The sequence below is a fragment of the Salvia hispanica genome, chromosome 3 (genome assembly GCF_029641045.1).
Source record: "Salvia hispanica isolate PSC_SH4W2 chromosome 3, Shi_PSC_v1, whole genome shotgun sequence".
Classification (NCBI taxonomy): Eukaryota; Viridiplantae; Streptophyta; class Magnoliopsida; order Lamiales; family Lamiaceae; genus Salvia; species Salvia hispanica.
In genome coordinates this window covers 13,929,391-13,997,962 of record NC_142694.1, presented here as the reverse complement: position 1 = coordinate 13,997,962, position 68,572 = coordinate 13,929,391, and the positions used below count along the sequence as shown (strand labels likewise).

General features: G+C 36.4%; 9 protein-coding genes and 2 pseudogenes across 13 annotated transcripts; 5 read left to right on the top strand and 6 right to left on the bottom strand.

Moving 5' to 3' along the window:
• Positions 1–1,765: 1,765 nt before the first annotated feature.
• Positions 1,766–2,860, bottom strand: LOC125211412 (oil body-associated protein 1A-like). Its single transcript, XM_048111186.2, has 3 exons — positions 2,669–2,860; positions 2,199–2,602; positions 1,766–2,048 (listed from the first exon to the last, which is right to left on the bottom strand). The coding sequence occupies exons 1-3, from the start codon at positions 2,803–2,805 to the stop codon at positions 1,873–1,875; spliced, it is 717 nt and encodes a 238-aa protein (XP_047967143.1). The 5' UTR covers positions 2,806–2,860; the 3' UTR covers positions 1,766–1,872.
• Positions 2,861–3,994: 1,134 nt separating this feature from the next.
• Positions 3,995–11,212, top strand: SWN (SET domain-containing protein). The gene is given in 18 exon segments (XM_048117091.2): positions 3,995–4,163; positions 4,768–4,869; positions 5,764–6,029; positions 6,472–6,633; positions 6,736–6,820; positions 6,942–7,094; positions 7,908–7,955; positions 8,036–8,107; positions 8,207–8,316; positions 8,586–8,739; positions 8,956–9,176; positions 9,392–9,523; positions 10,060–10,079; positions 10,082–10,149; positions 10,240–10,287; positions 10,366–10,494; positions 10,728–10,805; positions 10,892–11,212. Coding segments are annotated over 18 exon segments (2,055 nt in total). The 5' UTR covers positions 3,995–4,139; the 3' UTR covers positions 11,075–11,212.
• A 1,012-nt stretch (positions 11,213–12,224) lies between these two features.
• TBL6 (TRICHOME BIREFRINGENCE-LIKE 6) lies at positions 12,225–14,863 on the bottom strand. The gene is made up of 5 exons (XM_048111403.2): positions 13,688–14,863; positions 13,414–13,606; positions 13,131–13,321; positions 12,757–12,915; positions 12,225–12,669 (listed from the first exon to the last, which is right to left on the bottom strand). The coding sequence occupies exons 1-5, from the start codon at positions 14,575–14,577 to the stop codon at positions 12,357–12,359; spliced, it is 1,746 nt and encodes a 581-aa protein (XP_047967360.1). The 5' UTR covers positions 14,578–14,863; the 3' UTR covers positions 12,225–12,356.
• A 2,073-nt stretch (positions 14,864–16,936) lies between these two features.
• LOC125209881 (Calcium-dependent phosphotriesterase superfamily protein) lies at positions 16,937–19,071 on the bottom strand. Its single transcript, XM_048109458.2, has 2 exons — positions 18,561–19,071; positions 16,937–17,676 (listed from the first exon to the last, which is right to left on the bottom strand). Exons 1-2 carry the CDS (start codon positions 18,976–18,978, stop codon positions 17,135–17,137), a joined length of 960 nt encoding a protein of 319 aa, XP_047965415.1. The 5' UTR covers positions 18,979–19,071; the 3' UTR covers positions 16,937–17,134.
• Positions 19,072–21,533: 2,462 nt separating this feature from the next.
• LOC125213772 (Prolyl oligopeptidase family protein) lies at positions 21,534–27,643 on the bottom strand. 2 transcript variants are annotated; one of them, XM_048114503.2, is made up of 15 exons: positions 27,268–27,642; positions 26,399–26,612; positions 26,163–26,273; positions 25,950–25,995; positions 25,661–25,770; positions 25,078–25,581; positions 24,623–24,751; positions 23,862–24,161; positions 23,333–23,791; positions 23,123–23,188; positions 22,936–22,996; positions 22,706–22,855; positions 22,371–22,508; positions 21,928–22,229; positions 21,534–21,854 (listed from the first exon to the last, which is right to left on the bottom strand). In XM_048114503.2, coding segments are annotated over exons 1-15 (2,850 nt in total). In that variant the 5' UTR covers positions 27,527–27,642; the 3' UTR covers positions 21,534–21,853. The 2 variants fall into 2 exon arrangements, with proteins under 2 accessions (XP_047970460.1, XP_088924564.1); XM_089068438.1 differs by lacking the exon at positions 21,534–21,854 and having other exon boundaries at positions 21,924–22,229; positions 27,268–27,643.
• Positions 27,644–31,125: 3,482 nt separating this feature from the next.
• LOC125214219 (calvin cycle protein CP12-1, chloroplastic pseudogene) lies at positions 31,126–31,658 on the top strand (annotated as a pseudogene).
• Positions 31,659–31,827: 169 nt separating this feature from the next.
• On the bottom strand, positions 31,828–33,146 carry LOC125214218 (bZIP transcription factor 53 pseudogene; annotated as a pseudogene). The gene is made up of 2 exons (XR_016137182.1): positions 33,061–33,146; positions 31,828–32,861 (listed from the first exon to the last, which is right to left on the bottom strand). The product of XR_016137182.1 is annotated as a bZIP transcription factor 53 pseudogene (transcript).
• A 5,155-nt stretch (positions 33,147–38,301) lies between these two features.
• On the top strand, positions 38,302–49,559 carry LOC125213338 (WD40 domain-containing protein). Of its 3 annotated transcripts, XM_048113829.2 has the most exons (25): positions 38,302–38,429; positions 38,527–38,598; positions 39,821–40,187; positions 40,923–41,077; positions 41,668–41,907; positions 42,161–42,270; positions 42,384–42,461; positions 42,535–42,641; positions 43,055–43,149; positions 43,232–43,359; positions 44,002–44,105; positions 44,170–44,247; positions 44,363–44,441; positions 44,549–44,717; positions 44,906–44,976; positions 45,248–45,328; positions 45,413–45,486; positions 45,567–45,663; positions 45,746–45,805; positions 46,110–46,164; positions 46,282–46,676; positions 46,750–48,297; positions 48,375–48,947; positions 49,049–49,107; positions 49,185–49,559. In XM_048113829.2, exons 3-25 carry the CDS (start codon positions 39,835–39,837, stop codon positions 49,378–49,380), a joined length of 4,905 nt encoding a protein of 1,634 aa, XP_047969786.1. In that variant the 5' UTR covers positions 38,302–38,429; positions 38,527–38,598; positions 39,821–39,834; the 3' UTR covers positions 49,381–49,559. The 3 variants fall into 3 exon arrangements, with proteins under 3 accessions (XP_047969786.1, XP_047969785.1, XP_088924004.1); XM_048113828.2 differs by having other exon boundaries at positions 38,319–38,598; XM_089067878.1 differs by lacking the exons at positions 38,302–38,429; positions 38,527–38,598; positions 39,821–40,187; positions 40,923–41,077 and having other exon boundaries at positions 41,760–41,907; positions 42,151–42,270.
• A 1,590-nt stretch (positions 49,560–51,149) lies between these two features.
• MSH6 (MUTS homolog 6) lies at positions 51,150–59,362 on the top strand. The gene is made up of 21 exons (XM_048114000.2): positions 51,150–52,324; positions 52,725–52,857; positions 53,011–53,113; positions 53,207–53,260; positions 53,366–53,440; positions 53,626–53,694; positions 53,779–53,862; positions 53,965–54,159; positions 54,420–54,970; positions 55,052–55,181; positions 55,384–55,475; positions 55,571–55,749; positions 55,821–56,023; positions 56,103–56,204; positions 56,738–56,900; positions 57,305–57,591; positions 57,678–57,815; positions 58,076–58,155; positions 58,276–58,375; positions 58,489–58,618; positions 58,690–59,362. Exons 1-21 carry the CDS (start codon positions 51,484–51,486, stop codon positions 58,899–58,901), a joined length of 3,921 nt encoding a protein of 1,306 aa, XP_047969957.1. The 5' UTR covers positions 51,150–51,483; the 3' UTR covers positions 58,902–59,362.
• On the bottom strand, positions 59,327–61,438 carry LOC125213445 (RING/FYVE/PHD zinc finger superfamily protein). Its single transcript, XM_048114001.2, has 7 exons — positions 61,277–61,438; positions 61,134–61,205; positions 60,476–60,543; positions 59,993–60,110; positions 59,827–59,904; positions 59,614–59,709; positions 59,327–59,515 (listed from the first exon to the last, which is right to left on the bottom strand). Exons 1-7 carry the CDS (start codon positions 61,409–61,411, stop codon positions 59,441–59,443), a joined length of 642 nt encoding a protein of 213 aa, XP_047969958.1. The 5' UTR covers positions 61,412–61,438; the 3' UTR covers positions 59,327–59,440.
• Positions 61,439–65,657: 4,219 nt separating this feature from the next.
• Positions 65,658–66,424, top strand: LOC125209279 (uncharacterized). Its single transcript, XM_048108884.2, has one exon. It carries the CDS (start codon positions 65,726–65,728, stop codon positions 66,320–66,322), a length of 597 nt encoding a protein of 198 aa, XP_047964841.2. The 5' UTR covers positions 65,658–65,725; the 3' UTR covers positions 66,323–66,424.
• Positions 66,425–68,572: the final 2,148 nt, after the last annotated feature.

Here is a 68,572-nt window from a genome sequence, read left to right as displayed (position 1 = left end):
GAATTAGTAAAAATCAAATAGAATATTTATTGGTAGAAGAATGAAAACGACAAAATAAGACAATTGTTGGTGGATAGGGAAAATATTCTATAATTAACTATCTGACATGAAAAAATTATAGAATAAACAAAATTATACTTACATGAATGTAACTATTAAAATTATTTAAAGTAGCTATTTTCTTATATTAATGGAAGCTCACGAGATCTCACGTAGCATCTCATGGTTTAGTTCAAGCATATTGTTATATATTATTATATTAATAGAACCTCACGAGTCTCACATAGCATCTCACGGTTCAGTTCAAGCACATTGTTATATATATGAAGAAGTCATACTAGTGTGTACATGATAGGAACACTAAACCCTACATCAGACCCTGCGACAAGTGAGCACTTCGAGCTTCATCAATCTTTTTATTCATTTCGACTCACAATTCAGTTCAAGCGCATTGCTCATATAAACCTATGAAGTAGTCATACTATGTGAACGTGATAGGAATATTAAACTATGAAGTAGTCGGTGTGTACATGAGAGGAATATTAAAACGGACCCTGCGACAAGTGAGCACTTCGAACTTCATCAATCTTTTTATTCATTTCGACTCACAATTCAGTTCAAGCGCATTGCTCATATATACATATGAAATAGTCATACTAGTGTGAACATGATAGGAATATTAAACTATGAAGTAGTCAGTGTGTACATGAGAGGAATATTAAAACCGACCCTGCGACAAGTGAGCACTCCGAGCTTCATCAATCTTTTTATTCATTTCGACTCACAATTCAGTTCAAGCGCATTGTTCATATATACCTATGAAGTAATCATACTAGTGTGTACACGATAGGAATATTAAACCCTATACAACGGATCCTGCGATCCGAGCTTCATCAATCTTTTTATTCATTTTGTTAGTATTTTTATTCATCCTTATTGTATATATTTTTAACTATAGTATTAAGTAATAACTATGAAATTTCTACTATTATTTAAATATTGAATATATAGAATAAAAAAAATCCAAAAGAATAATAAATCAATTATATCTATTAGTACCAAAGTGAAAAAATTTCGCGTTAACTTGCAAAATAATACTTCCTCCATCCTGGATAATTTTCAAAATAATACTCCTTTCGTCCTAGATAATTCGTCCCACTTTAACTGGATATAAATTTTAAGATATGTAATGAAAAGTGAATTAGAAAAAGTTACTGAAATGTGGGTCTTTTGAATTAAAAAAAGTTACTGAAATGTGGGTCTCTTTATAATAGAATATGAGTAGAAATGAGTTAGTGGAATATGGGATCCACTACCATGAAATGAAACAAATTACGTGAAACAGACCGAAACGAAAAAATGGGATAAATAATGCGGAACGGAGGAAAATGGGATAAATAATGCGGGACGGAGGGAGTAATACTGACATACTCACATATATATATATAGAGATATATTTTTCTCATATTCTAAAACTTTCTACTCTTTTCTTTTGTATAGTATGATTTTATATAAAATTGTTCTCATTTTCTAAAACTTCATACTCTTTTATAATATAATCTAGATATTTCACTCTTTGCATATATATTCTAGGTATCTTTTTTTTATATATATTCATTATATCTAAGTTTTTACTCATTTTTTCTACATCAAATTGAATTTAAATATTTTATTAGATAATACTCGTGTTTCTAGAGCATAAGAGAGTGGCATATCATCTCATCCACAAATATTCGACCATGTATACTACGTGGCTGATTAACAATTCAGGATATATGCACATCTTATTTCACAACTGCAAATAGTATATATCTAGTCTCAAGTCATAACTCATACGATACATACACAAAACACACCTAATTATCAGTAGTATCAAACAAAGACCCTCGCAGTCGACTCCGCGGTCTTGCACTCCACCTCCCTCAGCACGGTCTTCAGCCCTTTCCCACCCCCATTAGCCATGGGGTGTATCCCGTGAACCGGTCCCTTCATGCTCGCCCGGTTCTCACTCTCCTTTGCAAATGACACCTTGTACCGTTTCTCAACATCTAATCACCAAACAAAAGTAAAACACAGCAACTTAACTTTCATCATATCATATCCAATGGCATAGACATAAATTGTTCTCATTTTAATTCTCCTCTTACAATTATGTCATTCTTTTTCTTTTTCCATACTTAAAAGATTCATATTTTTACCCTGGGCGAGGTTGTCATAGAGTTGGCCATCGCGCGTGAGGGCCATCATGACTTGTGGTATGCCGAGGGGCAGATTGTCGCCCCGATCGACCTGCCAAAAGTGGATGACCTTGCCATAGGTCTTGGCCACCTTGTCCAGGTCCTGGCGCTGGACGGGGCCCGGGACACCCGGCATGAAGAGCACGCCGCTCTTCACCTCGTACTCGTGCGAGTGCCAGAACCTCTTCTCCTCGTCGGGAAGCGTCAGGAAGAGCTCCTCCGAGACCAAGTACTCCAGCCCGATGAGGCGCCCGTCCTCATTGGGCCGGTCGTAGATCAGGCACTGCCGGAACTCCTCGTTCTGGTGGGCGCAGAAGTGGTGCGCCTCCACCTGCCTCGTCATGTCGTCGCCGTAGAAATGGAACCTGAAATTGCAACAAAAACATGTGGAGTAGATGTATAATTTCATTAATGAATTAGGGCTTAATTACGCGCAGAGGTGCTGGTGGATTTTGTTGATGGGGCCGAAGCCTTGGATGGTGGCGGTGGTCTTCTCCAGCAGCGCCGTCGAGGTCTGAGTCGGCTCGCCGGGGATCTGTGGGTGAGTTGACACGTTCACTCCTTCCATTTTTTAATTTTTTTTTTTTAAATCGGAAATTGGTCTCAAATCTGAATAGAATTGTAGAGAGAGGCGTATGTTAGTTGTTAAGTAAGGTGGTGTGATGCATGAAGACTGCCGCGTGGCTCATACGTGGCACATCTGCATGGCACGTGGAATATGAGTAATCCGGAATTTTGGGCTTGGGTTGGGTGTCATTATATTGTGGGCCCATTGTACATTGGGCTGGCCCAACATAATTACTTTTTATACACTATTTTTCATTACCTTCCTCAACTCTCATATTGAGACATTTGGTTTGTCTTATCTCTAGAACTATGAAACTTGTTATTGGCACATTCTATAAATAATTGGTTTGTTTTATCTCTAGGATTATGAAACTTTAATTGCTATATTTATGAATTTAATTATTGTATTTAAACATAATTTCATTTGATTATTTTCAAGTGTGATGTGTGCACATGAGACTAACCCTTAACTTTTTCCTCAATTGAATATATATGTCATTGTTATTATCGCCGAGATTCTTTTTCTCAACCTTAGTACTTTTCGTTGTGAGGTTCTTCTTTTCAATTTAATATGCCAACGCGATTTTCATTGTTTACATTAAACTGCTTTCCGTTGAAATATGATTTTCGCACTTATGATGCCAGCGTACTTCTCGCTAGAATTTATTTTTATTTAATTCGATGACACCAACATATTTTTATTCAAATTTAAATATACACAAACTAAAGATATCTGCATTAATACGCCAACGCATTTCTTAATGGGATTTACTTTATTCAATCTGATAACGCCAGCATACTTTTTCGTTGAAATTTGAATACACCCAAACTAAAGATATGGGTCACAGTAATAAAAAAAATTTAACTATGTCTCTCTTATTTTCTTAAAAAAAAGTGGTTAATCTTTAATTGATTCAACTACTACTCCATGTTTTATGAATTAGTTAAACTCTTCTTTAACAATTCGAATGTTAAATTCATGCCTTTTAAAAATAATGTTTCATTTATTATTTTAAAATTTGGGCGATTTAAAATCTTATTATTTTTTTAATTCTAAATAAGTGAATTTACACTAATTTATCTAGGTGGAAATAGCAGGGAGTTAGAAAAAAAATTCCACTCGCTTGAAAATGGAAAAAAAGTGAAACTTAAGATAATTATGCCTATTCAAATCATTTATTATTGGTTGCTTCATCGCTTTGTATACTTTCCTTTCTATATAATGGAGTTCACTCGCCACTTCATCTCTTAATATCTCACTCTCACTCTCACTCTCACTCTCGATCGCGCTCTGTGTTTCTCGATCTAAGAAAAAATCGTCGTCAAAGCAGAGTCATGGTCTTCATATCTAAATTCAAGGTTCTATTTCTCTCTTTTCATGTTTATTTTCATAAGTTGATGTCTTGCGTTTAATTTCGGTGAAATTTGATCTGAGAATTCGACCATCAAGTAGTTTTGTTGTGATCATAAGGTGGTAGTTAAGTGTTGAGTTCGTCCCCAAATTGAGCTTGCATGTCGTATGATTGAATCGTTGATTTCCTTTTGTTTTTATGGCTCATTTTTGTGGTATGATTGAGACTTGAATGGAAAACTAGCTAAGAAGGTGACGGATACTATAAGCGTCTTCAAATTTGATGAGAATTGAGATGCGGATTAGTGTTTGTTTTTTTATTTATTTTTTACTCTTACTTATTTACTGAGAGGGGTGATATCGGGGAAGAAAGTACGAGGTGAATTATCTTTTATTATTTCCTCTGTTTTTGAGTGTCAAGTGCAGCAGCTGAAGCAAGAGAGCGATACGTCTCTTGTAACGTAGCTGTAGGCGGTGGGAAATAATTTCGTTTATGTTGATTAGTCTTGTTAGTAACTTAATTACGATCGAAATGTGTGATTGAATTGATGTGATTCGTGAATTTGTAGTCCGTCATATTTTTATTAATTAAATCTACTCATTCTTTGACAGAAACAGAGCGGGGAACAAGAGATTGATTCAAAAGCAAACTTGGTTGCATCACTCTCACATATGAAAATGCAAATTCAGAATGAAAGATTTGTCTCCATTAGAGTAAGTTTTACCTGTTTTCTCTTATTTACCAGTCCATATCAATCTAAGAGCATCTATAGTGGAGAGCATGCTCTTCACTATTCATGAGTCCGACCCCACTTTTATTTATATTTTATTTCTACTTTTAATTATGGCATAACCATATTTTATTCCCTTTCCTATTTATAGATCTCACTATTCTATTATTCAATTTTAAACTACATTTACTTAAAGCATTTCGTTAATAACAATATTTCATTAAAAAATCTGAAATGACACTACAAATTCCTAAAAAATTAAAATTACATAATTCAAATCCTAAAAATTTTAAATACAAGCCAATAAAACGCACAAATATGTTCGATTAGAGGAACCGACTACTCGCTGCTGAATTTGGCCCAATTAGGTTCAAATTGTTGCAAAATAATTGTATAAAGAAGTAAGAGTGAGAGATAGTTTGATGTAAAAAAAATGACTGACGAATGATTGTATTTATAGATAATTAGGATGAAATGGAGATAAAAAAAATGAAAAGAATTTAAAAAATTTTAAAAACAGTCATATCTATTGTGGGAACCGGAAAAAAAATTTGAGACTTTTTTGGATTTTTTTTAAAGAATAAAAAAAAGTTGCATTAAAATGACGCTCGACCAGTGTGGGTGTCACCCGCTCACTCACATTGGGCAGGCGCGTCGCCGCTGCAGAGAAAGAGCGCTCTTCGCACGAGTCAGCACAAGCCCAACGGGCTCATCGAGTGCCGGCGTTGTGGATGCTCTAATTGTTGTTTCTATTTTATTATCATAATAAAACATGTTTAAATCTTGAGCTATCATCCTTAAATCCAGATGTACTGAGAGAATTATTTTGTTGATTTTTCCACTGCCACTGATGATTGATAGCCACTATTCTTTATAGGAAAAACTTGAAAACAATAGCAAAAACATTGAATCTTATGTTTCTCACCTCAAAGAATTGGCTGCATCAAGGGCTGATTCTACAACCAGTAGTTCAGGCAACCACCTTTCTTTGAGGATGAACCATCCTCTCAGTAAAGTCAGTGGACTTGTTCAAGGATCTGAAGACGGTGCTGTTAAGAGTAAAGAAGTTGTGATTTCTAGAACAATCAAACTTCCTCTTATCGAGAGGATACCTTCCTATACTACGTGGATTTTCTTGGATAGGTACCAAAATTCTCGTCATTACTCTTCCTTTCCTTAATACTCCACCTGTAATAATGTTTCTTTTCTTCTCCACTACTAGAATTTAGAAATCCTTTTATTTTTACTTGCACATACTTGCACACGTACACACACAATAGCACACACACACATATGCACCAGTACATATGCACACACTTACCCATATATACACACACACACACTACCATATATACACTTATGCGCACGCGCACGCGCACCAGCACACATATACACACACACACATTTAAGTGTATAATACAAAATAATATGATCCAAAATATTTGGCAAAAATATTTTTGAATAAATAATTTTTTTTTTTATGGAATCAATCAAGGAATAACAAGAAGCCCCTTAGTTTCTGGGTTTAACAACAGTCAACCTTGGAGCAATTGCTCGTGTTTTAACATAAATTTGACACACACAGAAATCAGAGAATGGGTAATGATCAATCTGTCCTAGGGCGTAGACGCATTTATTATGATCATCGTTGCAGTGAGGCAATGAACTGTAGCGACAGTGAAGATGAACTGGTGCAGTTGGAGGGTGAGAAACATAAATTTTCTGATGGGGAGGATCGCCTTATTCGGTCAGTTTGTTTTTTTAGAAATTTGAATTATTTTTGTTGATGTGAGCATGTTATTTTCTTTAAGAAGTCATAAATTATGGCATGTTTATTTTGGAATCACAGCGTGGCTTTCTTAGAGTATGGGATAGGGAATGAAGTTGTTGATGTGCTGACCCAGTTTGTTGGAGGATCCTCTCAGGAAATTCAAGTAATTTCTCTGTGAAAAACTTTCAAGTAATTTCTACTCTACTGTTGGGATATATATATATATATATATATATATATATATATATATATATATATATATTCATTCCCATGATATGCTGCAGGAGCGTTGCACTATGCTCATGGAAACAGATCAACAAAGGGAGATACAGAAGAAACCTTTGAAGGAAGAGATATCTGGAGATAATGTGTATCTGGACCAAAGCCTCAGTGCTGCTTTAGGTTCTTTTGACAATCTATTTTGCCGCCGTTGTCTGGTATGTGGTCTTGCCTTGTGAGTTCTACTTCATTTTCTGCTCAAGTGGTGTTGAGAAGCTATTTCTTTGTCTGGTATGTGTTCTTGGCTTGTGTGTGCAGTGTGTGCAAATGTGTTTATATGAATGTGTGCAGTGTGAATATGTGCAGTGTGTGTAGTGTTTGCGTGAATGTGTGCAGTGTGTGTAGTGTTTGCGTGAATGTGTGCAGTGTGTGTGAATGTGTGCAGTGAATGTGTGCAGTGTGTGTGAATATGTGTAGTAATTTTATAAATACTTGAAATTACACTACTTTTGATATGGAATTCAAATTGTGGAATTAGAGTAATTGAATTTCAAATCCAAATGGATACCAAACACTGGATTTTGGATTTGGAATTGAAGGCTCTAATTCCAATTCCACAACCTCAGGCCTCAACTTAATTCGGTGTTACTTTTCCATCAGATCTCCTCTTTTCACACTGTACTATCAAATGTTTGTTGCCTTCTAGTAAATCATGGGGTTTATTTAACATAGATGGTATGTGAAAATTATTTAACTCAAGATGATTGTCGCAAAAAATATTGAATACCCATACAAATATCATTAAATATCGATTGACTAATCCTCCATCGTTGACTGCTCAATGGTACTGTAAAGCCAAGTAGTGTATCATCCAATTTTCACCGTCGAAAAATAAATATTCAAGTTGGTTGTGGTGTACAGTTCGGGGTACACACTGTGCTAAAGTTAAACTTCAGAATATATAAATTTGCAGTATGTATGGGTCTTAATCAGCTTGTGGGTATCACATTATACATTCTTCTTTGTTGCAGGTGTTTGATTGCCGTTTACATGGTTGTTCCCAAGCTCCAACCTGTCATGTAAGCAAAAGTTTTGCTTGGTTTATTTTCAGTGCTGGAGATATTCTCATATGTTGATTTGAATAAGTTATGGTTGGCAGAATGCAGGGCAAATTGGCCAATTTGTTACAGAAGTGGACCGTAAGCCCTGTGGAGATCAATGTTATCTTCAGGTATTGTCAAAGAATATCCAGTATAATAGATTATCTTTCATATAAGACTTGGCTATGTTCCATCTTTTATCTAATATCACTGAGATCTCTGTGAAGCAGACATGCGAATCTACAGGAAATTCAATCAAAGCTTCACATAAATGGAGCAATTGGAGACCTTTGGAGAAAGACTTATACCTCAAGGGATTACAAATATTTGGAAAAAATAGGTATGTGAAAATTGATTTCATGGTCAAGAATATCACCTTGATTGTATCTAGTATTCTGAATTTTATTGTATCAGAGGTCTTTAAAGTTAAATTTGAACTTGCTTAGGAAGGTTTATTTCAACATATCAATTGTATATCTTGCTTTATCACCTACCAATAAAAATTTAGGAGTATATGTGTTTCTTGTACTTCTAGGAACTCTTAAACCTTGTTTCTCAACCTTCTTTGCAATATTGTTAAAAGCTAATACAGATGTCTTGTTCATATAGTTGTTTTATAGCTCGGAATTTGCTCTCTGGTCTGAAAACTTGCGAAGAAGTGTCTAATTACATGTCTGGTGATGGAGCCGTAATGCCTTGTGGATCTTCAGCTAAGCTAAACTCGTATTGTAATGAAGCTGGGAAGGATGGCATGGATCCTATGGTTTGTAGCCTTTCCTTAGCTTTTCCTAACAATTAATGCTCCTTATACATCCAAGAGGTCTCTTTTGAGTTTGAAGAGAGAAGGAAAAAGAACGATACATGTTATTTCTGTGTTATGAAATTGGTTGAACAACTTAACAATTTGTTTGATGATTCATTCTTTGGAAACATAGGTTGAGCTGTTGAATATATAATGATTTTACTGATGATACATCAGGAGCCAGATATGCCAGCCAAATCAAGAATAAGTCGTAAAAGGGGAAGAGTGCACAAGGACAAGGTTAAGTTTTCAAGGAAGTACCGTCAGTCCTTGTGGAGAATGATTGCGGAGGGAAAGGACATCCCATATAAGCAATATTCTCCATGCAGTTGCCAGCCAACGTGTGGGAAACAGTGTCCTTGCCTCCAGAATGGAATTTGCTGTGAGAAATACTGCGGGTACTCTAAATTCCATCTCAGTTTTATTGAACAGTATTGAGAATGTGTATAGTTCCATACTCAGGATTAATGTGATACTACATCTGTGTTGACTAGATATATTCATACATACCTACATGTTGAATAGCCCAAAACCTTATTGTGATGTGGTTCCCTCATTTATTCTTTTACAAGGTTGGATTAGATTTGATTTATTCATTATTCTCTACTTCCAGGAGCTCAAAAAGCTGCAGAAATCGCTTCAGAGGGTGTCATTGTGCTAAAGGTCAATGTAAAAGCAAACAATGCCCCTGCTTTGCAGCTAAACGTGAATGCGATCCAGATGTTTGCCGGAGTTGTTGGGTTAGGTATTGAGTTTTAGTGTCTATTTATCTCTTCAAGTGAATGTCATGAGCTCCTGTCGTTTTTACATCTTTTTATACCACCCATTTTTTCACCAGTGTTGTATTTCACAGTTCATCATGGCTTGCATTTCTCCCAGTATCTCGTTTTGCTTTAAATTAATATCACACAGCTCAAAGTTATTTTTCTCACATAGATAGAAATATAAGTGTTGGTGGTCTTATTGAAAAAATGCGGTGCATTCATGATACTAAAATATGTTATTTTCCTCATTTCGAGAAACATAAGTATAAATAATGTTATTATGTTCTGCGAAACCTACTACTGATGCCTGAGCATTTTCAAAGTTATTAAGTAGTTTTAGGTACTTTGTTTATGAAACTAGTTATTTGCACCAATTTTGATGTGTTATTCGAACTTCCATTTCACTCATACATTATACTTTTGAGGTTTTCTTTTGTTTGGGTTTATATTGAATACATCCAAAGAGAAAAATAAGAATATTTGACTGCCCTGAGCAATGAATTCAATCTTTGTGCAGCTGTGGTGACGGTTCGTTAGGAGGCCGCCAAGACGAGGAGGAGACAATCAGTGTGCCAACATGATGCTCCTTCTGAGGCAACATCAAAGGGTAACTGATTTTGGATCACATCTAATTTCACCATATTCCTCTCATGTAATGAAATCTGACTAGAAAACTACTTGTTTTTTTCATTGATAGATCCTCTTAGCAAAGTCAGATATTGTTGGTTGGGGAGCATTTGTTAAGGTATTAAATAAATGCAGCCTTCTATCATCATGATTGTAGTCATGTTATGGTTTGTTACATTGGGATGTGTTATTTCAGAATTCCGTGAACAAAGATGATTACCTTGGAGAATATACCGGTGAATTGATCTCCCATGAGGAAGCAGATAGGCGAGGAAAGATATATGATCGTGCCGATATATCATACCTCTTTAACTTGAATGACAAGGTAAGCAGCCTCTTCTTGACCGAACCACATTTTCTCTAATTTATATCTGTATCACTTCTAATGGAATGAAATTGTGTAGTGTGGGTAAATTATGTGTAGTGTGTGTGGTGTGTGCAATTTGTGAAGTGTGTGATTAGTTTGTATATAGTGTGTGTGTATTGTGTGTGCGTGCGTGCAATGTATGTGTATGTGGATTTTTTGTAATACATTTTTATATAGTTGTCTTGTTTCAGTATGTGATTGATGCATTCCGCAAGGGAGACAAGTTGAAATTCGCAAACCACTCAGCAAATCCAAACTGCTACGCGAGGGTATCCATCTTCCATTGATTGTTTTCTATGACAATGTTCACTTTTCTGTTTTTTTTTTCCTAAGATAGAATTCACTATATATATAGGTAATGTTGGTGGCCGGTGATCACCATGTTGGCATCTATGCTAATGAGCAAATCCAAGCTGGTGAAGAGATTTTCTATGATTATCGATATGGTCCCGATGAATCACCCGTCTGGGCCCTGAAGCCCACAGTTTCAAAGACAGATGGTTTGCGTGGTCGAGCAAACAAGCACAAATCTCGTTGAGGTGGCGCTGCTCTTGCCATTATTATTTCTTTATCATTACATTTTTTATGCACAATCTATAACTACATTTTTTATGAATAATCTATAACTACATCTTTTGATGCATAATCTATAATTACATCTTTTCTGTAGTTTAAATTGGAAAGTATTTTTAAGTATTTTTTCTACCTCCTAACTATTCATTTGCTTAACACGGAGTATTTTTTTCTCTTAGGAATTATCATTCCATTCCACATAAGAATGGTCATTCTTTCCATTTAGCATTCCATTCCATTTAATTCTCTTTTCTTCTTATTTTAGAATTTTAACAAATTACAAAATATACTCTCTCCGTCCAAAAAAAATAGAGCACGTTCATTTATTGAAAGTTTTCAACAAATAATAACCTTACACATCATTCCACTAACACTACTTCTCACTTACTTTTTCTCCTTCTCTCTTACTTTTTTCTCTTCTCTCTTACTTTTCTACATTAAAATTCGTGTCATACACCAATTGCTCTATTTTTTTTGGACGGAGGGAGTATTATATTATAGTATTTAAATTTAATATCACTCAAATTTATAATTTTAAATTTTTGTTATAAAACTAAATTTTAGAATCTTTAATTATTAAAAAAAATCCACACTACACATGCATTGCACACACTACACACACTACACGCACTGACGCACACACACATTGCACGCGTACACACACACATTGCACGCGCGCACACACACACACACTATACATACACTACATACATTGCACGCACTACACAATCTCATTCTATTTGTATTCCTTATATTCACCAAGCACAAGAATGGAATGAAATCCTCATTCACATCCTTATTCCATTCTCGTCTCCATTTTATTCTCTCCTTATTCCATTCCATCAGACCAAGAAGCCCCTTAGTATGTGATAGATTTCACCAAATAATTCATACAGAACCAGTAGAAAGTTATACTCACGTTGTACCCTAAAAATACTTTGGGGATGACACCGAAATTGGTAAGTATTAAAGAGAAAGAAAAAATAGTTTAGATAGTGTTAGTAGATAGTAGGACTTATCTTATTAGTAGTGTAATGTGTGGTGAAAAAGTTTCCAAAATAAGAAAGTGGACTAATTTTGTGGGACCGAGGTAGTATATGATTAGATTCGATGAATGAAGCTGTGGACAGTGAGGAGTTACTCAAGTTAAACTGTCGATGACTTTACAATTTCGGCCTAAATAAATCCTAATTCTGAGAAAACCACACTAAATTAAAGAATTAGAAGACACAAAACTGTTTTCTAGTCTACAAAATGGCCTTGCCTTGTGATTGCAAATGATAGTACAACAATTCATTCCAGATATCTGGAACACCGGGCAAGCACCAATGGCTGCAATCTTGGACGCCTCGATTTATAGTTTTTCTTCCATATATAGACGGATGAGCATCCGGTCTGTAGTCTGACAGCCGCGTTATATTCAGAAAAGTAACAGGTGTCTTCATCTTCCTCAAGACCTGCTCCATGATCAGATTCTTCTCTGGGTAGACAGAGGTGAATGTCTCGTTTAGTGGTCGAAGGGCTTCTCCGCAGTGGCCTCCTGTGTCCCACTGACCCCCGCTGTTAGAGGAAAACCACATTGATCATTCATATTTGATGCCAACAGGAAATAATGGAAAGAGTTTCAACTTGCTTAGTATAATAAACCTGAAATGAGCAGGAGCAGAGCTTCTGAAAAATACACGCGTTTTATGTGAGTTGATGTTCTTATCAGCCCACGATGCCCATGTTAATAGAGCTCGTTCAAAGGCTGTGGTGACATCAAGGCGGGGATAAACTTGATCGCCTTCTTGGTAGTAGTTAATCCTGTCATCAAATAACACAGGAGATGGCAACAAAATTTCCCATCAACAAGCAAATTTTTGTATGAAGCAAACAATATGTTTTCTTTGTATGTGTGTGTGTGAGCTGAACTAGAACTGTTTCATATGATGATTTATGATGTTCATATCATACAATCACACTAGGGCATAGATGCTTCAAAATATCTTCAAGAAATCAACCATAGAAGAAGGCTTTACCCAGCTTTCGTTTTCTGATGATTCCACCAATGTGCAGTATTGAACACAAGAATATCAGCCCCTCTCCATCTCGATGACCCTTTATCCATAGTATCAATGCGCAACGTCTGCCCTCTCTTCTTGCCTATTCTCGCCTTACTCTCGTGAACTAGATAGTGCGAAACATAATACTCAACCGTGCATTTGTAATCCTACAAAGCAACACACAAACACAAACCATTCAACAATACAACACTTACACAAATCAATCACCACAAGTCCAGAAAGCTTTGAGCAACGTCACCTCAAACTTGAAACAATAATTCCCCCTCTCTTTAGTTATCTTCCTCCCTCGAGCCTCATACACCTTCCTCGGATCTCTCACACTTCCCATCAACATACAGAGCATCGACTCCCATTGGTTCCTGTTGAGTGAATCACCAACAAACACCAACCTCTTTCCTCTGATCAACTCCAGCATATTACTAGCATTGAACCTACATACAAATCAAACATAGTTCACGTCCATTCTCCAAATCAACATCGGCTTTCGACTAAACAAGAAACTTAAACCTTACCTAGGAATGTCACAATCATGAGGCTGCCACCTCCATTTCATGAAACCCCTGTCCAACCTCCCATTACTCTCACACCCAAACCCTTCATCTATATAAGGGCATGTAACATTTGTGTACAAAGGGTAGCTGGCATCATAAACCCAATGCCCTCTTGTAACATCACAACCTACTTTGCTCCTCCCATCACCAACACTACTTCTGATTGAACTATCCCCTCTCTCACTAGAAACTCCCTCCACCACCACACCACCCAATTCTCCTACTTTCCCATCAACATTCACAACTTCCACAGTTGGCTTAAGACCATCCGAAGCATTAACACCATCAACAAACAGATTATCGTTATTACCAAAAGGGGTGGAGCTAGAATTTGAATTATCCTCTCTCTCATTAGAAACTCCCTCCGCCACCACACCACCCAATTCTCCAACTTTCCCATCAACATTCACAACTTCCACAGTTGGATTAGTACTATCCGATGAATTAACACCATCAACAAACAGATTCTTGTTACTGCCAAAAGGGGTGGAGCTAGAATTTGAACTATCCTCTCTCTCACCAGAAACTCCCTCCACCACCACACCACTCAATTCTCCAACTTTCCCATCAACATTCACAACTTCCACAGTTGGATTAGTACTATCCGAAACATTAATACCATCAACAAACAGATTATTGGTATTACCAAAAGCGGTGGAGCTAGAATTTGCAGTTAGCAAACTACCTTCGGAGCTCTCGACGCCGAGATTCTGGGCGCCCAGGTGAATGGAAGCGGGGGATGTGAAAACCCAAGTGAAGCAGAAGATGACGAAGATGATTGAGAAGGTGATAGTGAAGGAGGAGACCAAGAACTTGATGGGTTTCACAGAGAAGCTTTTTTGCTTCTCCATAACTGAATTTGCTTGAAAAAGAAGCGATTGAATTGAAGTCAAGAGAAAAGGGTGGAGGAGTAGTTAAGTTTTGGGTAATTTAATTGAACTCTGTATTTAATTAAAGTATTGTTTGCATTTACAGCTAAAACGATGAAAGAGAGAAGAATATTGTTTTAGTATGTAGTTAATGAGGGTTTATTTCGCTTATAATTTACTATTAAAGTATTGCATTTGTAGAAATGATTTATGAATGAAGGAAGACTGGAAGAGAGTGGAGCGGATAATCCGTTGCAGAGATACAAAATGGCTTCGTGTGTTTAAGCTGTATACCACGTGACGTGTCCCAACTTCAAAGCAATGATAGTATTATTATTACTCTCTCCGTTCAACTCTAAGAGTCCCGCTTGAGTTCGGCACAGGTTTTAAGAAATATAAAGGAAAGTTAGTGAAAAAAGATAGTGGAATGTGGGTCCTAATTTTTTATATTAGTGTTATATTAAAATGTGTGTGGAAAAATATTAGTGGAATGTGATACCTAATACTCCCTCCGTCCCGGCTAAGATGACACATTGCTTAGCCGGCACGGGATTTTAGGAGTTATTAGTTAAAGTGTTTAATTGGAGAGAGAGAAGGTGGGTGGAAGTATTAAAATAGAGAGATAAAGAAAGATGAATATTTTAATAGGAGTGAGAAAAAGTGGTTGAGTGTATTAATTGGAGAGAGAAAGTTACCAAAAAAGGAAATGTGTCATCTTAGTTGGGATAGACTAAAAAGGAAAACGTGTCATCTTAAGCGGAACGGAGGAAGTAACATTTATGGAATTTTTCAATCGGGACTCCTAAAGTGAAACACCCAAAAAATAGTAAACCAGGACACCTAAAGGATAGGATAATCTTCATTTCAATTTTCAAGTGCACGTGTCACATTTTAAGTGGACATTTTAATTTTATTTGATGTTGTATGGATTAAATAAAAATAATTAGATATTTATAAGATTTGTTTTAAAATTGGCTATATTAATTTATGATGCTTATATTATCGTCTATATTTCACAGCATAAAAGTGGTGGAATCATCAGAATTATTGTTATTTGCTAATAAGTTTATAAAGATGGTGGAATAATCAAATAATGCACCTACACGCAAGTAGCAACAGGGAGTATTCTATTCTAAAATCTAAGTCTAAGCTCTCTTTTATTTCGTTAATGAATGTACGTAATGTCCAAACATGTATCATATTCTTTAAATAAAAAATAAAGTCAAAACATTCAACATATCAGAAATGTATTACAATTGGTTCATCAGTATTAGCTCATGTATGCATTGACGTTAAATTTATCAATAAGCTAATAAAGACAATTTCAACAAACTAGTAACGTAGTTAACAATGAGTCCTAATTAAAAATGTATTTTACCAAGATAAGGCAAATTTATCTTTTATCAATAAATTGATTAAATTTATCTTTTTTCTATAAATTGATTAATGTCTGATCAAAAAGCAAATTTCTATAACAAATACAATACGTACTCCTATAATTATAGACTTATAGTGAATATTATGACCTTTGGTCTAGTTTCGAAAATAGCTTTCTTAAAAAAATGCAAAATGATCTAGTTTTTGGGTGTAAATTGTAAATATGGCTCGAGTCTATGTTTTGGGACCATACATTTATATGAAAGGCTGAAAGGCTATATTCTGATTTGTTCAAGTGGAATACTTTTTTGAAAAATATTTTCTCCGATATCAAACGCCGTCATTTTATTCTTAAGTAGAAAATATATTTCTATGTAACGTACAAAATGAATCAAATTATTCAGATCAGATTTAGGAGTTTCCAATCAGAATTTCCAACCCAAAAATATAGGCTCATACATATATACAAGTCGCGCCAAAAATTCAGACTATTTTTGTAATATCCAAAAGATTAGTCTATTTGTGCAACTCGGCCAAAAAATCATGTCATCATCAACTGTAGCAAACCTTAATTTAACACTACTATTGCTTCCACCAAATAATGTTGAATTATGGAACCTAAGTATTGTAGGTTTGGACTGATTCTTATTTAAACTTTGATTCAGGTTATTTTCTTATTATGAATAAGCCATAATTGTTTTCACCACTTGCTATATTATCATATAGAAGCATTTTATTCTGTATGTTGGTTTTATTACTCTTATTATAACTGCACATGTTTTATGTGATCTTCTATTTTTGCAACAATGTAAAGTAAAAATGCAATAATGAAATTAAACATAATATTTCCATGTTTCGCTTAATCAAATAAAGACTAGTGTAGAAGTATATAATGCATTTATGACGTAAAGAGAGAACATTAATGAAAAATATCACCATAAAATATTTAAATGTACGAACTACGTTATTATGAAATAGAAGTAGTACTATATCTTTATAGAAACGCAATGCAATGGCAAGTGCAACGTTACACGCATCTCTTTATGCATAACTTCAAATAAAATAGGCAAACACAAAAAAGAACACACCACCAGTCCACCACCACCAATTGGCCTTTCGAGGAAGTAACAGATCAAAACGAACCACTCGAGTCTCGTTATAATCAAGTAAATATAGCCTCAACGAGCACATGTTTCCTCTTCGGATACCCCAAACCAACAAGGTGGTTCAGATAAACCTTACCCTCCTTCACCGTGGCTGCTGTCACCAGACGGTGGCCAAGAGCCTTCGACTTCCCTACAATGTGGGCAGTCTCCCAATCATCTGTGCTCTCCATCATCTTCACCGTATTGCCAGCAACCACGAGCTTTGTGGGTGATACGAGCTCCAATCCATCTCCAAACATCAATGAGCCCCCAATGATGTTGACTTCCTTAACCACGTCTCCCTTGCCTATCTCAACCTTGAAGAGCTTGCCCCAGAGGGTATGGCCGACCAACAAATACCCGTTCGGATGGTACACTATGCCATTGAGACCAATCAAGCCGTAGTACCACTCTTTTGGGGTAAAGAGGGGGCTCTTGATGGTGTAAAGGAGCTCACCATCTACACCCACCTTCCAAAGCTTGCTTCCCTTTACATCGGTTACATAAGCATTTCCTTCCGTATCAACGGCCACATCATCTGCGAATGTTTTCTCACCCTCTGCTCAAGCACATAATAAAACACAACACTGTAGTCATTTTTCCAACTTTTGAAAAAAATGCAAGTATAGTAGTACTTAAATGCAACTGCTACGAAAATCCCATCTTCAGATACGATTCTAGCAAGCACAACACTGAAAAATCATGGACCACATTGAGATATCCTAATAGTGAAAAGCCAAGACTACAGATATGTCACCAATGATGTTCATAATAAAGAGTTTCAACCTAGTATTTCAATTCTTGCATGATTGCATCAACATCATAGACTTTGTAGTATTTAATTCTTGAATCTTGATAAAAATCCTACCTACCTATAGCCAAATCTTGGTAGATGATGATGAATGCTGGTGACCAAAGTCTAAATAGCAATAAATATAATTAGTTGAGGACCGAATTATTTAGTTGTGTCGAGCTTTTCCACGAGTTTATGAGCAATAACTTCGTTTGGTAATACAGAAATAAGAGTACAACAGGTTTTATGCTCCGCGTAAATAGGAACTTTATTTAGCTACCAAATTAGGCTAATTAGCTATACACTCAAAGATACTTTTTCGAGTGGAAACGGTATTCGCAGCCAGAAAAGGATAAATCGTCACTATTGTACTTATGTACAATGAAATAGTATATGAACTGGCAACTTCAACATCGCTGATTTATCTCCGATTTCAGTTAACACAAATTTACAGTAACAATCTGGTGTAGTCAATGAATTTTCCCCAAATTATAGTAGTAAGAATTATTAGTAATCCTATAACAGAAAAATGCAAATGCAATTGAAACCGTTATCTGGTGTAGTCAATGAATTTTCCCCAAATTATAACAGAAAAATCCAAATGCAATTGAAACGGTTATAGAGAGAGGGAGAGAGAATGAATGAATTGCCTGGTCCGGCGAGCTGCGTGTGAAATAGGCGATTCCACGAGGTCAAATCGTAGGCGGCGACGGCGCTGTACTTGTTCCCTTGCACGTCGGCGATCGCCACCAGCAAGCGATTCCTCGGCCGGTCAATCGCCATTCCCAGCGTGGAGTTCTTCCCGGGGCCGGCGTCTCCGACCACCGTAATCTCGTCCAGCATTGCGCCGTCATCCTTGACCGGGACGACTCCGACGCCGCCCTCGAAGAAGGAGACGATGAAGCGGCGGTTGAGATGATCCCACTTGGCGCACTCGCGGAGCCACGATTTGCTGGCGTAGGAGTAGACGTGGGCGGCGCGGTCCGAGGTCTCGGAGTGGATGATGTAGGCGACGGGGACGGCGGAGAGGAGGAGGAGGAGGAATCTGGTGGAGCAGAGAGCAGCCATGGCGGTTGGGAATGTGATGAATTGTGTATGTTTTTGGTTTGGATTTTATTGGGGATTTGGATTTTGGTGGGCGTGAGTAGGTGGAGGTAGGGAACAGGAGTGATGATTTCCATGTTTGAGATTCCAAAATGGTGGCTCTATTATTTTGGAATTTATTACTCATCAAACACTTTTTGGATCTGTTGCCTTGTTTTTTATCATATGTATGGTCTTCATCATGGAGTTTTTTTATAGGAATAAACAGTATACTTTGATTAATACTTTCAATATTAATCATGCTTTCACTCCCCTTCTCTAATGGGACTCATTTCCGTTAAATTTCGTTCATCTATAAAAATCTATAAAATCTATGGCGAAAAGAATTACCGTTAAGTTTCTTCCATCTATAAAATTTGTGATGTAAAGAATACGACTCCTATTCACTAGCGGAGAGAGTATAGGATATACTATCATTTTCCATCTTGATCTATACATAAACAACATTACAACCCTAAAATCATTAGATTTTTAATGAAAAAATATAATCATTCATGCTTTTGTCCTACAAGACATCTGATATGTGTTACTCCATGTTTTCATGATATAACAATGTGTAGGCTTGATATCATTCTATCCAGTGGCGGAACCAGAAATTTAAATAAGCCGGGGCTGGAAGAAAAAAAAAAACTCTCTCCATCCCATTTCAATTGACTGACTGTTTTTCGGTACGTGTTTGGAGAAAATGATAATAAATAGTTAAAGTGGAGAGAAAAAAAATATGTAACAGTTACAAATAATGTAGATACGATTCTCTTCTAAATTATTCTCTCTCTTACTTTACTTTCTCTCAAAAATAAATTAATCACTTGAGCCAGAATGGAAGGAGTATATAATAAAAAAATGTTGTATTAAATTTTACATGTAATTTATGCACAATTCTCACCGGACACTAGATGGTAACAGTTTTGGACGAGTAGATATGTAGCGCTAAAAAGTCTCATTTTCATTTGAGATTTCTCTTTCAATGTATTCAACCAATATATCATTCTTCTATTTGTCTCTTATTCTATTTTGCAAATAAGAAGTATTAATAAATTTTATTGATAAAAATATATTTTTAACACAAGTTGTTACAATCAATAAGATCGGTGTGAATTCACTTAAATCCAAAATTGGATTATTACTATTTAAAGTATTTGTAATTGCAGTTGAATTATTTCGTAATTTTTTGGGAGTATTAACAATAAAATGTTATTAGGAAAGTAAGAAAATAATATTATATAAATTAATTTCATTATTATATTTTTTTTACTAGCTTTTTAATTTACAACATTTAATGTCACTAATTTTGTCATACTATCAATTGGGTCCAAATACCGATTAATTTCATTATTTTATTTTGTTTTATGTTATACGAGAGAAAAACTATGTTAAGTGATGTTATAAAGTTGTTAAACAATTAAAGTTAAAAGATATTAAACAATTAAGTTCTACAAACGCCCAATAGTAAAATAAAAGGCCCAAAACTAGTAAAAGTCCAAATAGTGTGTCTTTCCCGTTTCAGAGATCGGCGTTGCGTCGATTTGGATTGCAGGGCTCCTCAAGCTATCTGAGGCGGAAACCTGGCGGAGGGAATTTGGGTCTATGTGGTTCCGCCGCTGATTCTATCTACTCTTGTAGGGAGTACTACTTAAGTGAGAAGACATGTTAGCATTATTTTCAAACTGAATTATAGTACAGCCTGTTCAAAACCAAAACAAATGCTTGATCAAACAATTACATATTTACACACACCAAGGGATCAAGGATACATTTTATAGTACTACTTAAGTCAACAAGTGTATCGATTTTCATCTGACAGACTGTCGTGGTTTCCAATTCACAAATAGTCAAATACTGAGTGATCACTGATAGCTAATCGTTCATATATCGAACTCATACTCAATTCATCATGTGTATCGACTTCCGATAATAGTTTCAAAAACATAAATATCAAATGATATTGCCAAAGTAACGTCAAATCTACATGCACGTCGCTGTGTGTGATTAAATAGTAGTATGCAGTTAGGAAGTGGGTGTATGATGATGAGCTAATAATTATAAAATACTAAAAGTGTGCAGGGGGGTAATGTGTTGCTATTAATTTATTTGACTTGATTTCAAATCGGCACAGCTAATACCCTTTTTCAGATGGTATGACAGGCTGACTAAGTCTAATTTTATTCATGTATTTAAATGAGCCTAAACCAAATGAAACCATGTTTCAACACTGATTACCTTAATCCCCAAATCTGATGGATTATTTAATTATAGTATCATAGCACTGCAAATCTTCTTCCACCTGAAGAGACGGGTAAGAAAATTGGGATATGAGACACTTAAGAGCCTTCCTAGTATGATGGAATATTACTGTTCCTAATTCAATTCTATTTATTTGCCAGGAGATAGTAGAACAAAAATGCAAAGAAAATGTCATTTCATTCGTATCATCATTCTATTCACTCTCATTCAATACCATCATAACAAGAGTATAATTCCCTAACAACAGATACAAGCATTACATTTACTGCCAAAGATAAAAATTAAGATGCTGAATCAAGAAGATAGAGAATATTCTTAAGTTACATAAGTTTACAAACATAAAAAACCAAAATGAAGAATTATGATCAAATACACATTCCAATAATTTGCTCCAGGTGCAATAATTATTTGTTTATGAAACCCTGGACAGTTGCATTGATTGACCACTTTTCACCCAGATCACTTTAGAAGAGAAAATAAGGCAGTTTGTAAACCGAGCCGTGCAGTTTCAGTGATGCTGTTAAAATATTATACCAGTTGACCGCTGATACGCTTCACCGAGCTCAGGTTCATCTGTTCCAAGTCACAATCAATATCTGCAACACAGTAGTAAGGCATATTAGGCCAATTCATGTTATTTTGATCGAGCTACTTACTGGTGAAAATTACCACAATGAAGATTTGCAAATAATTTGAATTCTGTCGGGTTCTTGATCTGGCTGCTCTGTCACTCCTCCAGCAGCTCCGACAACTTTAATTTCTGCACCTGATGTGTCTTTATTTGAACTTTCTTCAGTTGCCACAGGTTCTTCGCCAGCATTAGCCACACAGTAGCTTTGCAGCCACCTATCAGTTTCCCAGAGAACGTGCATCACGCTCTCTCGTGCTGAATAACCATGGCTTTCAAAGGGAAGAATAACAAGGCGACAAAGTGCACCATGTCCTTTCAATGCATTGAAGAACCGATCTGACTGCATTAGAATTACAAATTACAACTTAGTCCAGAATTTGTTAGACAAAAGCATGTGGAAGGATATAAGGCCATAGCAAATGTCTTCTTTACTAATCATATTAGTGCCAATATGCAAAAGAGAGAAAGCATAGGTCCCCACCTGCATTGTCAGGGTTCCTGAATTGTTATCTTCTTCTCCATGGATGAGTAAGATAGGCTTCTTAATTTTATTAGCCGATATGAATGGGCTCATTTCAACATAGGTGTTGACGGCCTCCCAAAGTGTCCTATCCTCATTCTGTATGTGGGGAAGAGAGAAATAATTTAACAAAATGCAAACTGAAGAACAAAAAGAAACTTTCGAACCAATTATTCAAAATAACCTCCTAGATCTAATGCAGATAAGCACAAGAGATGCTTCAGAAAGAGCAAAATGATAATGCACAAACTAAGCTGCAGCAATTATGTCCTTATCAATCCATTCTAAAGGACTACCTGAAATCCAAACGGAGTAAGTGTTCTGTTATATGCACCAGAGCGAGCAATTCCACAACTGAAAAGATGTGGTGCATGAGCAAGGAGATTTGCAGTCATGAAAGCCCCATATGAATGACCTCCAATAGCAATTTTGTTAGGATGAGCCACCTGGAAGAGACCAATGTCAATATCATTGCCATTTTTCAGTAAAAACTGCTTTTATGAAAAATAGAAGTGGAGGAACATACTCCCCGGCGAATAACTTCATTCACTGCAGCCTCTGCACTTGCAACAAGCTGCTCCACATAGCTGATGAAAGAAAGCAGTTATTAAGTTATTAATGAATACTGGCAGAGATCTAATGGATCTTTTGGATCCTCCAAAAGATCACATCTATCAAGTAGTAAAACAGATACTATCATTCAGTCAAAATACCTATCATTTGCCTCCTCAGTACCCTCTCCAATTATAGGAATTGTTGGTCCTGATAAGATAGCAAACCTGAAAGATTTTAAGTCATTAGAGACTTAGAGTACAGCAAATGTGCATTACATCAAGCCTAATGATGAGGTCAATGAGAAGCTAATGACTATGAACAATAAAAAGATGGTACAATCTTAAGCAAGTGATAAGGAGTCTGTCTACCTTCTTGCTAGCCAGAGTAGAGGAGATGTTGAACCAATGCCGGCGAACTCATTTGGGGAGCCACGCACTTGACTAGCTGCATTTTTGCTTTTAAACTCGCCAGGATAGGACCACATTAAGCATGGAAGTGGGCCGTCTCTTGCAGGATCATAATCAGGAGGAAGATACAATGTTGCAGTGAGTTGAACACCATCCTTCCTTTCATACCTAATCATTTCTTTCTTTAGTGAAGACAACTGAGGGTAAGGATGTGGAAAATCTGTGATCTGACATGCTTTCTTTTCTGGCCAACTCAGCATGTAATACTGTGTGTTTTCAGTTTTGGATTCTTTTGAGGTTAATACTTTTAACCGATTAAGAGGCATGTCCCCTTCATCCTGATCGGACATCAGAGCAACAACAGTCTCGTAATATTTTTCCTTGTCACTCTCCCATATTCGTTCTTTATTGCCTGTATTTCTGAAACTCTTCAAGTCAGATTCTATTGTTAATATATGATGAAAAAGTAGCAAAAATACAAGAAACTCACATGTCAAATAAATCCACAAATGGCACATTCCCTTCTGGGGTGGCACCACTTCCATTTAACAGGACATATGTTCCTTCATCGCCTTCCTTTTTTATCTTCGCAATCACGTAAGTGCCTGAAGGTGTTCTCCGCAACATAGGAGAGCCAGGATCGGAATAAACATCTTCAGAAGACCTATCAAAAAGTATGCGCGGAGTTGCACCCTCACACCCAGGTGAAATAACCCAGGTTCTTATCTTCCGTGTTTTATACCAAGATTCATAAACTAGGGCAAGTGAGTCGTCACACCAAGAGATCCCTCTGCAAAAGAGAATTCAGAAATGGCAAGGGGTGATCTCAACATGTCAAGTGATTAACGAAAAAAAAAATCAATAACTACAATGTGTCAAAAGTGGAGATGTTGAAATCAATAATCTAAGAAGGCTACCTATAAAACCATATTTGAGTTTCAATTATCGAACTTAGCCAAACTTTCAAGTAAATGATCAGGTGAGAACAAGTCTTTAACTAATTTTCAAAATCAACTTTCTCCGAAAACTTAGCAAGTAAAATCATTCAATTTTCAAAATCAAGATTCTCACTTATTAGTATCAAGAAATATGCTACACATGAGCAAGGAAGCATTAGAAATGTAGAAGTACAATCAAGTACTCATATGATTCGTATCACATTATGCATGAAACTATGCATGACATATACTGTTGCCATATAAACACCAATATATACTGATTACTAGACTAACGCCACGTCACAAATCTTACCCATAGCGAAAATCAAGTTTATGCAAAATAATTGGCTGATCATTTTCATGTGGCTCAGCAGGTTCTGTATAAACTATATCACGTGGAGAGACATCGATTTTTGCATCACCACCGTCCTGTGTCTCAACCCTTTTTCGCCACCAAAAAAAATACAGTTAGCCACCAATCAATTTTATTCGGCACAAATGATCAATTATCATGCAGAATATCCAAAAAAATACCTAAATCCAGTAAAATAAACAACAAAAAGAGAAGTGGAGGATCTCAGATTTGGAAATACTAGAAATTAAATGATGCATCTTAAGCTATTATGTAATTCCTGATAAATGATAAAATGCTAAATACTTGCATACAACCTATGTGCAGTTATACCACATTTCCATTCAACAATACTATCATGTGATTTGGTACGAATATCTCTCGAAATGAGAATTTTCTTTCTTTGCACTACATACCAGACTAGTGTTGATGGCTTATCAGCTCTCCATTGGATTGAGCGCTTTCCTCTTCTGACACTGTTATGTGCAATGGGAATATCCTCGGCAAGGGGTAAATCGCAAATTTCTCTGATAAAATTTCCATCAGCTGTCCAAAGATCAACCTTCCTAGGAAATCTCCCACAAGGTACAATGAAAGAATACGGCCGGTGCATCGAACAAATCATAATGTATTTTTCATCTGGTGATGGATCCAATGATGTATATATAGCCGGAGGCCCAACTGGCTTCACCATTCCATCAAGAGAAACTAGAACAAGCTGTGAAGTTGCGTAGTAATCAAATAATAATTCATCATATTCATCTTTGAGAAGATCTTGATGTGTTCTTGCTTGAATTAATTCCTTCCGCTCATTGGATTGGATCTTGGGACCACGAGGAACCAAGGGCTTCTTTGGAGGATCTCCCCGAGATAGAGGAATTGTACAAACCAACAAGGTTGAGTTATTTAACCACACAAAGCTGCGCAGAAAACATGAGAGATTTACAATGTGAAAAAGATTATAACAAATAAACACAATTCTAAAGGTATGGAGCGTACTTATCAAAAACTGCATTTAGAAAAATATCTTGTGTTTGGAAAAGAGGTCTAGCTTTTCCAGTTTTAGTTTCAGCTACCCATAATCTCAGCTTGCTACTGCTGCCATCATCCTGTTAAGATATTGATTGTCAGAGCCATAACATTCTTATAGAGAAAATACATCATAAATAACAAGCCAATCAGAATGAGAAGATTTGTTCTTCTCTGAAATAAATAAATATTATGTTAGCAAGATGGAATACGCTCAATGTGATCATATGCTAAGAAATACTAAAATGAAAATCAATACCTCGTCAGTTCTAACGGCAAAGGCAAGATGCGTACCATCATTTGACCTTGTTAAAAAAAATAAGTGAGTTAAGGATAAAGAAATACTTGTAGTAAGATAACTATGCATAATTCTTATGATTCCTCAAGAATAGTAATAATGTAAAGAAGAATTTGGATTATAACTATCAGACTGCATACATGAACATAGCATATTTCTCAAAGAAAGGCTTACCATGAAATAAAGTTAATTTTAGCACCACTTGGAAGACCATGTACTTCTTTTTCAGGACCTAGGGTACCATCATTCAATAATTGATAGATTCCAATACCGGTGTAGTATGACCTGGAAGTAAATGCCATGTTATTCTTCAACTAGACAATAAAACTTCAAGCATAAAACCATCTACGCTGTTGGTTTATTAAAAACTAACAGTGACTAAAAAGGTCAAGACACAAACTGCTACCCACATTCTGCTCCGGGAATTGCATCTCCCATCAATGCGAACACCAGCAAGTTTCTCCTCGGGTTTTGCCAAATCTGCCAAGGGAGGAAGTGATCTTCTCTTGAGGAATAGTATTTTATCCCGGTGAGGAGAAAATGATATTGTTGGAAGAGGTGGAGCATCAACTATATCTTTTATCTCTGGTGGAGGAAGCCGGTATCCATTTCCCAATGATGAATCTGCATAAAATGTCAAAAATGAGAAATCAAAGAGAATCGAGCTAAAAGAATACAACCATCACCGACTAATTCAGTTTGCTTCGAAAAATCTACTTCTGATCAATTGGTTGAGACTATGGCTTCACTAAGGTGGTGTTCGGTTTGCAAGATAAAATAATACCAAGATACAATCTAGGATTGAGTTGTGAGATTATTTTAGTCATAGGGGTTAGCTATGATTAATTATCCCATGATTATCCATCTAGGATTGAGTTGTGGGGTTGAAACTTATGAACCAAACACACTACAAATTTTTTCCCGGATACAATCTTGCAAACCGAACGTCCCCTAAAAGTTCTACTTCCATACATCACAAAAATATAGCGCAATGCACATGATACTAAATGTGAACATAGACATCTAGTAATTTTATAATGATACTAGCACCAGAGAACAATATGACCAACTACTCTGTTTGCATTCCTAGTCAATTCATATAGAAAAAAAAAACAGTTTAACCGTTAGTCGGAGCAGATTTCAGCTGAAACGCCATCACTCGCTAGAGCAAATTCAGCTGAAGCCGACAAATTAATTTGGATTGGATAACTTAATCAGCACTGAACAAAAACGCAATTAAACTCAATTCAATTCAATTCAATTCAATAATCGGTGTTACCTTCACAGTCAGCTGCGGCGGATGCAGCACGAGTGGTGCCGTTAGAGCCACCGTCGGCCTCGGCGGCGTGGACGGGGGCGATGCTGCGGAGTGTCATTGCTGTGGCTCTACCAGTAGCGTGCGAAGATGAGGAAAAAGGTTTGATCAGGTGGAGCGGAGGGCGGTCAGGGGGTTTTAGAGAGAGAAAGTGAGAGAGGATGAGAGGCTGTTTGGGTAAATGGAAGATAGAGAAACGGTGGTAGACTTTGTGAAGGCGCATGTTAGCGCAGACGGCCAAACAAAATGAAGTAATAATAATGGCGTTAGAAAAAAGCGCAGTTGCGTATTCTCTTTACTTTTTGAGGGGAATCTCGTATTTGAATGGGCTTTGATTGGCTGCGGGCGGCCGCAGCAGGGAGATAGATACAGGGGATTAGGATTAACAGGTGCGGTGATGTTTCTATTTATTTTTCACATAAATATGTGAATTTAGGAGTAGTTATTGGTATTACTCAATATAACTGAGCCATGAAAGAAATTAGGTATGAAAGTCGAAGTCAATTATAATTCTACAGGTCACCTATTGTATGTTCCACTTTGATATGGCAGATAATTTTAAAATGTATAGAAAAATATATGGAAAGAGTTAGCACAATGCAAATTTTATTTGAATATTTCTCAGTTCCATTTAAGATTACCATATTTCTTTCTTTTGTTTATTCCAATCAAAATGATAACTTTGTACTCTTGGAATAAACGTTTTTCTTCTTATTAAATACTCAATTATAGTACATAATTTTTCTTCTTTACTTCACTCAATAAAATCTTGTGTCAATCAAGAATGTGATCATCTTGAATGAGGAGTGAGTGCTAATTTTATTATAAAGTGTTAACTTGTCATTAAACCACTTGGTTAGGTATGACTTTCAGGACATCATGGGACATGGTTGGTCTATATCCTGGTTGGGTGACTTCTTGCTCGATAACTAATTGGATCGAGTAGGACTATCCAATTCACATTTGCATCCATTGTTCCATCATTTGTCAACCAAATTTTTTTTTACTTTGTTTTGTCTATACATTCCTAACAAACTCGTTGTTTAACAAATTTGTATGTAATAGGTAGAAAACTCACAATTCAATCTATAAAACTTGATAATTTGTGCAACGATCAACTCCTAAAACATGCAAAATTATGAGTTTATCAAAGTTCCAGCTAAAAGGCTGTTAAGAACTCAGTTCTAGTATTTCATTATCTAGAAGAGATTAGAGCACTCCCAATGGAGTTCCCTTATTTCTCCCTTATTTCTCCCTAACTCCTGCCACATCAGCGCCACATCAGCATCACATTTTATCCCCAGTTTTTAGCCAACCCCTACAATGGTTTCTCCCTTATTTCTCCCTTATTTCTCCCTAACTCAACATTTCATTTTTACATCATCACTAATTTAATTGTTTTATTTTTATATATAATAAAGCTAGCTTATTTAATTTATAAAGATAAATCAAATAAATAGTAATAAAGTTCGTTGTATTAAACACGGGTACACATTACAACGAAGAAAATTAAAAAAAAAAAAAGTACACGAATGGAAATAAAAAATCAAAAAAAAAATTCAAAGAAAAAAAAATTCAAGGGCGGTGGGCGCGGTTTCTATTTGCCCACAATTCTTCGATGATATCGTGTTGTAGTGCTTGATGGGCCTCCTTCTGGTGTATGTCCATGAACGCCTGGAACCGTTCATGTTCGTTGTGCGGTACACCCTGGCGGGCGGACTCGGTTGAGACACCGTGACTCGATGATGCAACACTTGGGTCGTTGGTGACGTCGAGGACGCCTTCGTGTTCATCTTCGATGATCATGTTATGCATGATGATGCACGCATACATGATATCGGCAATATCCCCCTGGTAGAAAAAGCGCGTCGGACCCTTTACCAGTGCAAATCGCGATTGGAGCACCCCAAATGCCCTCTCCACATCCTTGCGCGCAGACTCTTGCGCTCGGGCAAAATACCTTCTTCTATCTCCGAGTGGGCATCTGATCGTCTTCAGAAACACGGGCCATTGCGGATAGATGCCGTCAGCCAGGTAGTACCCCATGTTATGCACATTGCCATTGGCCGTGAATTCGATGGAGGGGCCTAATCCGTTGATCCGCTCGTTGAAAAGGGGCGAGGAATTGAGAACATTTAGGTCGTTGTTCGACCCGGCTATACCAAAATAAGCATGCCAAATCCAAAGCCGTTGGTCGGCAACGGCTTCAAGAATGATGGTGGGATGCGTACCTTTGTAGCCGGTAGTAAACTGGCCTCGCCACGCGGTTGGGCAGTTCTTCCACTGCCAGTGCATACAGTCGATGCTGCCGAGCATCCCCGGAAAGCCGTGGGTCCTCCAGTGCCAATCCAGTAGGAACTGGCAGTCAGCTGCGTCCGGCGAGCGAAGGTAGTGCTCCCCAAATATCTCTCGCACGCCCTGACAGAAATTCTTCAGGCACTCGTTGCCAGTCGTCTCGCCGCATTGCAGATACTCATCGAACATGTCGGCGGACCCTCCATATGCCAACTGCCGGATGGCAACAGTGCATTTCTGTAGGGGCGATAGTCCGGGCTTCCCTGCTGCGTCTCGCTGGAGCCGGAACTCGGGGTAACGCGCGGACAACGCATTAACAATGCGCAGGAAGAGGGAGCGGCGCATTCTGAACCGGCGACGAAATACATCTGCCGGATAACGTGGTTCCTCCGCGAAATAATCGGCGAACAGCCGATCGTGCGCACCAGTGTGGTTGCGAGGGATGTATCGGCGCCGCCGGCGGATTGGCCGTTGGGGGGGTGGCTGCTGCATTCGAGCGATCTCGCTTTGTATGCAGCGGGAGATATAGTTGTTGATTGGGTTGTTGGCGAAACCCGCTACATCCCATCCGGTGGGAGCGGGAGGTACCTCTTCTTCGGAAGAAGAATGTGATATTTCCTCGTCGGACTGAGCACGAGACGATGAATCAGAACTCATTTAATAAAGATGGAGAGAAAAAAGATTGAAAATTTGTGTGAATGAAGTTTGTGGGTGATGAATGGAGGAAGAGGATGAAATATTTATAGGGGTGGGATAAAATAGCCGTTCGGCCAAAAAAAAAAAAAAAAATTTTAAAAATCGCCGATTATCGCCGAGCGTCGCCCACAGTGGCCGGCGATCGCTCGGCGATAATCCGGCGATAAATCGCCACTCGGCGAAGCAACGGTAACATTATCGCCGAATTATCGCCGACTTCGCCACAATGGCCGGCGATAATTCGGCGATAATCGGCGATTTATCGCCGAGAATTCGCCACCTCCATTGGGAGTGCTCTTATGTTCACAAGTTAGTTTATGTATTTCAAGCTCCAGAAGAGATGCTGCACATAAGTCAATTTTAATCTATCAAACCCCATACATGATAGTAATACCCACAAGATGTCACACTGATTATCAATTAACCTATAACCAACCCATCACACCATAAAAAAAAAAAAAGGACGGAAATGGCTTTGTCCGATTAAGAATGAATCAATACTGATATTTTAGAACAAGCGTTGCAACTCTGACCACGTGTGTGGAGATTGGAAACACAAAATGCAATACGCTAACTAGGCTCTTCATTTCCCACAAATTAACCCTTGCATTATAATTCTGTATTCTTTTACATTCACACATAAATAATGTATTCCTAAGACAACACAAAATAAAAAATACCACAAAAAAGATATTTTATGTATACAAATATCTTACACTGGAGCCACGTGGAAGCCCACGATTGGTCGCAAAAATGATAAGAATTCGTATCCACATTTCACCACACCTCCTAACTATATATCTTCACATAAACCACCACTAAACAGCATCATTTTATTTAATCTTGAACGAAGCAAAAATGGCAGCCGTAGCCGGAGTGAACATGGTAGCCATGACAGTCTTCGCTAGGGCATCGGAGCCATCACCGAAATCCGTGAGCTTCTCGCAGGTGAGCAGCCCGTGGAGGCGGAGCGCTGGTGTGCCGTTGAGGAGGATGTGCGTGGCAGCGGCACCGGACAAGCTGACGGGAAAGGTGGAGGAGAGCATCAAGGCTGCGGAGGAGGCGTGTGCAGGCGACGCGGTCAGCGGGGAGTGCGCGGCCGCTTGGGACGAGGTGGAGGAGCTGAGCGCGGCCGCTAGCCACGCCCGGGACAAGCAGAAGGACGCCGACCCCTTGGAGACTTACTGCAAGGACAACCCCGAGACCAACGAGTGCCGTACTTACGATAATTGATTACTCTTCATAAATGTTTCTTGTGGATTTTTAAGCTTTTTTACATGTCAACATTTCTTGTTAGAAGGTTTGGTGTTAGTTGGTTGTACGGTGCAACTGATTAAGGAATTATACGATACTTGTTCAACGTATATTGCTTATTAAGTCATAAAACTGATAGGTTTTATGTTAGTTCTATGTTTATATTTGCAAATTGATAGAGTTCTATTGTTTTGACTTCAAGAAGAGAAGAATCAATACAAACATAATGAATTGACGGTGGAATTGCATAATCAAACATCATATTGAAACAAAGCCGAGTAGTACAAATGAGATATTTATTAAAGCCATAGCAATCAAGAAAGGCACAATCAAACTAGAATAGACTAATAGAAAACACAACCAATACCAAAAAGACCAACACAATCTTATAAACCTAAACATGTAACCTTGCTACTAAGATAATAGAGGGCATTACTGCAAAACCCTGGCTTAGTCAAACCAAACATCATACTTGCTATAAACAAGACAATTAGATACCAACTAACAAACGCAAGTAGCCATAAAGGAATCACGATATCGCGCCTCAGTACTGGAACATGTCAGCGGAGGCAGGGATGGGCTGGACAGGGCAGGGCAGCTGCCACGGCTCGAGCAGAGTATCAGGGATGTCCGGAATGTCAACAGCAAAGCCGTTCACCTCTGAAGCAATTTGAAGCACAGAATTCAGTGAGCGGAGGCGATCAGTCAGCTCGGCCAACTGAGCCCTCAGCACGTTGTTATTAGATTCAACATTGAGGTAGAGCTGGGTGGTGCTCTCAGTCATCTCTCTTAGCTTCTTGTTGTCATCTATCAGCTTCTGCTCTTGAGCGATCAGCTCGTCAAGATGCTGCTGCTTCCTGATCCGCGAGCGTCGTGCAGATTCACGGTTAGACAGCTTTCTCTTCCTTTTCCTCTCATCACCATCGGAACCGGGACTCGTAGGCTGCGGTAACTGCTTCGAAGCCATTCAAAGAGAGGAGATGCAGAAAAAAATTGGGGGTTTTTGAATGTAGGTTTTCTAATTCGCTAAAAATTTAAAACTATGTGGCTATCAGTAGGAATGCAATGAAATTAGGGTTTCAGGTGAAGGCTAGTTCATGAAAAGACGTAGAACCAGTAGAGGAAAACAACTGAGAAAGAGTGGAGAATTCGAATCCTTCGCAAGACTAACGTCATATAAATGGAGGGATCGGAAACATGGAAGCTAGGGTTTGGAATCCAATTTCTTAATTTGGTAGTCCAAAATTCACAAATTAACGAAAAAAACTGAGATTAATCTGATTTCAGAATGGAATTCAGACGCCAAGAACAATCTGCATATTCAAATAAACAGAAATAAGCACCGATCACGCAATCAATCAACAAACATAACTAAGAACAAATAATTAACAAAAAGCAGGAAAAAAAAACTAAAACTAAAATTAAAACTAGAACTAAAACTACTCCACAAAATAAGGAAAAGAAAAATAACTGAAAATAAAGAAGAGGAAAAGAAAAGACAGAAGCACTAACCTTGCGAGAGCTTGTCGAAATTGCGGAAAGAAGATTTTTAAGTGGAAAAGAGGGGGTATTTATAGGGTGGGCAAAGTGGTTTGGTGGCTGAATAATTTATTATTTTATTTAATTTAAGGATTAATTTATACACAAAGTGCGGTAGTGTAATTGGTGGGGGACAGCTAAGCAAACTGCTGCGCCCATTGGATTTGGATTCTGCGAATCTTCGCTCGTAATATTCCGTCTTTATTTCTTGGAACTTGCCTAATTTTATTTTATTTATCTTTTACTACCAAATAAGTTAATTTTCTTTTGTTTCCTAATTTAATTTAGGTGAACTTATCCAAAAATTTTAAGGTTGGATAGCTAATTTTATGGACAAAAGAATTTATGTTAATTGTTTGTACATATTTATTTACGAATATGGAAACTTTGAAATGATATTATGGGCAAAAGATTTATGTTAATTGTCTCTAGATTTTTATTTATGAATATGGAATTGTCTCTAGATTTATGTTTATTGTCTCTAGATATTTATTTATGAATCGGACTATCACGTTTTACGTATAATAAAGTCTGCACCTAAGATTCTTTTTATTTTTCGTTTTAAAAAAATTATGTGTAAACTTATCCAAACAAGATGATTATTATTAGGGGTGTTTTCCGGTTGGCATGCTTATTATTATAAGTATGATTTATCTATATAGGATTAAATTACGGGATTAATTTAGTTGGAGAAATGTAATTATGACTAGTTATTATGAGACCATCTATCTAAAATTAAATTGTGGCATTCAATATTATGAATCAAACACAATACGTACTCATAATTATAAAATATAATCTTATCGGCCGAAAAAGCCCCTAAAAGAACAAATTTGTTGTGTACATATATTGGCATGTACTAGTATTGTTAAATGCCCAAAGCCAAGTCACGGATTCAAATTCATATCTAACTTTTAAATTGTAATCATGCATTAATAAAAAAAGACCTAACAAATTATTATTTATCTTTCATAACTCATCCAATCCAAACTTGTTCAACTTTGAAAAAAAAATCACCTTTAGCTCTTTCTTATATTTAAAATTACATATAAAGTTTATAATTAATTTAATATCTAGAACATTTCTAAATATCACATGAAACTGAATCCAAAAAATTGTACACAGAATAAAAGAAATGGAGTACAATTGTAGAAAATAGACAAACTAAGTAATTATTAACAGTGAAAATAGAAAAATAATTCAAATAAAATAAAAACGACTATATATTCATTTGTTTGTGCCGAAAATTTTCGAAATATGTTCAATCAAGTATTCTCAAAGGACAATACGAGCTTGTTTATAACGAAGTTGATCTCGATTTCTCATTTAGGAAAACAATTCTAAATCTTTTTAGTAGAGTAGCAAAAAGATTCAACATTTTTCTCTTTGTACTGTAGATGTATCTTGCAAAAACTTAGTGTGACCATAATAATTTCAAGAGTAGTGATTTAGAGACGTAAGAGCCTCCACATCCGTGTTCTTAAATAAGAGTACGGAGGTGAGTCCGGACCCACTTTTACTCCTTGTCCTTAGCTAAGAGCACAATAACCACATCCGTGCTCTGCAATGACAAGCTCAAGGGTCCCACCATTCAATTATTCAATTTAAATACTTCAATTACTAAAACCATTTCTACATTATAAAAATACATTAAAAAAATTTACATAATTAAAATCCTAAAAAATAAAAATTACATAATTAAAATCCTAGAAAATAAAAAAAATACATAATAAAAAGTGATTTTGTTTTGTGTTGAAGTAGGGGTGTTTATAGATGAAAATGTGAATTTTGGGAGAAAAAACTGAAAAATAAATTAAAAGTGGGTAGAAAACGGATATAATTTTTTGGAAAGTGGGAAAATATATTTTTTATTTATAAATGTTTTTTTAAATTAATTTCAATTTTTTATAAAAAAAAATAAGAATTTGAATATAGCGCCACGTAAGGGTGCTCAACGGCACGGACGAACGGCTTGCAGTGGCGGACGAGCTCGTCCGTGCCACTGACACGGACGGACGGACGACTTTCTTTCAGCCGCTGCGGATGCTCGATCTAATGTCTCTATGCCATAATACCCCTATATTTTTTTACCATAAGAATAATTTATATATGGACAAACATACCCTTGTTTCAAATAAAAGGAAATTAGCTAAATAGTTATGTAGTATAACCGTTTTATTATTAAAGGAAAGTCAAATCAATGCAAATTAACTATCTTAATAGTAACTTTCAATAACTTTGGAGAATTATAATTAAGTCATTTAATAATTTTCTTAAAATCTGCATACTATAAAAAGATTTGAATTGATTTACCTTATGGAGAATTTTATTTTATTCGAACACTAAAATGAAATTTAACTTTTGAATTAAGTTTACTCATCTAATAATCAATAACAACTAATTATTCACGTCAAATTATTTTATAATAAAATAAATATTAAAATTAGTAAAGATAAGAAAACGACTAATTGTATTTATACTTAATTTCTTGGTGGTATCATTCAATGAACTAATGATGATTAAGTATTGTATCTCCTCGTATAATCTATATCGCTACTCAAAATCATGAAATACAATTAAATTTGATATCTAAAAGTAAATTAAAATGATAAATGTATTCGCATCAAATTATTTTATTATCAAGTAACTATTGAAATTTTAATATAATAAATTTCAGTTATTTAATATTTCTCTTTCCAAATTATAAACATTGTTTCCGTTTTCCATATTTTTGCTCATTGCTTTGTTTATACTTCTATTCGTACTTTATCTTAAAATTATATATTTGCTTGTTCAAATTGACATTTAAAATAAAACTAAATTATTTATCGTCTTCTCTCTAAAATGAATACAAGAAAGAATTGTAAATGGAGACATGAGTTCATGGAGAATTGTAAATAGCAATTTAGTTAATCCACCGGAATCAGTACTATATCTTATACTCCACGTAACTTTCCATAATCAAGTCATTAAATACACTAATAAACATTTTATAAGTATAAGGGTAGTATGGTATATATACAAAATAGAAATTTAATATAAAATAAAAAAATAATATAAGATTACTATTTTAACCCCATTATGGCAATGCCATTATGTCTCTAAACTATTTTTCTAATTTTAATGTGTGTTATATTCATCTTTCTACTATCAAATTATGTACTTCATTTGTCCCACCATAAATAAAGCGTTTCTTTAAGACACATGATTTAACAAAATGTTTTTTAGAGAGATAAGTGGATAAAAAATAAATAGGAGAGAGAATAAAGTAAAAGAAAATAATTGTGTTATTGTTTGCCAAATAAAATATATCTCAGTACTTTAGGGAGGCATCCCACAAAGAAATATGAGTCGTTTATGATGAGACGGAGAAAACAACACAAATCATAATTTTTCGCATGAAAAATTGTCCCAGATGACCCATGGCCTTTGTAGAGCTGTAAAATGTGCTTGGAAACCACATTGGACCGCATTATACAGAAGTCTAAGTCAGATTTTGTGGTGATAATTGGTAATTCATTGGGTTTTAGATTGTGGTGATAATCGATATGCTTTAGGTTTGGACTATGTGCAAGCTTCGTCTTTCGATTGTGTTCTTATTTATCTTGATAAAGTAAAAAGAACAAAATTACCGAGGCTGAAGATGTCACTTCACTAGCTATACAAGAATATTACTCCCTCCGTCCACCATTAAACGTCTCATTTTTCTTTTTTTTCGTCCGTCCGCCAATAAATGCCTCATTTCATTTTTACAATATTTGGTAAGTGGACCCTACATTCTATTAACTCATTCAACTCACATTTTATTGTAAAACCAATATATAAAAGCAGACCCCACATTCCACCAACTTTTCTATCCACTCTAATTCATAAAGTCAAACAATTTATTAAAACTCGAACCCGATCAACATTAAGAAAATAGATTCACGCAATTTCTTACATATCTTCTAAATTGTATCTTGATGACCTTTTCCTTCATATAAGTATCAAGCATGGCCTTAACTTACATTAACTAAAATCGCTATGTAATACTCCCCCAGTCTGAAGGTAGTTGATTCATATTTCTTTTCGGACTGTACTAAGGTAGTTGAGTTATTTCTTTCATACACCTATCTTATTACTCATCTTTCGTACTTTATTCTCTCAACTTTAAAACAATACATCAATTTCTTAAGTTTCATGCCCAAAAGAAATGCTTCAATTATTTTGGGACGAAGGTAAATTTCAATCTTAACTCTAAACACAAACCATACCCATTAGTTTTGTTAATTTCAATCTTAATTTAATCTCACCGATATTATGAGATAAACGCACCTGTCGTTCTAGTTGGTGGAAAGTGTTGGCGAAGACGAAATCGGCATTTTGGAGATTGGAAAACTGGCTCAATTTCATAGCTAAGTAAGCAGGGTAGCTATTAGGGTTCCTGATGAAGGTGGGGACGTCGCAGGCGTTCAAAGGCGGCAGTCCGGGCAAAATCAGAGGCGCATCATGATGGACATTCACCGGCAGCATAATCGTGCCGCCGCTGATGTGGCTGAAGATGGCGCAGACGGCGGCGGAGTTGGTGAAGAAGGCCGCGGACATGGCGCCGTGGCGGTGGGCGACGTCGAGCGCCCAGGGAAAGAAGGCGTCGTAGATGATGCAAGTCACGGGGGAACCGGCGGATTTGTAGGAGTCATTACATAATTAAAAGCATATCAAAGTACATAGTTAAATATATACCAATCTCATATTGAACTAAAGTCGTTCATTTTTTAAACACAATCTTTATTAGTCGGGGTTTCATCTCTTCATCGTCGGATAAGTGATTATTTGCCAACAACTTAACCAATATGTTGCCTTCTATGGTCAAATTGTCTTTTTTTTATCTTCTCACACTCTAACTCCAGTCAATTTTTTACTAGTTCATTTTCTCTATCTTTGAGTAATCTTAGTGCACAATTTTTTGTAACAAGATGTGCACATCAATTAAAAAATCAACCATTAAATATATCTTATTTTTTTAAAGACTTCTAAATTCACTTAACTTATTATATTCTCATTTTATTATAAAAATAACAAGTAGAAATCAAAATTTCACTAGCTTCATGGAGTTGTAAAATGAGATATTTAATCTGCATTCTAATTACTACTACTACTAATTAATAATTACTCTTCAATAAACATAAAATTTATCCCCATAATTCCACATATACACTTTTCACTCCGAAAAAAAGGAAAGAAAAAAGAATTCGGCCTTATTTTGGGCAAAGCCGGCCCCTTCTTCCGCAAATACCCCTACCTCTGTACAACATCGCGCCGCCCCCTTCGCCTCCGCTCACCGCTCTCCGGCAGCCGGATCGGTACTACCATTTCCGTACACGACCGTTTTGTTACTTTTTTTCGCTCACCAAATCTCGAATCCAGTCAGCCAACCTTTTTTGATTTTTTTTGAGCCAGCGCTACCGTCGATCGTTGAATGAGGACGCTCGGAGCATTTTATCGGCGCTCTCTTCTTTGGAGAAGCTAATTGTAAGTCGTGAGCTTATTTATTTCTCCCGTCCATCGTTTAATTCGTGAAATTGGTATGATTGCTATTCATCTGCTGCGGCGAAAAATACACTGTTTAATTGAATGATTTAGTTCTGGTTAATAAGGAGTGTTTTTTTGGTTATCGGTTTTAAAAAAGTTTTGATGAAGCTTCCATGGAGGCTGAACTCCAGCATTTCAAGCGTTTACGCTGACCTTGCGTGGAGATTCTGTAGCCTTTGCTGTGGGGGAAAGAATGGGCATTCTGTGATTAGGGCTAAGAATGAACTAGTAATCATCTCCAATTTTCTACATTTCTGGTTCTCCAAACTCCAATCTCCAATCCCCTACCCCCATTATGTTCCTCGGTTCCTTGATTAGAACTCTTGTTGACTCATAAGCGACTGTTTTATTTTGTTTTGATGAAATGCATGCCAAGAATTGGTTCATTTTTGTATCTTTACTTTATCTTATGATCTTATGCTTATGATGTAAAAAAAAATAGTAGTGCAAGACAGTGGTTTTTATTGAAAAGGGCTAGGAGATGTTTTAAATATGAGTTTGATTATTAGACAGGTCTCACGTGCTGTTCAACAGACTAAACTACGGTAACAGGGTAATCGCTGATCAGGAATTTCAATCGATCATATCATGGATATTTCACGTTACTGATACCCTGAAAGCTGACTAGATAGATTACAATGAGTATTACAGTTTTAAATTTTGGAATGAAACACACAACGATGAAGAACAATGAGTACTTTTGTTTTCTGCCGTTCTGTATTCCATGCAAGTAAATGGTTGACTCCAATGTGCTTCTTCTCCTTGCGTCTTTATAAAACACTTTTAGTTGGTTTGAAATAACAACTCATCACACCGTGATTTGGTGATTTTTATTAGTTTGAGGGATATTTAAGTCTATTGTGAATTTAATCCAGCAACAGTATCATACTAATTAAATGACATCGAAAAAAAAATCTAAAAATGGGTTTGTTAACTATTATCATCAGGTTTATGGTAATGTTGTCAGACTAGCTGCGATAGCAATTTTTTGGGGATATACATCCCAGAAATTAGTCTTTAACGTTTCCAATCAGCTTATTTTCATTGTCATTTAGCTTCGACAGAAATCATTTCTATATATTTCATTGCAAGTAGTTTGTGCAGCAAGCACCCTATTTTCTGGACCAATAGTTCTGATGAACATTTTCTATTTATGCTTCAGCGTGCATGTAAAGCATGGATTGTAGGAAATATACATGTGCTAGCAATGCACCTTCTATGAATCTGGGCACCATAAGTTTCCCAAGTAAGGCACATGCTAAACAACAAATGAAAGATCATGAGGAAGCTGCAGATTGTGCTGCTTCCATGGATATTGATGTTGACCTCCGTGAAATTTATTTTCTGATCATGCATTTTCTATCTTCTGGACCGTGCCTTAAAACATTTGGGCAATTTCATGAGGAACTTCTGGAACATGAGCTCTTACCTAGAAGATATCATGGCTGTTATTCAAGAGATGCAGCCTGCAGGGATGAAAATGATGATGGAAAATCTTTTCCTTTAACTTATGAGAATTTGAGTAGAAGGTAAATATAGTTTACAAATCATATTTTCTCAAGTTCTTTTTTCATAGGGCAATTATTTCAGAGTTCCTCTTACAGATGGACAATGCAAGTCAGTCTCATCATTCAGAAGAAAACTGGCTGCAGTTGTACTATGTTTTTTGGGTTTTTTTTTGAATAAAAAAATTTGATTGATTACTATACCCGATATACTGAATGTAGCAGTATTAAATGTTACCCCTCTTTACCAGCATAAGCTTTAGCAAGAGGTAGTTGTCCAACATGGTATGAGAGACTGCTAAATAGGAGAATATGTTTTGTGTTTGAATTGGGGCCACCTGTTAAAATATATTTCAGAGTTCAAGGTTTCAATGCAAAGCATTTATCCTATATATAGAGGCTGTATGAAGAAACATGAAACAAAGCTCCTCTCTATGTAGTAGTATTAATCATGTAGGTAAATGTTATCTGATTGATATTTTTTCAGTCTTAAAAAATAAATGAGGATAATATAGTTCCTGCAAAATTTTCTAGATTATCTTAATTATGCTGTAAAAAGTTTTTGTGGTGTAAAGTTACTAGCCATTAGCCAATGGTGGAGGAGACCGGAGGTTCTTCTTACAATTTTTTAGCAGTGTTCCATCCATCCACAATATAACATTTTCCAGCACAATTATTTAGTTGCTTAGTTTTATAAATCATTCCTTTTCCTTAGCGTGCAAGTGATGTCATTTGATTTGGGTTACTGTATTTTACCAGGTACTCTCACATTGAAAAGGATCACTTGGTTAGGCTTCTTAAACAGCTGATGCTGTTGACATCTCCTCCATTACGGTGTATGGTTGGAAAAGTTGTTCCAAGTGCTGCAGATGTGCCAACATTACTCGGAAGCGAGTCATTCTCTTTGTTGTCAGGTATATGATGCTTTGACCTTGTTTCTCTTATTTACTTTTCCCTGCTACGTGAAACTGATCTTGGAGCTCTTTTTTCTTTCATGGTCAATGACCGACTGAAAATGCAACTTGAAGGAAGTCCATCTTATTCTAGCCATTTTGGCAGTTGATAAGAATATCATTCTACTTGACTTGTTGAATCATTAGTTGCTTACATAGAGATAATATGCATTTTCAATTCACGACAAAAGTAAATTGGAGATTGGCCATGCTACTCATGCTATTATGTGCAACCCCAAGGGATGCACCTCAGAATAGAGTAGATTGTATCTAATTTATATTTGTGTCTGGGAAGTCATATTTATGTTCCTAAGAGTTACTCAGGAATATAGTGTCATTCAAATGGTTTTCCCCTCCTAAGCTGGTTAAGATTTCAGCCAGTCATGTACAAAATCAATTTTTTTTCCTGGTATCTTGCTCTATGTCTTTCTCAGTGAGCATGTGAAGCCTGTAGTTTTATGAATTTTCTGTTATGCTCACCACATATGTATTCAATTAAGAAAGTATAATGTATGGCACTTAAAGAAATTCATTATTTGCATGCTATGTAGGTGAGAAAAACAAAACAAATAAGCCAGTGAAGAAGTTACCATCTTTTCTGCGCTGGCCTCACATGCAAGCTGATCAGGTTCGAGGGCTTAGCTTGAGAGAAATTGGAGGCGGCTTTTCAAAACATCATCGTGCCCCATCTATACGTGTTGCATGCTATGCCATTGCCAAACCCTCATCTATGGTGCCAAAGATGCAAAATATAAAGAAGTTAAGAGGACACAGGGATGCTGTGTATTGTGGTATGTTCTCTTTTGGATTTTAACAACACATGGCATTTTGCAAGATGCACTTTACGAATTGCAAACAATCTCGTGGAAGCATATCAACTGAAATTTGTGTCATATCTTCATGCATTTCTACCCCTTGGACAAAGCTTTCTCTATTTTTCTTACAGCATTTCACCCCATTCTCCAACACTTGTGGAGTCTGTCCTACCCCCATGCCTAATATGAGTGATCCTAAATTGTTACTGAACTGCTCAGCATTCTGCAGCTATATTTGATCGCTCTGGTCGTTATGTGATTACTGGATCAGATGATCGCTTGGTAAAGGTTTGGTCAATGGAAACTGCATTGTGCCTAGCTAGTTGCCGTGGACATGAAGTAAGTTTAACCTCAAGTGACTTGATATAGTTCTATATATTGAGAAAGATGATTTTGTTTTCTCTATTCCACTTTAATATTGTCTAAATTAATTCTCTTATCATTATTGTCAGGGAGACATTACAGATTTGTCTGTCTGTTCCAATAATACGTTAGTGGCATCAGCATCAAATGATTTCACTATCCGAGTTGTAAGATTTGGTTCTTGAACAGCTGCAATCTTGTCTCTTACCTCTTAAAAAGCTGAATTATCGTGTTATGCAGTGGCGTCTCCCAGATGGGTACCCTATTTCAGTTCTTCGGGGACATACTGGAGCTGTTACTGCAATTGCCTTTAGTCCCAGGCCTAATACCACTTATCATCTCTTATCGTGAGCATTCTTTTAACATTGATCTCTGCATTATTCAGTATCCTATTCCTACCTGTCAAGTTTGTCACATTTATGAGCATTTCATACCCTGTTGCACTATTTTTAATGAGCACATTTAGAGCCAATATGCATGGTCATATAAATATCATATGTAATACTTTTGGTTGATATATATTATAAGTTGTTTTTTTTTTCTAGTTATATAGAGCTTCCTTATCTATGAAATATCGTGTGTTAATAGTAAACTCGTTAGTAGTAAATTTATGAAACCTGTGACTGTTAAATCTCCTTTGAAGCTAGATTTGATGAAGAAAATAATATCTTTTCAATGTAATCTGATTATTAACAAATTGAACTTTTACCTTATAACAGCAATGTAGCGTGTCTTATTTACTAATTCATTAACTTGATAGGTCATCTGATGATGGAACATGTCGATTATGGGATGGCAGATACTCCCATACTCGTCCTCGTGTTTACATCCCAAAGCCCACAGATGCTCTTACTGGTTAGATGATGTACCATTTCTTTGTAGTTTATGCTAACATCTTCTTTATTTTTACTGGTTTACATGATTCTACTTGGTGCAGGAGGTAGCAGTTTGCCTCCACCTAGTACGTTGTCGAGCACGGCTTTGCCTAGCCATCAAATACTGTGTTGTGCATTCAACGCTAATGGGACGGTCTTTGTTACTGGGAGCTCTGATACTTATGCAAGGGTATATCAAATTACTCCTGTTTATACTATGCTTACACTACTACATGCATGTGAATTTGAGAAATGCAATCCGGCCAATCTTTTACCATTATCTTCATTCGCATTTATTTAATGGTAAACATGATTGTGTGAGTAACTCTTGACTCTTTATCTGCTTCCTGTTTGTGCTATTGGGTATACGATTCTTTGCATGTGCTGTTTCAGAGTATAGTTGTGTAATACTCCCTCCATCCCACCATATGTGATACATTTCTTTTGGGCACAAGTTTTTAGGTAGTGGTGTTTAGTGGTTAAATGCTGAGAGAATAAAGTAGGAGTGAGAAAAAAGTAGAGAGAAAGAGTAGGAGAGAGGATAAAGTAAGAAAGAGATAGATTGCTTTTTTGCCATAAAAGTCAATGTCTCACTTATAGTGGGACGACCTAAAAAGGAATACACCTCACTTACAATGGGACGGAGGGAGTAACATTTAGTTTAGCATCTTGTACTCATGCAGTATGGAGATATTTGTTAAGAGATTATCTGAGTTCCATGCTGTTATTTTTCTTTTATTACTTTTATATCTCTTTTAAGTGTTGTTGGCTGAATGAGATACTAATATGAGCTCACTATGGATAAAAATCTTAAGAGTTTCTTCATAAGCAGGTTTGGAGTGCTTGTAAAACAAGCACAGATGATCCTGATCAAGTATGTCATGAAATTGACATACTAGCTGGCCATGAGAATGATGTCAACTATGTTCAGTTCAGGTTTGTAAGTTATCATTTTGAATCCCTGTAAATTTTCATGGGCTAATTATTGCATTTTATGCAGTGGCTGTGCTGTGGCTTCGAGATCTTCTCCATCTGATTCCTTCGTCGAGGACAACATCCCAAAGTTTAAAAATTCCTGGTGCATCTCTTATTTACATATCTACAAGGACTACATCTTCACCTGTGCAAGTGTTAGAGATTTAACTTAGCATATTTTTGTCATTGACTCGTGCTTTCCAAACCCCTGATATCAGGTCTAATCATGATAACATCGTTACCTGTTCACGCGATGGCAGTGCAATCATATGGGTACCGAGATCACGGAGATCTAATGTTAGTGCTTCTAGGGCCAGTAAAATTTTAAAGATAAATTCATCACATATCTGTGTATATTACGTTTGGTTTTATTCTTCCTCCAAAACATCTATGTTTTCTCTTAGGGAAAACTTGGACGTTGGATTCGGGCATACCATCTGAAAGTTCCTCCTCCACCCATGGCTCCCCAACCACCCCGAGGAGGTCCACGCCAGAGATTGCTGCCTACTCCACGTGGTGTAAATATGATCATGTGGAGCCTGGATAATCGCTTTGTACTTGCTGCAATAATGGGTAATTAGTTTCACACTGAATATATATTTTGATACCTCTCTCTATGCCCAATTTTTTTGGGTATAATGTTGCCATTTCTGTTGCTATATTTTAATCTCCTTCCCATTTTCTAATCATTCCATGTTTAAGAAAGAGATGTTGTAGTTTCTTGGTTGGAAGTATTTTTTTAATTCTAAATTTGTATGCAGATAACAGAATATGTGTCTGGAATGCTAGTGATGGAAGCTTGGTGCACTCTTTGGCTGGTCATACAGCATCTGTATGTATAACTTAATTTCTGAGATTTGCATGGCAAATTGGCCCATCAACATGTTGCTTGCTTGCATATGGACACTTTCCCCTTTTCTTCATTTTATTGTATAGCAAATCTTTCAGGAAACTAGTCATCGGCATGAAAATCATCAGTAGTTATGATTAGGCATGTTATGCTCTTTAATCAAGAGGCAGAGTATTTAGTGCTATCATTTTACTTTTGTATTAATGCTAATATTTGTTTATTCATTTCCTTTTTGGGTGCTGCAAATTGACAGACTTATGTTTTGGATGTGCATCCTTTTAATCCAAGAATTGCTATGAGTGCTGGGTATGATGGTAAAACAATATTGTGGGATGTAAGTTATTGATGCATTTATTTCAGCAATCTGCTGACACTAGTTTTGTCTTATCTTGATATTTTCAATATGTTGTATTCCTAGATATGGGAGGGTACTCCTATAAGAGTGTATGAGATAGGTGGACGCTTCAAGTTAGTTGATGGGAAGTTTTCACAGTAAGTTAGACCAACTTTTTTATCCTTTCTGTTGTATGAATGTATCTTTGTCGATGTTAATAAACTTGCTATTTCTCCAGGGATGGCACATCAATTGTGCTTTCAGATGATGTAGGCCAAATATATCTGCTGAACACTGGTGAAGGAGAGTCCCAGAAAGATGCTAAATATGATCAGGTATAAAGATGACACTTGGATTCATTGTTGGTTGTTTTCTTTGACTCCCGTGCATGATTCTCACTATGTATATAATCGACAGTTCTTCCTTGGGGATTATCGCCCACTTGCCCAGGACACTCATGGCAATGTTGTTGACCAGGTTAAGAATATCTTCCATGGTGCTTGTACTCATTGATCTACTCGAGCTCCACCAGTAATTACATATTTGCATTCTGAAACTCTGATACCCTGCTCTCTCCATTTCAATATAATACACCCGTAAAAAGATTTTATTGGTAACATTTCAATATAGATGATAGAATTGTTGTTCGTATTTATGGTTGACAAGTTTAGAGTATCTGATTAATGATTTCATTTAAGAGTAGTTTAGCTAAAGAGATTGGTCTCAAACATCTTATTCGTCTTGTTTATCAAAGATCTCAAATATGATGGATCTGATGCAGGAGACACAGCTTGTACCATATATGAGGAATATTCAAGATCCCCTATGTGATTCGAGTATGTCATGGTTCTGATAGTGCACATGTTGCTTACGTTTTATCTGCAATATTTTTCTTTCAAGCGTGTAATGTGTTAATGGTCTGGGGTCACATACCCTACAAACTTGTATCACAGGCATGCTTCCATACCCAGAACCTTACCAAAGTACATATCAGCAGCGGCGGCTAGGTGCATTGGGAATTGAATGGCGTCCTTCATCCATTAAATTTGCTATTGGCACAGATATTGGGATAGGCCAAGAGTTTCAGATACTACCTTTACCAGATTTGGATGTTGTACTTGAACCACTGCCAGATTATGTGGATGCTATGTTCTGGGAACCCGAAAATGATATCATACATGACGACAATGACTCAGAATACAATGTCACTGAAGAGAATTTTAGTGATGAGCAAACTTGTCCCAGTGATGGAAACTCAAGTGATTCAGCTTGTAGTGAAGAAGACGAGATTAGAGAAAACCCGAGAGATAGTATGCGCCGATCAAAAAGGAAAAAGTCTTTTCTTGAAGTAAGCTTGATTTTCCAATATATCAATATTTTAGCTTGTTTCGCTTTTCTCTGATCTCCATGTTTGGTCTCAGGTTGAGCATAGAACTTCTACCGACAGACGTGGTAAGAAGAGAGTTCCAGACGAAAAAGAGGGTACTTCATCTAGAAGTAAAAGATATAAAAAATCAAAAAATTCTCTGAGGACCTCCAGAAGGAAGTCTACCAAGTCAAAGTCATCGAGACCTCAGAGAATTGCTGCACGTAACGCTATCAATAACTTTTCCCAGATACCAGAAACTACTACAGACGAAGATGGTGAAGATGGCTCTGCAGGTGAGACATCAGATAGTGAGTCATCCTTGGATGGTTTGGCTATTCAGAGGAAAGAACAAAGTGACAACCTGATGAATGTGCAAAGAGAATACATGACATCTTCACATAAGTCTGAAGAATTAGTCAAACCTTGTCTAAACAACACTGATAGCCAGATCAATGTTGGAAACAAGAAAAAATTGGTGCTTAAATTTTCGCTCCCTCATCGCAAGCCACCTGTCTTGTCCGGGAACCTGGAGAGTGAAACTACTAATACGTCTTCAACTTCTAGAGTTTGTGAAGAAAGCCCCAAAGAAGACAGGGTCAATGCCATGCCAGGGAATCTAGCTTCATCTTCTGTAATTGTGGTCGATAAGGAATGCTCTGAAGGCAATAAAAGGCAGCCTGGTGGTAATGAAAAAGCAATTGAAGCTAGTGCGGTGAGTGATAACAAGGTGAATTTGGTGAAGTTCAAAACGGGCTCATCAAACGGAACACAGTTAGGAGGCTATGATGTGCAAGATGTCCAAACTAATGGATGCCTACAAGTTGACAATGGCTATGATGTGTTTAACAGACAATATGGTGTTGTAGAAACAGATTTATCCACTTCTGATCTTCATGGATCTAATAGCCTCACTATTGATGCAAAACCCACTTCTCAACCTCAAAATGTATCCAAAAGGAAACTCACTATAATAAAGATCAAAACTAAGAAAGTTCCTGGGGAGTCTCCTTCCAGACTTCCAGGTTTGAACCGCTCAGATGGTTCAACAGGTGCTGCAGTTGAGTCAACATCTAAAATTGTTGATGAAGAACCAGTTTTCCGAGCATTAACGACGGACAATTTTTCAGACGAACCAAACCACTCTCCATATGTCCCCATGAATGGAGATGGATTTGATGACAGTACGCATGTCAGCCCCTATTATGAAGAGGCAGAATATGAATTGCCGGACTTGGCAACTGATTCAGCCCGTAGAGCTAGATCCTCGAGGTTGAAAGCAACATCATTGGAGAATGGTTTTGCTAACCATACTTCAGCCATGGGTGTCGACTATCTGCACCCAGGTACATCAAGAAGTGCAGAAAGATCCTCCAAGAGAACTGCTGAGAATTGTCCATCGTGGGGATACAAACATGCTGGAAGACCTAAGTCTTCTTCCAGTAACAAGAGAGAAAGTCACTACAGGGGAGACACAAGCTCTTCTGTTGAGAAAAACAAGAACCAGATGCTCAAGAAAACTAACTGGCTGCTGTTGTCAGAGCAGGAGGAGGGATTTCGTTACATCCCCCAGCTTGGAGATGAAGTTGTGTACTTGCGACAGGTATAGGTGCTGAATTTGAGTCCAATTTTACTCTTCTTGTTTATATACTGAAGGCCTTAGCCTTTGATGATCTGCAGGGACATCAAGAGTACCTAGAGCACAGTGGGACACAACAACGTGGTCCTTGGCTGAGGTATAGAGAAGCAGTTAGAGCTGTTGAAATTTGTGTAGTTGAAGAGCTAAAGTATGTGCCATGTCCTGGTTCTGGAGAGAGCTGTTGTGAAATCACACTACGTTTTGCGGATGCATCATGCAGTGTAGTTGGTCAAAAATTTTCTTTGACACTTCCTGAACTGGACTTTCCAGATTTTATTGTTGTAAGGTCACGGTATGAAGCAGCTGTGGGCAGAAGCTGGACCACTAGAGATAAGTGCCTCGTGTGGTGGAGAGATGAGAGCGATCAAGGTGGCACTTGGTGGGAAGGTTGCATTGTTGCTATAAAAGATAAATCTAGCGATTTCCCTGGAAGCCCATGGGAAAGATATCATGTCGAGTACAAGAATGACGATGTTGCTGATCCGCATCGTCACTGCCCTTGGGAACTTCACGATCCAGATAGGTTATATGATCCTCCTAGGATTTGCTTGGAAAGCAAAGAGAAGATCCTACGTTCTCTTACTAAGTTATTGCAGAAAGCTAGTAGAGACAAGGTCTTCCTTTTTCTCCTCTTCCTATAAATAGGTTTTCTACTTGCTAATACTCTGTGTACGTAATAAATGTGCTATTTCAATCTTTTTGCTGATGTTTACAGGATAAGTATGGCATCATCAAATTGAACGAAATCGCACAGAAGTCGGATTTTGTGAACAGGTACAAAATCAGCGTTTTGTATTTCATCTCCATTGCAAACATAATAGTACTAGTACTTAATGATGGGAATGTTTCAGGTTTGTTGTTCCACTATCTCCCGAGCTTATCAAGTCAAGGATAGAAAACGACTATTATAGGAACACAAAGGCTGTGGAGCATGATGTTGAGGTAATGATAGAAAATGCTGAATTGTACTTTCCGAGAAATCCAAAAGTCATGAAGAAGATGAACCGCCTATCAAATTGGTCTGCTGATATCTTTTCGGACCTGTGATGGTCCGCATTCGTTCTTAATTTTCACCTTCTGAAAATGCAGAGATCCATTTTTTTGCTGGTGAAAAAACAACATTATTATCTGGTGTATGAGATGTTAAAAAAGAAAAGTGTTATAGTTTATAACATTAAGACTATTTCAACTGACCAGATTAATTAACTTATCTGCTAATTGCTGTTTTCTGATGTGCCATCTCTGTTTCTGGTTTCTCTGTCATGATCCAGAACCAGAAATGAAGAGTATGACAGGATGATATAGTAATTTTAAAATATATGTATCCCACCAATTATCAAAGTTTTTTGTGATTTTGTTTCACTTTTCACAACTTCAACTTGTGTGGTTCGATTCTTGTAATATAGATGCTGCAGTACTGCATACAAAGTAATGCAAGTATTGTAAAAGAAGCTGTTTAGGTTAAAATCGACCTAATGCATGTTGATGTTTTAGGCTTGGTTTACCAGATTTTGAGAGTAATATTACCAAGGTGGGTTAAAATTGTGAAATGAATAAAGATTCAGATCTAAATATAATGAGACACCATATAATCCAAAATTCGCTGCTAATGGTATTATATGCGTGGGTTTGGATCTTGATCCGTCTCGTTGTGAGATGTTTCAAATAATTTGTGTATGATGAATTTCAGTGTCCAAATCTTGTCCTTGGTAGTTTCCTTCTTAAATATTACTCGTATTGTTACACCATCATTAACTCAGTTTTATTTTCACTCAAACTCCAAATCGTATCATAACTTGCGCATCCCAAATTATGAGAAAATATATATATATATATATATATATATATATATATTTTATCCTTTTCTAGTTATTCTCCAATTCTATACTTTTTATTATTTATAAAATGAAAATTAATAGCTCAAAATTGAAATATTACCTAATGAAAATTTATTAATATTTGATTAAATTTTATAAAATAACCTAATCACCAAAGTAAAAGTTAAATACTAAGTACTCCCTCCGTCTCCAAAATTTTGACACGGTTTGACCCAGCATGGGTTTTAAGAATTGTAATGGAATGTGAGTTGAAAAAGTTGGTGGGACGCGGGTCCTACTTTTAAAGTATTAGTTTTATAATAAAATGTGAGTATGAATAAAGTTAGTGGAATATGAGGTCCACTACTAAAAATGGTAAAAAGTGAAGTGTGTCAAAATTTGGGGGACGAAGGGAGTACATAATTTATAATCCTAAGTCATTCGAAAATAGTTTGCTTATAAGTAGATCAAGCAAATTTTCATGTCGTTTCCTATGCGCTTTGTTCATCATCGGCATATCATGTATGAGTATCGTGCAGTACTCATTTGTCAACATTGCGTTTTCAATCTTGTCCATCACGATGTTCTATCGGAGGACTTTGGGCCTTTGCTTGCAGAGAATTGGTCGAAGGCAGAGAGATTGCTTGTTTTTGGGCCATTAGAAGGCTCATTGACCCCGCAAAATTTTGGACAGTTTCGGACTTGAACCTATCTTTATTGCCGAAGAAAGTCTGTTTTTCGCATATTGAATTTGGCATGGCCACATCCTTCTACATTCAAGCCAAGTGCTTGCACAAATGATCATAATGCCAGCTTTTGAATTCACTCCCCCACCCCACCCCACCTGTATTAGTAATCCATACAGTTTGCAATGCAAAATGCTGGATGCACTTAGTCATACCTGGCTTCGCACTGCAGAACAAATCTCATACGGGTCCTCGCATTCTTCATTTTCTTCATGAACGCATCGAGATCAACTCCCACCGTCAATCCCTGTTGTTCAGATAAAATCCTTCATGCAAACAAATATACAAATATGTAATGGATTCTTTGGTTCGGAGATGGAGTGCAATTTTTGTTGTATGCGAAGAGACCACAAAAGTGAGTCAAGGTCATACCCTAGGTAATGCTACTAGGTAACACGCGCCACATGGACACTTCCTCCTCGCCCACCGTCAGTTCCCGCCAACACACGCCATTTCTTTCCCGCCTTCCCTCCCTCTATGCTCTTCGGTATCCGTTCCCGCTTTTAAATCTCTCACTCTCTCTCTCCACACTACTCATTAATGATTACTGAAAGGTCTCCACATTGAATTGATACAACTTTTGCATAATGGCGCCGTCGAAGAAGGCCACCAACGGGCGCTCCCCTTTAGTCAATCAACAGCGTCAAATCACCGCTTTCTTCGGCAAGAGCCCGTCCGGATCATCTCCGGCCCCTTCAGAATCGCCCTCTCCATCCCTCTCCAAGCTAAACCCTAACCCTAGAGTGGGCCCGCCTCCAAGCCAGACCCCCATCACTCCTTCACCTCTCAATTCCAAGCGTAAGAAGCCCCTCCTAGTTATCACCCCCAATTTGGGCGCCTCTTCCGCTGAGAAACCTGTCTCCGAGAAGAAATCGTACGGGGCGGAGGTTATTGACAGACGGGTCAGGGTTTATTGGCCGCTTGATAAGTCGTGGTACGAGGGCGTCGTGAAGTCGTTTGATGAGGCATCTGGGAAGCATTTGGTTCAGTATGACGATGCTGAAGAGGAAAGTTTGAATCTTTCGGGGGAAAAGGTTGAGTGGATTGAGGAGCCCGTGAAAAAGAAGCTTCGGAGGTTAAGAAGGTTTTCTGTAGTGGAAGATGATGATTTCGAGGAGGAGGGGGACGAGCCTGATCTCAAAGAGCTAGAAGATGATTCGGATGATGAGGACTGGGAGGAAAAGGCAGGGAATGGAATATTGGAAGATGAGGACTGTTTGGAGGTTATGGAGTTGGAAGAAGAGGGAAGTGGTGGAGCTGAAGTTAGGAAGAATACGAGCCTCAGGAAACAGAAAGGGGGTGAAGGAGAAGTTGTTTCTGGTAAAAAGGGAAAAATTGTTGGGGAGTTGAAGAGTAGCTTTTCCAAGGTTTCTCCTTCGGGCAAGGCTGTGAATCTGATCGAACCTATTAGCAGAACTAGTACTTATAGTAAGTGATGAAATAGTTATGTTTGTTAAGAACTCATTTCTTGTTTAAAGCGCAAAAATAATTAAATTAAGGTAAATTAAGAGTTGCGTATTTGAAGAAGTTTAGCTTGATTATGTTATTCTTTTGAGCCTTTTTGTTCTACTTCTTCAAGAGTTCATGTTACATTGTTACTATGATTTTTTTAGTTTGATAACCAACATCATCGTAGTAATACTGTAATAAATGTAAACGTGATGGCTTCTATCTGGTAGAAATGGAAGTACTAATTCTTATTGTTGATATCTCCTTAATATGATATGATGCACGCTGTGGACATCTGTAAACTTTAGATAATGTCAATGATGTATAATAGAATGGTATATTGTATGATCAGCAGTAAATCTAAATTATGTCACTGCAGGTGTGAAGGCATCTGATACAACCAAAGAACACTCTTTTTCTCTAACAGCATCCCTTCTGGATAGCCCTTCGATGGTAGACACGGCAGAAAGATTTGCCAAACGTGAATCAGAGAAATTGCACTTCCTTGAGTTGTAAGTTGTTATGTAGCTTTGACCGACCTTCTACATTTATGGAATAGCCTTCTAGTAATGCTGTTAGCATTTGGTGTTCTGATATTTGTTTGAGGCATTGGAATTTGCTAAGATTTACTGGGAACAAATTTGAACTGATTCTCTCTCTGGCAGAGATCGTAGAGATGCCAACCGGAGGCGCCCTGGGGATGAGAAATATGATCATAGAACCTTATACTTGCCTCCAAACTTTGTGAAGAATTTAACAGGTGGCCAGGTAATTGATTTATTCATAATTTCATATAACTGGTTTTATCCCCGTTTGTGGATATCTTCAAATAGTTTATCTGATGTGTTTTGTTAATGTTAGCGGCAATGGTGGGAGTTTAAGTCGAAGCATATGGACAAAGTTCTCTTTTTCAAGGTATCAGCCAAACTCATATAGCTAGTAAAATTTATAGTCAGTGCAAGCAATGTAACTCATTGCTTTTCTGAGATTTGCAATGTTTATCTTTTATTGTCGAACCAGATGGGCAAGTTTTATGAACTTTTTGAAATGGATGCACATGTTGGAGCCAAAGAACTTGGTTTGCAGTATATGAAGGTACTTGACTTGGTTGTTTATTTATGTTGACATGCTACTATTATTAGATGAGAAGGAGAGAATCTTGATCATACAATTGCTCTTCTGAGATTTGTGGTATCTATCTGTCACATATTGATATGCTATTTTCATTATTTTAGCACTTAAAATTAAAGCTGTTAAATGATGGTTGGTTGTGCTACTAGGGAGACCAACCTCACTGTGGATTTCCAGAGAAGAACTTCACAATCAATGTAGAGAAGCTGGCAAGAAAGGTTGTCTTCCATTGTAAAGATTCTGGTTTTAGTCTACTCTAGCTCAATTTTAGTTATTTTAATTTTGATTTTTAAATTTGTTAGGGTTATCGAGTTCTTGTTGTGGAGCAAACAGAGACACCTGAACAGCTTGGCATTCGTCGAAAAGAAAGTGGCTCCAAGGATAAGGTCATTGAAGCAATTGTTCTTTCAATTTCACTAAATTAAATAAGTCCTGGAAAACTTATTTATTGTGTTATGATGTTTAGCAACTACTGCTGATCTTTCCAGGTTGTCAAACGCGAGATATGTGCTGTTGTGACTAAAGGAACTTTAACCGAGGGAGAATATTTTACAACAAACCCTGATGCTTCATATATAATTGCTGTGACGGAAAGCTGCCAAATTTCAGCAAGTGAACAAGGGATCCACATTTTTGGTATCTGTGCTGTTGATGTTGCTACAAGCAAGATTATCCTGGGGCAGGTGGGATTGAAAAGCAGAATTATATTGTTGCTAAGCATATAAAGAGCTTGATGTCTTGAATATGCTTGTGTTCTATCCTGAATAAAGATTTTATGGTTTGCTCCTGGTGGGACATGTTACTCTTGATTTGTGAATCGAAGTAGATAAAGGATATTGTGTATTTTCTTTATATGCTTTTATCAGCAGACTTTATCATGTGCTTTCTTTACTCACATCGATATATTTTCTCTGTTATATTAACTATGGTTCTCTCTGATCAGTTCAGGGATGATGCTGATTGCAGTTCGCTTTGCTGTTTATTATCTGAATTAAGGCCAGTGGAAATTATAAAACCGGCTAAGTTGCTGTGCACTGAGACTGAAAAGGCACTATTTAGGCATACACGAAATCCCCTGGTTAATGAGCTGGTTCCTTTCTCTGAATTTTGGGATGCTGATAAAGCTATTTCTGAAGTTACAAGCATTTATCAGCGCCTTGGTGGTCATTCTCATAGTTCATCAGAAAATAAAAGTACTCTGCAGCAAAGTGATTCTTCAAGGGAGAATGATGGTAGAAACTGCCTACCAGAAGTGCTATCCAACCTCATAAGCGAGGGTGAAAATGGAAGCCAAGCACTATCAGCACTTGGTGCAACTCTTTTCTATTTAAGGCAGGCTTTCCTGGACGAGTCTCTCCTCAGATTTGCTAAATTTGATCTGCTCCCATGCTCTGGTCTTGGTGAAATTGCCCAAAAGCCATACATGGTTCTTGATGCTGCTGCCATGGAAAACCTTGAGATATTTGAAAATAGCAGAAATGGAGAATCTTCTGGGTAACTTGAGCTCTTCTCATTTTTGTTTCAAAATTGCTTGTTCAATGTCATCTTATTTTTCCTCTTCCCTTGTCTTTTCAGGACATTATATGCTCAATTAAACCATTGTGCCACAGCATTTGGTAAAAGGCTACTGAGGACATGGCTGGCCAGACCTTTATATCATCTCAAGTCAATTAAGGAGCGGCAGGATGCTATAGCAGAACTGAGGGTATATTTAACTATGATAACTTTTCTCATCATAAGTTTTATTGTCCAGCCCTTAATGTTTTCATTTGATGTGTTTGAATCTACTCAATCTGAGAGAGGAACTAGTGTAACCGAATATTCTTATTGTTAATTGCTGGTTCATGTAATTTGACTTCTAATGGTAAAAAATGCCTTTATAAATATTGTTTTGTTTTGAATCATAGGGGGTTAATCAACCTAATGTGCTTAGCTTCAGAAAGGAGCTATCGAAACTACCTGACATGGAACGCTTGCTTGCACGGATATTTGCTGGCAGGTGAAGTTGCAGAGATTTTCAGTTTCATACGTTCCATTGATTTTGCTGTACTGCATCCTTCAACTATTCCGTTCTTGTTTTCTGTGTAAATACAGTGAAGCTAGTGGCAGGAATGCAAATAAAGTTGTTCTCTACGAGGATGCATCAAAAAAGAAGCTTCAAGAGTTCATTTCAGTTCTTCGTGGATGTGAAATGATGACCAATTCGTGCTCTGCACTTGGTGCTATTTTTGAGAATGTGGAGTCTACACTACTACGTCATCTATTAATTCCTGGTATAGGCGAAATACCTTTCACTGTATGTAACTCTCCTTGGTTATTAGCTCCTTATAATGGATGTTTCCAGGTTCAGGGATTCCTGATGCCAATCCAATTTTGAGGCATTTCAAGGATGCCTTCGATTGGGAGGAGGCATATCAATCAGGGCGCATTATACCTCGAGAAGGAGCAGATCTTGATTATGATGCTGCATGCCAAGTTGTTAAAGACATTGAATCCAGTCTCAAAAAACATCTAAAGGAGCAGCAGAAATTACTTGGAGATCCATCTGTAAGCATTTCTAAAATAGCCTGGTTTATGATGATCAAATTTCTTGCAAATTTAATCTGATTTCATCCCATTCTTCCAGATCTGTTATGTAACAATTGGAAAAGATGCATACCTTTTGGAAATGCCTGAGAGTTTGACACAGGCGATTCCGAAGGAATTTGAGTTACGATCATCTAAGAAGGTATAACCACAATGTTTGGCTGTGAATTCTGTATATGCCATCTACTTCAGATGCCTTGCTCCCAATGGGACTTAAACATCATCGATTTATTCGAGTGGATAAATTGCTTGTCTAAGAAACACGGTTTTATGCAGAACAAAAGTATTCCTAATGCTGATTGGAAAATTTATTGGCTCTGTTAAAAGCTTCTGTATTTGCCAAAATTTTGTTAATAGTTGGTTAGTGCAGTGATTTCGTAAATGTGTTGAACAACTTTTATACGACATCAATCAGTGATTACTTGTATTTTTAATAGCAAAAAAGGATGTATTTTATTCCATTTTAAGTAAAAACTGCCAAAAATTTAAGCTTGCTCCTTAAATGGAAAATGGTCCATTTGTTCTCCAGTAGCTTATGTCACAAGGGCTTGTGCTTCTTTCATAAATGTTCCAGTAGGTGTGGAATCTGGAATATGTTTGACTATCTTGAGATATTTCTTGTCTTGCTTGGATCTCTATTTTCTTTAATAACTATCTAAACGATTTATCTCAAAGGGTTTTGTCCGATACTGGTCCCCCGTGATAAAAGATTTAATAGGAGAGCTTTCACGAGCGGAATCGGAGAAGGAGTCAAAATTGAAGAGCATATTTCAGAGGTTAATTGAACGATTTTGTGAGAATCACATTAAATGGAGGCAATTCATCTCTACTGTTGCAGGTAATGTATTAATGTATAGTGATGTTCTGAATCTGGAGTTGGACTTTTCTCGGTGTGTGTGCATTATGATTGTTAAGATCTTTCCTTCTATGGGAAAATTGAGACGTAACGAGATTGACACTTGGCTTTAATTCATGCCATGTCTTAATATCCTAGGTAGAAAAAACCAAGTCTAAATTTATTTTAGAAAAGAAGTGACAAAACATTGCTTTCAAAATGTATTTCTGTTTTTATCTTTTTCTTATAGTACTTATTTTATTTAAAAACCTTCATATATATTCGCTTCTGTTATTCTCCTTTATATGCAACTTAATTGATGTAGTTGCTGTTGTAGTAGTATTTGTAGTAAAGAGATCGAATATCTGAACATATTTTATGTATGAGAGTTGGTTCCTGTTTTGCAGAGCTGGATGTCTTAATCAGCTTATCAATTGCAAGTGATTATTATGAAGGGAGAAGTTGTCGTCCAGTTATAGCTTCATCGAATCCTGATGAAGTGCCATTCCTCAGGGCTAAAAACTTAGGGCACCCAGTTTTAAGGAGTGATTCCCTCGGAGAGGGCACCTTTGTCACCAATGATGTCACACTAGGTGGTTCTGGCAACTCCAGCTTTATACTGCTTACGGGTCCTAACATGGGTGGAAAGTCTACTCTTCTACGCCAAGTTTGCATGGCTGTAATTTTGGCCCAGGTTTGGTGTTGGATCTCTTTTCCCCAAAGCACTGCTTGAAGTTATTCTGCTTTCTTTATCAACACGTTTACTTTGATTCTCTACAGATGGGAGCTGATGTACCAGCAGAAAGTTTTGCTTTGAATCCTTTTGACCGTATATTTGTTCGAATGGGTGCTAAAGATCAGATTATGGCTGGTCAAAGCACATTTCTGACAGAGCTTCTGGAAACTGCAGCCATGCTGGTGAGTTGATCTTGTCGATAGGTTAATTAAATGGATATTACCTGGTACCTAACACGTTCAAACCTAACGGGGAGTGTTTAGGAGAAAAGAAATAAATGTCACTGGGGTTCGGAAAAGGTACTTTAGATGGGTTAGGTATCAGGTTTGCAATATGTACAGGGATTGATTATATGATTTGTAATCAGGCTTTATTCTTATAACGAGAGGCTACCTGTATTTGAAATCTTGCCATGCTAACTTGTTGTCAATGATGAATATAGACATCAGCAACGCGCAGCTCACTTGTGGCGCTGGACGAGCTGGGACGAGGAACTTCAACATCAGATGGGCAAGCCATCGCGTATGTGCAACTTACTCTTTTTGTTGAAAATTACTAATAAACAAGTATCCTTAATTCTCTCGGCTTTAGTGAACAGGCATATTTCATTCCTTAATCTCGTATTTTGGTCTCTTTTTGCAGTGCAGCAGTGCTCGAACATTTTGTTCACACAGTGCAATGCCGGGGAATGTTTTCTACGCATTATCATAGATTAGCTGTTGACTACAAGAGTGATCCTAAGGTATGTCAATCATATCTTCTCTTTTCAAACAAGCAATAATGATACTCGAGCAGATAGTTGATAAAAAATTTCAAAGCTCTATGTAAACCTTCCTGCTTGAAACATTCATACAGGTCTCCCTCCGTCATATGGCTTGCCAAGTTGGAAAAGGAGCCGGAGATCTTGAGGAAGTAATCTTCCTTTACAAATTGACACCCGGCGCATGCCCTAAAAGTTATGGTGTTAATGTTGCTAGGTTAGCAGGTACGTAAACTGTTGAAATAGTTTCTGGAAAACATCAAGGATCACTCCCTTACTGGTGCTATTATTTCCAGGACTTCCTGATACAGTTCTACGAAAAGCTGCAGCAATGTCTCAGGAGTTTGAAGGAACTTATGGCAATAAATTAGGTGCCACTCATAGGTGGGAAGACAAAGCATCATTGATCATCGAAAACTTGATAAAGATCACAGCTACTGCTGAAAGCAAGAACATAGACTTGTTAACTAGCCTGCAGTCGAGAGCGAGTTTACTTCTACAACAATAGCATAAACCTTTCCTGTACAGTCTACCCTGCAGATTTACACAATATCCCATTCGCGTCATATGGCGCAATTTTGACCCGTATAATTCGAGTTCAGGTGAAAGAAAACCTACATCAGAGCGGCTAAAAGGTACAAGTGCCATTCCGATGATGACTTGCTCTGAGCTTGAATTTTCTAATGCAATATGCGAGTTGAGCTCGAATATTTGTTGGTGAATATATTTGAGCCTTATTCAAATATTGTCCAAAAAATGCTATATATTTTGTGAAATGTTTTGAGCTCCAGCTGTGATTTTGACTTGTCTAGGTTGCTATAAAGTTTTTTGTAAATGAGTATTAGATACTGTTGAGGTGAAAAACTATGAAAAGGTATCGTCATATCATATTTATGGTACCCTTTCAATTTCATTTAGAGATTGCAGATAAAATTATAAAAAAATGTCATCTTCATTATATTTCTGCAAGGCTTTTCTATATCTTCATCTCTATGTGAAAGAAAATTGGAAAAGAGGGAAGAATACACAGAAGGTACAAATAATTGGTTAAACTTGTGCCTCCATACTAGTACTATGCCACTGCTCTTCATCTTCATTGGAGTTTGTCTCACTATCTGCATTCTGAAACACAGGTAAAATGTTGTTGAACTATTGCACAATTTGCACTATTTAACTAGGTAGATATATTTATGGATATATGTATAGGATATCCAACATACCTGATAATGATGCCTAATGTTGCTCTGTAGTGCTGATAAAATCCTAATCAATATGTACATGGGAACCAGTATACCACTAGCCCTGGCTATAAGCACCTGCAATACCATTCCAAAACATTTAACTTAATTTTTTATTTTCTTTTTGGGTGTTTCCTAAAGCATAGAATGATATTTATGCATAAATGTTTAATGGTAGAAAATGTGGCTACTTACAGTTAGTAATGAAAAGGGGTAATCCCCTGCTCCAGTTATAATAGCAAATAAGTGTCTTGTCAAAAGAAGAGCTGTGAACTGCAAGAGTAGTAAAACTCAAATTTTAGAAGCTAATTATATAAATTTCCATATGAATATGACTCAATAATTCAGAAAATATACTCACAATTAGAGCCAGTGTTGTGCAAAAAGAAGGGCTTCTATGATCTGCATCTTCACATTGATGCTCTGTTTCAACTATTTCATTTTCTCCTTGCTCATTTCTTGGCACTTCCAAACTCCCCCTGTCACATTCAATGAATAATACAGCTATTGCATTAATGTTTATGTACACAATTATGTATATGATGCATGATAACCAACTTATCTCTTTATATAGTTGTACTATTATATTGTGATGTGAGGCTTATCTCTTTATTTTTCTTCTAATAACCAACTTAGTGGGGTATTACTAAGACAAAAAACATAGTATGGGTTTTGAATTATTAGCCTCAAATTGAGGACAGATTAAATAATAAGCCATGAACAAGCCGGTGTATTTAAAAACAAGAAAAAAACAAATCCTTATTTCAGTTGCATACTAAGTGGAGTATAAAATAACTACTAGTCGTATTAATTAATTGAGAAATTGAGAGAGAGGAGTGGATACCTTATTGTCACTGTTGCATCGATTAGCTTTATTTTCTTTGGTGGCGATGTGTAGCCAGGTTCAAATTTCTGCAATTAAATTTATAAATGGAATAAAAAAGAAGCTTTTCATTATAATTATACTACTACTAATTCGAAAAACTCTTGACGTCACAAAAATGAATAAAAAGAAGTGGGGAGACTATAAAATAGTGGGAATTAATTTGGAAAGAAAACTAGATAAGAACATATGGTGTGTCCCATCCCATTGCTGTAATAGAAAAATAAGCAAGCATTCAACTGGATAAAAAAGAACTTCAGTTGAGATAGTGACATTAACATCTATCTTTTCCTTTTAGCACAGTGCATATGTATCTGGATAACCACATCCACGCACTATTAATAATTATACTATCTAAATATGAAAAATAAATGTAATGAACAAAAAACATGAAATTCCTTCTTCTTAATATCTGAGAAAGGACAAACTTGAAAAACTCCAATTTTTTTTGAGGGGTTGAAAAATCCAAACTTTTGAACCTCACAAAACTAGTGGAAGAAAGGAATATGAGAAGCTCTTCAATGCTAATAATTCTAAATCACAAATAATATGAAGAATTTGAAACCAGTTTTATACTATTATTAAAGCCCCTCTGTCTTTCTCTCTATATAAAAGTCACCTGTAAGCAAATTTCGCAAATTGTATTTCCCTTTTCATCGCACCATCTCTGTACACAATCCCTGTGTGCAAACTGGAAACACAAGAATATATTGAATGATCAAAAAAGGGTGCCCCAAAATACCTATATAAAGATGAACATACCTTGACAGTGCCAGAACAAGCACAAGGAGTCTCGAGAGTTTTGCAGCTCTCAAATTCTTCTTCGTGGCAAATTCTGCAAATATTTGATGAATATGATGACCTCAAATCATCTATCAATAACACGATTCCTCTCATGTTTTCCTTCAATAGTTATGAAATTTGTAGTAAACAAACTCTTATATATGTAAATATTTGGAGATGCCAAGTTACACTAATACCCTTAAAGGGAGTTTTTCATGTGGCCGACCTCCAATTAAGCCAAAAAAATTCAATATGTTTTGTCAAACTACAATAATTATGGACTCACCCTAACTTTTTGGTCATTATCATCCGAATTGGTTTCTACTTTATAGGCTCTTAATTTAATACAATCTTATGCTGCGTGAATATTTATGTGTCTTACACTATTGTATTTTGCGACCGATCTTATGGCGGGAGCACGATAAATTTGTTTTTCGAATTTGTAACGATATTTGCTAAGAGAAATCACAATATATGATATACTACTATAAGAAGAGCTGCAATGATTTTTATACTATAAATTACACCAACAACAATATTTGACGTTAATTTTATTTTGTTTGTGTATAAGATCGAATATTTGGTTTTAATGACAAATAAACAACTTATTATAAAATAAAGTGTGCGGCGGTGTGCAATAATATTAGTCTTCTTGATGTAATTATTTGTAGTCAATCGTAGCTGTAGAACACCAATAAAAAGATACCATGAAAAAAGGAACCTTAATTAGCAGTTTTTTAAAATAGAAATTACATAATACTAATAATAACTGAAATTACTTATTTTTGAAAAATATGAGTTGTATGATTGCTGGATCAACGGCTCACTAAATTATACCAGAAATTTAAATTTATGGGCCCACAATTTACCACAGCACGCTCTAACATCAGCTACATGGCCCATTATCCGCAGGGCCCCAAATTCAACCTGAAATTACTTAATTTTTTAATAGAAAAATAGAAATTACATAAGTGGGAAATGGGTGGCGTATTATTTTATTCGTAGTTATGGATAAAGAAATATAATAAATAAAATTTTCATTTAGTTGTTGCGTTGTTGGATTGGACCCTATAAAGATGAGATTGGTAGAAATACTACTTGAAAGCTAGCTCACGGGAGAATGTGGTCATGCTCACGCTATATATATATATAAATCAGTTAAAATATTTTAAATGTAAATATATATAGTTGACGAAAATGAAGCAATAACACAATGTTGAGCTCCATACATCCTCGAATATGACGTGTCATAGTAAAATCTACAATAAGATATTTATTTTGTTTTATAGTACTATAAAAACTTAATAAACAATTTAATACTTTTTTCACGTTTTTGTAATTGTAGCAATATGCTATATGAAATATGGCTTCATGTTATGCTTTATTCTGTTTTGACTGTTTAAATGTGTTTTTAAGTATTTGGAGTTCAATTGTTCTTCTTAGTGTCAACCCAATACTAGTACTACAATTTAATTATTTGGTGTTTATCCTCGTTATCTTCTTATCTTGCTTCTTTCTCCCTCTAATTTCATTTTTATTCTATTTCTTGCTTCTTTCTCTCTTTAATTTCATTTTTTTTTCATTTCTTCAAATATATTTGATCAATTGATGATCTAGGTTAAGAATCTGAAAATATGTGTGTATTTTGGAATTAAAGAGCGTAAGCATTGTGTTCAAACTTCAAATAAAAATAAGATTGGCCCAATTTGCTCGTAAGATTATCAACATGCAATTTCGGATCAGGAAAAATGCAAATAATTTTTTAAATAAATGTGACAAATATCATATTTTTCACATACATCTCTTGATCTCATCCTAATAGTTATATGTAAATTCTTCGGACTAAAAGTTAGTATTTTCGAAAATCAATAAAAAGTATTATCTTCTTTTTTTTTTTAAATCCAACCGATGAGATACTTCGACGCTGTATGAACAAGTAGTATTTTAACATCTTAAGATCATCTCTCCAAACAATTTTGAAAAACTGAAAAGAAATATATATAGAAAAGTGTTTGCAAACTCTACCTTTTAAATTAACCAAAACCTTTCATAGAGGATTGGGTTTTGTCGATTTTGAATAAATGGATATATGTGTCTTGCAAGTTGCATCAATTGTTTCAGTGGTGATTGGAAATTGAAATAGACCTCAAATTGACTATTTTCAGAAAAAAATAATTTGCATTTAATTTGAAGTAATCGCTTGGTTTTTCTTTTTTTTTCCATTGAAATGATAGTGAAAAGTAAAACGGACCCATGTAGGTGAGGTTGGTGGGCCTTGTGATTGTAACATTACTTTAATAATTATTTTATTATTCATAATATATGTATGAGATATTTCATTTTGTGGTGTTGTAAAATCGAATGCAGTTTTATATACAGTTAAATTTCAGTTGGGCCAATTTTATGCAGACAACTGAAAATTTAAATAAGCATCATTTGTGGTTGATGCAAAAAATGTTACTACTACTATTTATTTAATTGTCAACTCCATCGACATTGTAAAAGGAAATAAAAATCGCATAAGGATCCAAGTTTATCTTGAGTTGTAGTCTCGATATTTTGCATGCCTTGAGCGGCTGCTGGTCCTGGATCAGTTGAACCAGTTGGGCCTCGATCAGACGAGCTCGTGGGGCGTGGTGACGGATCACGGCTGGGCTGTGTCATCACGTGCGCTGAGGCCCTATGGGCTATGAGTATAAGTTGGGACATACTCCCGCCGTCCCAAAATAGTTGAGGTGTATTTCTTTTTAATTTGTCCCTAGGTAGTTAAGTCTTTTTTTGGTAATAACTTCATTCTCTCTCTTACTTTATTATAATATTACTTTATTCTCTCTTTTACTATATATCTTTCCTTTATTCACTCTCTTACTTTTCTCTCTCCACGTTAATCTTTAAAAATCAATTTCTTAAATCTCCTGAAAAAAAATGCTCCAATTATCTTGAGACGGAGGGAGTATAAAATAGGGATATTTGAGATACACGATAATTAATGCATGGTAAAGTAAGAGAAATGAAGAAAATTGTAGTAAAAGTAGCGTTAGTAGATAATGGAACCCACATTATTATTAGTGTTTAGTGATGGGACCATACCACATGTAAATAAATAAATGTATATGAGTAATAAGTTGGGACAAATTTTTATAAATAAGACTATTTTTATGGGACGGACGAAAAAAAAAAAAAAATGACGTGACGGATATCTGTTAACTATAGAAAAAATTGGGGCATTACTAATAACCAAATCTTCCTCTCGCGGTTTTTAAATGATTGGGCTCAAAAGACAAAATGGGCCATCAGATTTTTTCTGGATCACTGTTTATTTTACTGATATTGGGCTCATTTTTAAGCCGGCCTTCACATCTTGTTGTTTTCAAGTTGCTTTCATAAAAAACTGAATTAAATCCATACTACTAAATTTTATGATCATGTTACCAGTATATATATGATTTTTTATAATTCATATGAAGGAAAAATACTTGTTTTATTTCCATTCACTTACTATACTATCTTTTTTTTTTTCTTATAATGCGAACTTCCATTGGTTTCAACTATAAGTTGGAAATACTTGTGCAAATGTATTTCGATCACTTAATTTCACTCTCTCTTTCGTTCTTTGCTTTTTATATTGATTAATGAATTTGTAAGATAAAATTACAAGTAGTTACTTTTTCCATGACATAATATAATAGTATTAGATGAAAGGTAATGCCGTTGAACGGTTCCTCTATACCGACTTAAATTGGTTTGGTTGGTATGACTTAGTACACTATATTTTCACTCATAAATATATCAATATCGCTTCACATCTTCTAAATTAGCGCAAATCCCCAACAAATGTCTATTTCTATTTTTGACCAATTCTTAATCACTTTCCTAAGTAGTGCTAATATCATTTTCATTTTTACCAATTTGGCTATAATATGTCCTGAGCAAGTGTTAATTCTCCATCTGTTTTCCGACATAAATTTATATACTACTATTTTAAAAATGAATTATCAAACTTAACTTCCTATGATATCGTATTTACTAAATCAAGAGACTTGCAATAATTTGATGTAACAAATTTACCTAAAGACATTGTGTTATTATAGTGTATATAATTGGCACTACAAAATAATTCAAGAAAAAATATGGGATGATATAGTGTGCATGCATTAGATATTAAATTCATTTTTTAATTCACATGGTATGTGCTATTTTTATGTGATTCAACACCAAGTCAACCAAATATTTGTTGAAAGTCATATTCATTTATATCAACATTATATTATATAGTCTGGTATTAAAATAAAAAATATGGAGTAACAACTTCATTTGACATTGTAATTAGTTGTTACTGAGTCCAGCATCAGCACTAATCTCAAAGTTGGAGCGGTTTAACAAACCCCTCTCTCTCTCTCTCTCTTAATTTATAATCCAACAAAACGCATGCTTTTACTCCATTTAAATCTCCTAATTCAATTCAAGCCGCCGCCGATGGGGAACGCCGCGCCGCACCGCCTACCCGACGCATCCCGAAGAGTCATCCTCTCCGACGGCAGCGTCGTCACCTACGACTCACCAATCACCGCCGCGGAGCTCATGCTGGAGCACCCGCAGCACGTGGTGGTGGAATTCAATCCGATCGCGAGCGGCGGAAAGCCAGCGCCGCTCCCGGCGGATCAGAAGCTCGAGGTCAGGAAAACCTACCTGATGCTCCGGATCAGGAGGGGAAAGCCGATCCAGCTGTCGTCGGGGGAAGCTCGGCGATTAATCCTCGCGAACAGCGCAGCTCTCAAATCAAACGCCGCGCTGGTGTCGTACACCGGATTCCTGCCAATTTTCGCGCGGATTTGCACCGCGGCGAAGAATAGGAAGCGATGGGATGAGAGGGAGGAGGCGAGATTGGATTGGTTTGCGGAGATATTGGAGGGGAGGCCGGAGTTTATGAGGAGGCAGATGTCGGGGAAGGGGTGGAAGCCGAGTTTGGATCCGATTCGAGAGAAAGCGGTGAAGGCGAAAGTTCGACATTGGATCACACTGTGAAGTTTTAGTAGAAGATGGCCTCAGCCTCATCAGCTTTACATATAACTTGTGATGTTGCTACTCTGCTTTGCTTTCGATATCTAAATTATCTTCTTATTCTTATGTTTTTTGGTTTGTTTTTTTCCTAAATTGAACCCAATGGAATCTCCAAATTTCTTTAAAATAAATATTTAACCCAACTTAATCGCCCCAAAAACTAGTAAAATTCAAACTACAAAAAAAATTGCACAAATATATAAAAAAAACCAAAAATCTGATACTAATTAATTTTCTATAGTTAAAATTAAAATATACACCGTATTACGTATCAACCAAATAGCATGTCCAAAGAATTACAATCATCATAATATATCGTAACATTTATTTTTATACTACTAAAATGGGTTGTTACCAACTTAGCATCATTATTTAAGGCACAGTAGCACGTCCAGAATTAAGTATTGGGCCAGTGGGAGAAATTTGATTTGGAATTGGGCCGGGGTAAATGTTAGAGCGTGAAGGCCCAAAATTTCTCTTGTTGTACCCAGCCCAAATTATCTCTCTTGCATTTACTAACCCATAAACTCGTGATTTGAAAGGCATGCGACAAACCATAATCTTCCCTTTACTATGTGCTTACACTTGTTAGGCTTAGTTGGTATCACCAGTCGCAGATCCAAGATTCATAAATGGGGGGGGGCGCAAATATATATTAGTAGGTTGGTTTAGAGCGAGAATGATAATTTTTTTCGATTTTCAGGGTGACGTCGGGGAAAACGGAGGAAGCGGACATGGTAATTTTACGTACGGATAAGAGGAGATCAGTCGCACGGAGGCTCCCCCCTCCACCCCAAAGATCCGCCACTGGATATCACAATTGCATGTCTTAATTCCAAAAATGAGAAACTAAATAGTGTCGAGTGCTGTATAAAAGATGAATGCGTCTAATTCCCTATTGGATTTTGCAAAACAATGTTTGTGATAAGAATCCACCAACATCAACCTATAAAACTACATCCTTCGACATTGTTAGTATGTGCAAAATCAGAATTGTGAATCTTCTTCGATAAATAGGAGCTGGCTCTAAAATCATACTACTTGACTTAATTGAATTTAGGATGGTTAAGACAATAGTGAAAAAACTAAAACTTCATGATTTTAAATTTATATTTGAAACTTTGTGGAATGGACTAGACTTCAAGGCAATTTAGTGATTTCAAAGGACAATAATAATCTCTCTATAAATTGTTATTATTATTATTAGATGTTGAAATATTGCTAAAAATGTACTCCTAGGTTCAATTTATTTTTGGCGGAAAATAAAATATAGTACTAGTACTATAAGTAATCTAGGCTCTTTTTGCCCACTAAGCTATACAAATATACAATTGCAATGTTAATATTACTGTCCCCCGAAATGAGCTTATCATATTATATTTTTGCCTGCTATGAAATACCGCTACAGATGTATAAATACAGGCGCTGACGATGTAGTAATATTAAGTATGTCCTCTAAGTCTAAGATACCTACATATAAATAAAACAAAAATATAAGATAGTAGTATTATATAAAACTTTGCCACTCCATGACCAAGGTCGATTGCCATCTGTAATTTTGAAATTTAATTAATTGAATTCAAATAACTAATTGACATCATAATTCATAACCGAATTATCTAATTAACTTAATAAGTTATCAATGGAGAACATGACAATGTTCATTATATTATTATGATTTATAATTTCTATAACTACATTACGATTTTCTTAATAATTTATTAATTGTCGACACAATAATAAATATAATTACTACTATAATTATATACCTAAATTTATTTATTTATTGTTATTATTATATTGAATATAATTTATAATTATAAAAAAATTATAAGCCATATTTAATTAAAATTATAATTGAAATCCTTAAACTAGGAAAATAAATACTGAAGAAAAGTTAAAAAAAAAAAAGAATTTGTAGCGATAATGGATTTCATTAATATATGTTTCATTTGACCGCGTAGATTTGCACAGAAATTACAACGCGTGTTGACCATCAAATTGAGTAAATCAAATCTTGGTGATCAAATCTGGACCATTTCGATCCGGAGAATCCCACAATTTTATCATGTCTCATGCCTATAAGTACCTTTCTCTTCTTCCTCTTCATACCACAAATATTTTTTTGGAGTTCCGAGTTGAAAGTAGAGAGTTATAAATTTTATGATTGTTCTAAGGGGCATGCATCAATATGTTAGATGTTTTGTTAGATAA

Excerpts from the sequence above, each read along its gene's own strand:
- LOC125213338 (XM_048113829.2), top strand. The coding sequence starts at position 39,835 with ATGGATTGTAGGAAATATACATGTGCTAGCAATGCACCTTCTATGAAT. Across the intron at positions 44,442-44,548 it reads CGAGATCACGGAGATCTAAT|GGAAAACTTGGACGTTGGAT; the intron begins GTTAGTGCTTCT and ends GTTTTCTCTTAG. Across the intron at positions 45,487-45,566 it reads GTTGATGGGAAGTTTTCACA|GGATGGCACATCAATTGTGC; the intron begins GTAAGTTAGACC and ends CTATTTCTCCAG.
- MSH6 (XM_048114000.2), top strand. The coding sequence starts at position 51,484 with ATGGCGCCGTCGAAGAAGGCCACCAACGGGCGCTCCCCTTTAGTCAAT. Across the intron at positions 52,858-53,010 it reads AAATTGCACTTCCTTGAGTT|AGATCGTAGAGATGCCAACC; the intron begins GTAAGTTGTTAT and ends TCTCTCTGGCAG. Across the intron at positions 58,376-58,488 it reads ACTACAAGAGTGATCCTAAG|GTCTCCCTCCGTCATATGGC; the intron begins GTATGTCAATCA and ends ACATTCATACAG.
- LOC125213445 (XM_048114001.2), bottom strand. The coding sequence starts at position 61,411 with ATGAGAGGAATCGTGTTATTGATAGATGATTTGAGGTCATCATATTCA. Across the intron at positions 60,111-60,475 it reads GATGCAACAGTGACAATAAG|GGGGAGTTTGGAAGTGCCAA; the intron begins GTATCCACTCCT and ends TGAATGTGACAG. Across the intron at positions 59,905-59,992 it reads GCACAACACTGGCTCTAATT|TTCACAGCTCTTCTTTTGAC; the intron begins GTGAGTATATTT and ends CTACTCTTGCAG.
- TBL6 (XM_048111403.2), bottom strand. The coding sequence starts at position 14,577 with ATGGAGAAGCAAAAAAGCTTCTCTGTGAAACCCATCAAGTTCTTGGTC. Across the intron at positions 13,607-13,687 it reads CATGATTGTGACATTCCTAG|GTTCAATGCTAGTAATATGC; the intron begins GTAAGGTTTAAG and ends ATTTGTATGTAG. Across the intron at positions 13,322-13,413 it reads ATTATTGTTTCAAGTTTGAG|GATTACAAATGCACGGTTGA; the intron begins GTGACGTTGCTC and ends GTTGCTTTGTAG.
- LOC125213772 (XM_089068438.1), bottom strand. The coding sequence starts at position 27,526 with ATGCGCCTTCACAAAGTCTACCACCGTTTCTCTATCTTCCATTTACCC. Across the intron at positions 24,162-24,622 it reads AAACTTGATTTTCGCTATGG|AGGGATCTCTTGGTGTGACG; the intron begins GTAAGATTTGTG and ends TCTCTTTTGCAG. Across the intron at positions 22,509-22,705 it reads TTACTCCGTTTGGATTTCAG|AATGAGGATAGGACACTTTG; the intron begins GTAGTCCTTTAG and ends CCCCACATACAG.
- LOC125209881 (XM_048109458.2), bottom strand. The coding sequence starts at position 18,978 with ATGGCTGCTCTCTGCTCCACCAGATTCCTCCTCCTCCTCCTCTCCGCC. Across the intron at positions 17,677-18,560 it reads CACGCAGCTCGCCGGACCAG|AGGGTGAGAAAACATTCGCA; the intron begins GCAATTCATTCA and ends GTGCTTGAGCAG.
- LOC125211412 (XM_048111186.2), bottom strand. The coding sequence starts at position 2,805 with ATGGAAGGAGTGAACGTGTCAACTCACCCACAGATCCCCGGCGAGCCG. Across the intron at positions 2,603-2,668 it reads ATCCACCAGCACCTCTGCGC|GTTCCATTTCTACGGCGACG; the intron begins GTAATTAAGCCC and ends TTGCAATTTCAG. Across the intron at positions 2,049-2,198 it reads CTATGACAACCTCGCCCAGG|ATGTTGAGAAACGGTACAAG; the intron begins GTAAAAATATGA and ends TTTGGTGATTAG.
- LOC125209279 (XM_048108884.2), top strand. The coding sequence starts at position 65,726 with ATGCTTTTACTCCATTTAAATCTCCTAATTCAATTCAAGCCGCCGCCG.